Source organism: Populus trichocarpa, chromosome 10 (genome assembly GCF_000002775.5).
Source record: "Populus trichocarpa isolate Nisqually-1 chromosome 10, P.trichocarpa_v4.1, whole genome shotgun sequence".
Taxonomy (NCBI): Eukaryota; Viridiplantae; Streptophyta; class Magnoliopsida; order Malpighiales; family Salicaceae; genus Populus; species Populus trichocarpa.
The window spans coordinates 19,417,159-19,476,350 of record NC_037294.2 but is presented as its reverse complement, the minus strand read 5'-3'; the positions used below and the strand labels follow the sequence as shown (position 1 = coordinate 19,476,350).

The 59,192-nt window shown below is 34.7% G+C and overlaps 5 protein-coding genes, 2 non-coding genes and 1 pseudogene across 16 annotated transcripts; 5 read left to right on the top strand and 3 right to left on the bottom strand.

Annotated features, from left to right (window-relative positions):
* The first annotated feature begins 2,951 nt into the window (after nt 1–2,951).
* Nucleotides 2,952–3,093, top strand: LOC112329051 (small nucleolar RNA snoR143). Its single transcript, XR_002984547.1, has one exon. It is a non-coding gene; the product is annotated as a small nucleolar RNA snoR143 (small nucleolar RNA).
* Nucleotides 3,094–6,055: 2,962 nt separating this feature from the next.
* Nucleotides 6,056–7,802, bottom strand: LOC7458137 (expansin-A4). Its single transcript, XM_002315182.4, has 3 exons — nt 7,571–7,802; nt 6,912–7,230; nt 6,056–6,665 (listed from the first exon to the last, which is right to left on the bottom strand). Exons 1-3 carry the CDS (start codon nt 7,716–7,718, stop codon nt 6,356–6,358), a joined length of 777 nt encoding a protein of 258 aa, XP_002315218.3. The 5' UTR covers nt 7,719–7,802; the 3' UTR covers nt 6,056–6,355.
* Nucleotides 7,803–23,307: 15,505 nt separating this feature from the next.
* On the top strand, nt 23,308–29,059 carry LOC7458136 (telomere repeat-binding protein 3). Of its 5 annotated transcripts, none has more exons than XR_008060363.1 (11): nt 23,308–23,593; nt 24,602–24,747; nt 24,840–25,677; nt 25,794–26,009; nt 26,111–26,179; nt 26,275–26,354; nt 26,655–26,896; nt 27,115–27,432; nt 27,518–27,581; nt 27,948–28,307; nt 28,545–29,059. XR_008060363.1 is itself a non-coding variant. In XM_002316243.4 (10 exons), exons 2-10 carry the CDS (start codon nt 24,667–24,669, stop codon nt 28,161–28,163), a joined length of 2,091 nt encoding a protein of 696 aa, XP_002316279.2. In that variant the 5' UTR covers nt 23,308–23,593; nt 24,602–24,666; the 3' UTR covers nt 28,164–28,420. The 5 variants fall into 5 exon arrangements, 3 of the variants coding, with proteins under 3 accessions (XP_002316279.2, XP_006378702.1, XP_006378703.1); XR_008060362.1 differs by having other exon boundaries at nt 28,527–29,059; XM_002316243.4 differs by lacking the exon at nt 28,545–29,059 and having other exon boundaries at nt 26,144–26,179; nt 27,948–28,420.
* A 5,039-nt stretch (nt 29,060–34,098) lies between these two features.
* LOC112329032 (U1 spliceosomal RNA) lies at nt 34,099–34,258 on the top strand. Its single transcript, XR_002984528.2, has one exon. It is a non-coding gene; the product is annotated as a U1 spliceosomal RNA (small nuclear RNA).
* Nucleotides 34,259–36,084: 1,826 nt separating this feature from the next.
* LOC7489602 (scarecrow-like protein 14) lies at nt 36,085–39,220 on the top strand (annotated as a pseudogene).
* Nucleotides 39,221–43,016: 3,796 nt separating this feature from the next.
* LOC7489566 (uncharacterized) lies at nt 43,017–45,460 on the top strand. 4 transcript variants are annotated; one of them, XM_024609381.2, is made up of 6 exons: nt 43,017–43,176; nt 43,297–43,383; nt 43,509–43,571; nt 43,736–43,816; nt 44,774–45,026; nt 45,114–45,460. In XM_024609381.2, exons 1-6 carry the CDS (start codon nt 43,099–43,101, stop codon nt 45,224–45,226), a joined length of 675 nt encoding a protein of 224 aa, XP_024465149.1. In that variant the 5' UTR covers nt 43,017–43,098; the 3' UTR covers nt 45,227–45,460. The 4 variants fall into 4 exon arrangements, with proteins under 4 accessions (XP_024465149.1, XP_024465148.1, XP_024465147.1 ...); XM_024609380.2 differs by having other exon boundaries at nt 44,771–45,026; XM_024609379.2 differs by having other exon boundaries at nt 43,736–43,837.
* Nucleotides 45,461–45,526: 66 nt separating this feature from the next.
* LOC7483958 (protein FIZZY-RELATED 3) lies at nt 45,527–49,088 on the bottom strand. The gene is made up of 10 exons (XM_002315181.4): nt 48,322–49,088; nt 48,034–48,156; nt 47,770–47,874; nt 47,502–47,681; nt 47,309–47,371; nt 46,576–46,770; nt 46,353–46,454; nt 46,173–46,235; nt 45,961–46,029; nt 45,527–45,861 (listed from the first exon to the last, which is right to left on the bottom strand). Exons 1-10 carry the CDS (start codon nt 48,823–48,825, stop codon nt 45,808–45,810), a joined length of 1,458 nt encoding a protein of 485 aa, XP_002315217.4. The 5' UTR covers nt 48,826–49,088; the 3' UTR covers nt 45,527–45,807.
* A 759-nt stretch (nt 49,089–49,847) lies between these two features.
* Nucleotides 49,848–55,084, bottom strand: LOC18102713 (actin-related protein 5). Of its 3 annotated transcripts, XM_024611164.2 has the most exons (12): nt 54,772–55,084; nt 54,585–54,655; nt 54,366–54,490; nt 54,108–54,152; nt 53,296–53,398; nt 53,056–53,165; nt 52,420–52,529; nt 52,241–52,331; nt 51,725–52,156; nt 51,360–51,487; nt 50,717–51,056; nt 49,848–50,592 (listed from the first exon to the last, which is right to left on the bottom strand). In XM_024611164.2, exons 1-12 carry the CDS (start codon nt 54,870–54,872, stop codon nt 50,086–50,088), a joined length of 2,163 nt encoding a protein of 720 aa, XP_024466932.2. In that variant the 5' UTR covers nt 54,873–55,084; the 3' UTR covers nt 49,848–50,085. The 3 variants fall into 3 exon arrangements, with proteins under 3 accessions (XP_024466932.2, XP_024466933.2, XP_024466934.2); XM_024611165.2 differs by lacking the exon at nt 54,772–55,084 and having other exon boundaries at nt 53,296–53,342; XM_024611166.2 differs by lacking the exons at nt 54,585–54,655; nt 54,772–55,084 and having other exon boundaries at nt 53,296–53,403; nt 54,366–54,469.
* Between the last annotated feature and the right edge of the window lie 4,108 nt (nt 55,085–59,192).

The window sequence follows — 59,192 nt, the reverse complement described above, 5'->3', positions numbered from 1 at the left end:
CGTTGTGAGTTTCTCCTTCTTTTTTTTCACTTTTTTTTTTGAACTGATATCTTTTGCATTAAGTTTATATTTTATTTTGGTTGACTTGATATAGAGTTTTTGTAGTGTAAGGAAATAAATCTGACATTTATTCTATACTCGATTTAGTAAAATAAAATTCAAATATAATAATTTAAAACAATATAAGCTTAGAACCAAACTAAAACTTAAATAAAACTTAGACTTAATTTTAGCCAGATTAGGGACTAAAAAGGAAAGGTGAATGGTGTGGGGAAGGTCACCCATGATGTGGTGGTGCATATGCTTTCCTCCAAGATTTGAAGGGGTTTTTGATGGATGCCGTTGAAATCATCTCATTTTTCAAATTGATTTATATCTATTTTGCCCATCGTTTGCAATTTTAGTTCTTTATCTTTTAATTCAATCTTTTATTAAAATAAAATATGTAAATGAGTGTTAATTTAAGCTTAAAAAGATTTAAATAAGAGGATGAAACGTAAAAATAGTACAGTTTTGGACACATGGCTTGGCTTGGTGTTTGTTAATATTTTACTACAAGATTAGTTTTCTTGATAGAGAGGAATAAAATGGAATGCCAAAAGAGAGAGATTGGGCATCTAACCATAGAACTGGAGGAGTGTCGGTATAAAATGGAATGTCAAAAGAGAGCTTGAGCAGCTTACCAAAGTGCTGGAGGAATGCAAGGTCCAGAATGAAGTTTTTTTGTTTAAATTATTTTTAGATTGTTTAGATGTGTTAATATTAAAAATAATTTTTTAAAAATAAAAAAACATAATTTTAAAAACTAAACTCTATCAAAATACCAAACGCTATTAATTTGTGCTCTACTGCCTCTTTACACTACTTGAACCAACAGAATGTAGAAATTGTACTTATTACTTTTTGCATAACTCTATTTGGATATTGATTGCCGAGAAATGCAGGAAATATTAGACGATAATGACGAAAAGTTGAAAGGGTTGAGAAATGAGTATGGAGAAGTTGAACGCTATCTTAACAAATGCATTACTGGAATTGAACGAGTACGTACAATCCAAGTGGGAGGTATGCAGTCCCTGAAGTCTGGAACTTGAAGGGAAGGAAGGAGAGCCACCATGAAAGAAATCATTCAGTATGTGATCAAGCAAATGAAGAGTCATAAACGTAAGAAAGTACAGATGTTTTTACCTGTTCTTCTGTTGTAAGTATATACGTTTCAATTAACACTTCTAATTCTAAAGCACAATCTATTCTCTAGCTCATTGCAAAGCTAATCGACAAGATTATCTTCTTAGATTCAAACAGTGAGACGATGGATTAAACTGTTTGCAGTTTCCTTTCCACTGCGGGTAGCCAAAATTATACTGGTTCCTTTCGGTAATCCGCCACTAATTAGTCAAAGATAAATCGATACTGCTTGCAGGTGATGTTGCGAAAACTTCTTCTGCACAAATGAAAGGGTAAAACGGCTATAGATGTGGTCGCTGCATCAGCTGCTTCTTTGTTGGCCATTGCATGGGCAGTCACTTCCAAAAAGACGCTATCTTTGCTGTGGATAATATCTAAGATATCGACAGAGGTAAAGAAAGGTTTTTACAGTTTGTTTCATGTACTGTCGATAAGCTAAAGCAGAAGGATTTGGGTGCTAAAAAACAGCTTTGAAACTATCTAGATGTAGTAACACTTTTATGTCTACAACCAGCTAAATCATCTGTATTGTAGTAGTGCTTCACATTTTCCTTCAGAATGCAGCATCATAGACCCCAATGTAACCACGTTAGTCCCACGTGATGGGATCCTCATAGAAATCTGCTGAACAGAGAAAGAAATTGGTCATGTCTCGGTTATCATCTTCCCCGTTTCCTCGTAGGTTTTAACTGTGAGAATATGCTTATCTCACCTTTGGCACATGGAGACCACAGTCTTCTTGATTATGTTTTAGGTTAGCAATCCATAATCGGATGCATCCTCTGATGCATTTTCGACATAGTTAGGGTAAGGTAACGGATGATTTTTAAAGTATTTTTATTTTGAAATATATTAAATAATAATTTTTTATTTTAAAAATTATTTTTGACTAGCATATTAAATTAAAACAATCTAAAAATATAATTTTAAACAAAAATAAATAAATTTTCATCAAACACCTGTTTAGAACGTAATTCTAAATAACACCAAATTCATGTAATGTAACCTCTCTTTTGATTGTAACTCAAGATTGTAAAGTGGGAAATAGTGCTTAGCAGCAAGCCTGATTTGTTTTGCCACCTGCTCGAGCCATGATCTGGGGCTGTTGTATATCGGTTGGTTCCTCATCCAAGAGTGGGAAGTCGGGCCAAAAGCCCATACAGCCTCAGTTATAAAACATAAACAGTGGGCTTTAAGCCTTGTGAAACCCTAGGGACCGGACCTGCAGCTATAAAAAACTGAAAAAAGAGAAATGCCTATCCCATCTCACACCATTTCCCATCTCCAGCCGCCACCAAAAGCAACTGTAGCAAAACCCTAGGGTTAAGAATACAATTTGTTTTGAATCGACAGGTCTATTTATAAGCATATATGGGTTATGATTATAATGAGAGAGGGCTTAAGTGGGATCTTCAACAAAACCCATTCGGATTTGAAGGTTAAAAAAAGATGGAAATAGCCAAGCACAAAAGAAGAAGAAGCCGCCACTCTGAGAGTCAGGCTTTGGTTTCTCTTCAGTTTGTCTCCTTTTCCTCTTTTTTTAGCCATTCTTTCTTTCTGGGTTTTCCACAATGACAGACCTTTTAATTTTTACACTTGATATGAGCCCGCATGTCAAATTTATATTATATTTTAGCTTTTGCATTGATTTGATTTTTTTACAAGACTTTTTTTTATATATGCATGTGTTGTTTCTGTTATGGGGAAGCATTTTTTGTTCAGTTTTCTCATTTAACAACCGTGCAATAGAGAAAGCCTTGTTACTTCACTTTCTTTTCAAGAGCAGAAAATTTTGCTTTTTGGAAGCTGGTGAGGTAATTAGGCAGCGGCCAGACAACCGTAGGGATGATTCCACAGATGACGGGCTGTTAATCCCGCTTTGTCTACTGATTCCATCTCACATTTCTTACTTTGATTGTTTTAATGTTGGTTAATTGCCGGGAGCCCCTAAATCCATACAACCGAAGATATTAATTAAATCCGAGTAGATGCGGATGAAATACTGGTTTTGTTTCTAGATTTTGTCTTTCTTTTTTGGTTTTTTAGAATCTAATTATTTTTTGATCTCATGTAGTAAGATTTATGATAAAACATGGGTGAAATATTACACCTTAAAAGATTTTGCTGATAAAAGGTTGTTTCTGAAGGGCCATGTTGTTACCTACATGGCCTTTTTTGCATCTTGAAAGCATACCATATGCACAGTATGATTGACACAACTTGATTTCGGTACATTCATTTAGTGTGCTAAATTTCATTCATTGAGAGAATTTGGAGAGGCGCTTACCTCAATTCGTTTGAGTATTATGTTTTTATGCACATAGCTTGTCTAGACGATATGAATTGGAGTTTCTATGCCGGAGACAGCAAAAAGAATCTAGTAGAGCTTTTTCCTGAATTTTAATACGTACATGGTAATGGGCATCTGCTAAATTAGGTTTGTTTTGTGTCGCCGCATGGTTCATAAATTCTTTATGATAGGCATTGTCCAACACTATTGAAAACTTGAGGTCCGTGGCCTCCAAATGCAACTTTAAGATTAAGAATTTGAGGCAGAACAAAAGCCCTTGCAACAGTCGAAATGATATACTAGAAGAAACTTTGGTCGAGAATTTAAGAACATTTGAAGGTTTCCCCAAACAAACGGACGATTGTTGGACATATGAAGGCCGATGTTGCTACATACAATTCCTGGACAAAACTGCTTCATACATCAAGAAATACCATACCAGTATATATGCATTGCTGTTTTGCGTAACAGGAAGCTCCCTGTAAAATCTAAGCGAGTTCATTCGATCATCCTTGTTTGAACTATGCTTGTAATTTTCGTTGTGATTTGTGAACCTTCTGTAATCCTGAGGCTTGCTCTATCAGTCAAAATATGCTAAAACGTTATTGATTTGTGAACCTCGATCGTGGTTCTTTTGTTTTAATTGAGTTGACTCGTAATTCCACTACAATGGTCCAAATCTGGTTGCTCCATTGGCTTAGCTACATTTCCCATTAACGACTCCCACCTTCCCCGAGAGAGCAATCGTACTCCGACTTGCTCACCTCTTTCACGAGAACGAAGGTCAAGAAGAAAGGCGAGCAGGGGACTTGGAGTTAGCTAGGAATGCAACAGTCTCATGAGAACGAAGGTCAAGAAGAAAGAGGTGAGCAAGGGACTCAGAATTAGCTAGGAAAAATGCAACAGTAAAGCAAAAGATTCACAACTGCTCCTCATGAGAACGAAGGTCAAGAAGAAAGAGGTGAGCAAGGGACTCAGAATTAGCTAGGAAAAATGCAACAGTAAAGCAAAAGATTCACAACTGCTACATAAATTGCCTACACATCGGCTTACCTTCAAACAAAAGTGAAAATGGAATGGGCTCTCCTGGAAAGTGGAAGCTAAGGTAAAGAAGGATTCATTATATTGCAAACGTGGATCTTACTTGTTCAATTCACGGACGAAAAACTCGAAACCTTTGGAAAAAAGAAGTGGGTTAAATCTGTTAGGCTTGCTTATTTGATGATCAGGGCTGTGTACTAACAACAAGAACAAGAAGATTAATCCTGGGCCAATTCATAACACCCCAGTCGTCTTTATCCATTTTGTCATCACAGTAAATGCTGTCCCATTCTTTATGGTTTCTTTTTTTACTTTCTCGTATTCGCGCGAAGACTGAAGACAGACATCGGTATAAGATAATAGTATTAACCAGAATAGAATCTTTGACTTGTTTGTCACCTCACCCATCACCACCGAAGGAAAGAAATCATTCATGTTTTTACCATCCTTCGAGATCCTTCGAGGCTAGAGCCAGCTTTGGCCCCCCTTGTAGTCTTGCATTTTTTCTTCTCAAATTCAACAGTTTCGTTCTCCTTAATGCGGTTTCAATAAGAATAACTTTCTCCGCTCATCCCAAAATCGTTAAAAAAGCAAAATTGATGTTTAATATTTGGGAATTGCAATTGGCACAGCACTGTCACTTTTTTCTCTCAATCAAATGACTAAACTAACCTCTTCTATCTTTTTGACCTTTTATCATCAACTTAATTAAATGTCTAGAACGCCGTCGGGAGAGTGTGTTTATTTTATCAAGGCTGTCACTTTATACATTATTTTAATCGAAAAGAGTAGCACAATGTCTTCCTGCAGATGCAAAGACATGTTAACGCTGTCTGCACAGCCTTAGAAGAAAGACTTCGTCGAGATAATTTCCACAGATTTTTTATTCGGGGAAATAAGAGGTTAATAGTTTCACATCCGAAGCCACAACGATTGATTATTGATGACTACAATTCAAAGTGACAGCCAATTGAATCGAAAAGGAAAAAAATGAGAGTCCCAAATCACGGCGATCCACCAAAAAATCCAAGGATAACCTATAGTCTTTCAAAGAAAGAAGAAGGGCAGTAGCCTTTAAATTCTTATCGTCAACTGTGACCACCTTTTTATGGAATAGTTTCAGCTTGACTTGGTTAATATACTAACCACAGGTTCCAACTTTTTCTTTTGACATCATTTTCTCAGCAACCAAAGGGAAAGCAAAGCGAAGATAATGATTCGTTTTGCTCTCTCACATAAAGCGTAGGACAGGTATCTAACTTTTTAGTAATAGATTATTACTTCAGAACTCAGACGGTCAATATACTCATTTTGTCAGATAAAAAAAAGGGGGGGAAATCTGTGCTCATCATAGACAGGAAGGCTGTGCCAAACTGCCAATAGCCATTCCCTTAATATTTTAGAACATCAAATTACTTTTATCGAATGAGCTCAATTGCGTGCCGCAACTTTGATCGACTCTTGCAGGAAATGTATCAGCTCAAAACAAACCATATTATAAAATTTGAACGTCTAAGATCACTTTCGGAAAACAAATAAGCAAGATTCTTGTATGTATATATATATAGATATCAATTTATCACATGGTAAACAAAAGCGGCGGGCTACATTCATCCTTGCAGCCACCTCGGCTTCCGACCTTACTACATTCACTTTTTCACCTTTTTTTTTTACCCATTAACAAAACAACCACCCTTTAAAAAAAAGTAAAAAACTCTCCCTTTCACCGCCACCACCGACACGCTTTTCTCATTTCCACTTTTTTCACCTGGGAAAGAAAAGGCACGGAAAAAAAAAAAGCAAAATATCGAAGAGGGAAATTTAAATTGAACCAGTTTAAACCCTAAAATTCTTTCCAACGAAAGTTTGACTAAATTGCCAGTTTGAAGGAACAACGTTCCATGAAGTAGAGGTGCGTCTATCACTGCCGGTGACCCTGAAAGATAATGACTGGCCAACCAAAACTGAGTTTGACTGCCAGTTTTGACCCCAGTTACGACTCATGCTCATCCATCCAGTCTTTGATCCCTTCACGCTCACTTTCACAATATCTCCTGCACCTGCAACGTTGGTGATCAAAACCAAGTTGAAGTAACGGTGACCGTTGATTTGGAACCTGATCCCCCCTGGTTTTCTACACGGCACCCTATAAAAGAAACAGATGGCATTTTAGTAATTTGGAGGTGGGGACGAAGTAGATATTCTATCTGATGATTCTGATCTCTTCAGAAAATACTGTTGATCAGAAGTTTCAGAAGATTGTACGCTTAGAAATCTTGAAAGACCGTCATTCTATACTAGCATAGGAAATCATGCAATCACATTTTATAGTCTAGAGTCCAGACAGATTTATTCGTACTAAACTGAACTGATAAATAGGTTGTATGTTTACCGGCGGTAAGAGACAGGGACGATGCCAGCACGGTACTCAGCGATCTTGAGGAACACAGGCATAGCAAGATCGAAGTGAGGACGAGGAGGATTGCACCAGCCACCATTGTCACTGGGCAATGCATAATTAGGAGGGCAAAAGTTTGTTGCTGTGATTAAAATTGACGGGCTACCAGAGTGGCACCATTGTGGGTCATTACCGCACTTTATTTCAAAGCAAGCACCACAACTAAGGCCATTGTTGAACAGGGCTGTGCTTAGTGCTGCGGTATTCACGCCATAGCCTTGGCTGTACAAGTTGCCGTACCCACAAGCACCGCCTGAACACAAAAAATAAGATCAATTAATTTCCTTATGTGGGATTTAGACTTTTGGTTTTTGAATACTTCAAATGGAATTTTAATATTTATTTGCAATGCGTGGTATTGGCGTGTGCTAATTGCGTTTAAATGCCTTTGAAATCTGATTTTGGTTAAAACAGAGTTCGGTGCTGTTAAAAAGCAGGGAAAGGTATGGGCTTGCTTTGTGTTTATGGTTCTGTCATGGGAAATGCAAGAAGAAAACATGGGAGGGGTTATACAAAATGTAGAAACAACTCATGAACATATCAAAAATTCAAGAAGCTAACTACTTAGCATGAACGGTTCAAGATGACAGTACCCATAGTCCCAGAGGCGTCACTGCCACCGTAAAAGGTAGCATGGGCGCTCTGCCAGGCTCCTCCAGTGTAAACACCAGGAATTCTTGCCTCGACAAGAGTCAAAAACAGCACCAAAGACGCAACACAAATGGTAGACCTAATAGCCATTGCTTCCACCTGTCGCTAGACTATGAAGAGGCTTCTAGAGATGGGGATTTGGGACAGGGGGGAGTGTGAGGAGAAGGCGGGGAGTGGACTGCTATTTATGGAGGCAAAAAGCATGCATTGTCAAAAAAGAGAAACCAAATTATAATCACCGTTAATTAGTGCTTGGTTTGGCATCAAGTTGATGAAGCCAAATTCCCTCCCCTGGCGGTAACCCTTTTCAACGTCCATCAAATTTCTACTACTTTAGTTTGTTTACAAAAACACCCTCGTGGTATTTTGGTTGAAAACGGTAAGGGCATTTGGTGGGGTGCCGATGAAGGACACGAGACTCAAGAGGATCAACCATCAAGGCTTTAGGTTGGTATGAAACCGCTTTGCTTCATTTCAAATTTGTGCAATTGATTATAGTTTTGTCTAAAAATTGCCAACTTTATTGTCTTTTTCTGACTTCTGATTTTTCCCTCCATTGAAATTTCGGACTGAAGGGATTGATGGGCTTGAATCTGGAGGGAATAGTGGGGCTACAAGCTTTTACGGATCATAGAATGTAACATGATACTTCAGAGAACGTGCGTGCTGCTTTAGACTACAAATCAAGCGTGTAATGTGGAAACTATGCACACGCTACTTTTAAGTACTGTGTATAGTATAGAAATCTCGAAAACAAATTACGTGTGAAGTTGAAGAACGTTGCATTAGGAATCATGTAAGATTACTTTTAAGTAGTGTTTTTGGATTCACGTTGAAAGGTAAAGCTCTGCTCATTTGTTAATCATGCAAGAGCTTGATGTGAAAATGACCCGTAAACAGCCTTGTGAAGTTGAAGAACGTTGCATTAGGAATCGTAAGCGCAGAATTTGAAGGGCTGGTGCAAGCCATCGTGTTCTCTATTTATCATGAATACGAGGGATACCATAAAAAGCAATTAAACTAGTCAAGAGTGACGAGAGAAAGGGTAGCGGTTCCTTCTTTTCTCTATGCAGCTCTTATCCTCTGGCAACATCAAAATAAAGCAATGCCTGTAAACCTTGAAGGATACTGCGCGCACCCGCCTCATTGAAGATTTTCACAGAAAAGGCAAGTCTCAACGGGCCGTAGTTGGAGGGAGGTGGGACCCAGATACCCGGATTTATCGGTCCACGTATTACGCCGTGCATTAGCCGTACGCTAGTTGGACTCTCTCTCCCTTGGGTCTTCTTGGCCACGGTGTTCGTATTTTTCTACGTTGGAGTCAACTTTTACCTGAGTTGCCTTGTTTTTCCAGCCCGCACCCAATAGGAAAGCAGGTTGATTGATTTGCCATGCTGATCCCTTTCAGTAATTTTGATTTCTTAAAACTCTGACTATTATAGTATTTCCAGGATTGATTTCGCCTTGAATAAATCCTTCCCCTTTCCAGTTTAGACAGGTCATCATCATCTTTATTAAAGGAGAGATTTAAGTGAAGGCAACGTGATTGATATACCATCTCGTGCAAATCTTTTGAAGTTGAACCTCAAACTTTCAAGTTTAAGAAAAATGTCTAAAAAAATGACAAACTGCAATAAGTTTAGGATGCAGCAAGCAATCCATCCACCTAACATCAGATACGTACTAAATCTAACCAGCGAGACCTTAAGAACTGTTAGGACGGTGTGCTTTACAGGTCTGGCATTAAGGATGCTGGGTGATGACGCAAACTCCATGTCCAATCTGATCATATCAACCAAATCTTAGAAGATCCACCACGTCATCGAAATAATTAAGCTCTTGTTCAACAACACACACCGACCTGTCACCCATAACACCCTCTACCTAGCAAGATTAAATTGTATTAGCTCATGCAATGAGACCCCAACTCATTGCATGTGAAATTGCCCACCAGTAATTCACCTCTCCACCCAACATCTTCATTTATGTCACCCTAACTAGCTAATTTCTACTACAATTTTGTTTTCAATCGACCCAGTTAAACCCCATTGTTATCAGAAGCATTTCTTTTTCCTTCTGGGCCGGGGCAGTTTTCCCCTTTCCAACCCAAGAAGGAAAAAAGAATGCTTCTTGTAGCATTTATCAGGTTACTTACTGATCTAAAGCCAATACCCTGTGGACGAAGGCGTTAAAAAGAACCCCTGCGTCTGCATTGAGAAATTTGCGAATCTTGAAGATATTGTTCTTTTCGAATGGATAATTTTGCTGTAACTTTTTTTTCCACTAGCTAGCGGTCAGTGGCGCAGGCGAGGCAAGTTGTTATTGATTACTTTTCATTTGGCATGGGATTATAAATACCAATTGATTTGATCTTTTTGAAGTGAAATATACGACAAGTATATATATATATCATTAGCTAGATCGATTACAAAGAAAAGCATGGGACAGTTATAAGTTTGGAAGCAATTTAAGCAGGTTTCTGGTATAATCACTAGCCTCTCAGCGATTCAATACTTTCATTTGAGGTTTGGTATGTATAATTAAGAGGGTCTGGAGGACATAATTAGCATTCAATAGAGTAATATATGCCCCACGTCACGAGCCGTTGCCCTTCATTGAATAAAAAAACTCAAGAATAAATAGGGTATATTTATCGCTTTATAACATGATTATTCAAGACTTTACTTATAAGATTTATATAAAAAATAAAAAAAATATTTCTTAAACATTATAAAAAACCTTATAAATCTCATTCACCTTAAACTCCCTGATCCAGCTCCCGCAACCCAAGCAAGGAAAAGAAGAAGAAACGAAAAACTCTTCATTTTGTGGTCTAAAATAAATATTTCAAACCCTACACGTGTGAGAAAATTGTTCAATCGGAAGCTAACAGGTGGCAATTTGACCCATCACAAGATCTACGCTTCACGTAATTTACTTATTGCCTTTTCTGCTGTGCAATTTAACGCCTGTATTTTATCTATACGCAAGTACTCTCTCTGGTGAGAACTCTTCATAATTTATCTACATAAATCCTCATACTTTATGGCTTAATATATATAAACCTGGTAGTTTGGATTTAGATAGTCCTTTCAGGTTTATTAATTACTAATTCCTATCTATGTAAGCTTTTATATTTTTATATTCTCGATTAGACTTAATAATCTCTTGATTATTAACAGCTTAAGACTCCCGTTGACCTTTATAGCTTACACGACCAATATAATTCATTTGAATTTATTAACTCCAAGTTTTTTGAGGATTAATTATAATCTTACTTGATTATGAGATAGTTTTCACCTCTTTATTCTAAGAATAATAAAGTATTTACATTCTTGAAGGAATGAAGATATTTATGTCAATAACACTGCTACGAGAGCAAATTAAGTGTATTAAATCTCTTTTATGTCGGGAGGATTGAATTGAAGTGTAATTACAATGGAAAAAATTAAGAAATGAGAATAACCATGCTACCATGCTTTTGTGATACAAGCATGATTGAGGAGGTGTTTGGCACGTATTTTTTTTTAATTGTTTTTCAAAGAGTATTTTTAATTTGAAAAAACTATTAAATTAATTTTTTTAAATATTTTTTAATGATTTTAATGTGTTAAGATCCCAACATGCAAAACAATAATACACAACTTAAGAGAACATGATAAAATGAGAAATTAGACACATAAAAATTTTCTTGATTCATCTAATTTTGACTACGTTCAAGAGCAAATATAAAAGTATTTTACCAAATAATATAAAAATTACGACCACTCTCTCTATTAGTAGGAGAACAATTAATAATCTCTCTATAAATACCTTACACACTTTATCACAAATACCTCATGATTTTATGAGATTTCTTTTCTCACTTTACTTCTCTTTCTCTCTTGTATTTTCTCTTTTTTATTTTATCAAAAAATAAAAAATGTATGAAATTTTTTTTAAATATACTTTCAAATAAAAAAAATATTTTAAAAAATATTTTACACCACAATCTTAAAAAGCCTCGTAGTACCAACTACTTGATATTATTTGCATTATATAATTAACTTTATATAAAAAATAAAATTATAATTAAAACTCATAATTAACTTTATATATAAAAATAAAATTATAATTAAAACTCAGACTTTATTTTATTATATTAAATTAAATTATTAGGTATACAATCACTAGCCAGGCCAAGCGATCAACATCCTTTTTTTAAAAAAACCTGAACAGCACTCATGATTTACGAACACTTCAAAACGGAGTCCTGTGAATTACAAACTGATCGATTGGTCGCTAATAGGATCTGTACAAAAGCAACGAAAGCTTCGAAGATCATTGCATAACTACCATCAAGTCAACTATCTTGGAACAATCTACTATACTAATTGCCCATGCTTGCATCTTCTAGAAAACTTGCCTGCTCTTTGTCGGACCATTTTATCGGACCAAGGGACCATTTTCACCTTTCATGTCTCCTGTTAAGAAGAACCCTTGTACCTATAGGCACTCCTCCATTGAGCTTTACGCAATCCCTAAAAATGTTCCAAGTCTCTCGAGCAAGCAAGTTTGGAATCATATCTTGAGTTTCTCTAGTGAGCACCGCCACTAACCATCGACTTTTCTTTTCTTCCCTTCCTTTTTCTTTCCCTTCCTATGGCCCCTACATGTCATGCTTTAATTCTTTGCCTGCCTCCTACGAGGGCCCTCATGACTTTTGCATTTGACTCACAACTATATGGGTGCTTCGCTACTTTAAAGTTCAGGGAATAGTAGCTACCAAACCAACTAACATAACCACCATCAGCGATGGCAATAGGTCCAACCGAATCATTTCTACAAGCAGCACATGAATGGAAGGGCCTTTAGTGATCTGGGCCATGCATTTTAGCATAATTGGTGTATGGTCAAGGACTCGAAATATATACTTTCTTTAACCTGCAGGAAATGAAATCGCATCCTCCTCTTTTGCAATTTGAATTTGGTGTTTTTGGCACCGTAATTATTGAAATGATGATGCGACAAACCGCAGTCTCTGTGACATATTATTCTATGCAAATTTATCGTACACGTTTTTTCGGGTAGCCATTAGCCCGACCCCATTTGAACAACTCCATCAGTGTTCCTGGGACAGTGGGATGCTTGTAGCTCTGATGCAGATCAGCTAAAGTTCTACACATCTTCTCCGAGCATGTAGGTCCATCCAGTAAGTTTAGAGGCAATTTACGTATTCAAATTTCAAGTTTATCAACCTGCCAACGTTCAGTAACTATTATTTGATAACCAGGATGTTGAATTGTTGCGGCGCCAAAATGGGAGCTTTACCGAAAATGGTAATGAAAGGACAAGCAGAACCAACCGTGTCAGTGCTCTAAATGAAGGAAATTTTGAAGCAATTATGTTTGATGGGCCATTCTTTTTTATTGTTGCTTCTGCTCGTGAGTGTAATTCAGTTTAATGAACTTCGTATATACGGTTGGAGTCCAATTAATTCTTCATCTGATATCATTTCACATAATTGTTTACGGCTACTGTCAAAAGGGCAGTCATTTGACAGAATTTATACTTTCTTTTGATTGCCACATTGAGAAGATTTAAACAACAATGATAAGTAAAATACACCATCCATGTCGTTATTTTTTTTTAATATCCCATATGATTCGTTCTTGAATCGCTCCTTCAAGAAATCTTTGAAATCGAAAATCGTGTTTTTTTCTTCTCTCTTTTGGTCTCCCATGCCTAGTTTTCAATAGTAAAACCAGATAGTTTTCTGATAAGCTATTTAAGATTTCGTATTACTAAACGGTTCACCAAGTCCTAGCTTGGGCTACTCCACACAGAACAGATAATTGCAGAGGCAACATGGGCAAGCGTTTTACTCAAGACAGAACACATGATTCCTAAAGCTTGCAAAATGCCTTCCTTTCCTCGCAAGAGGCAACCACACATCATTAGTCCTTAAAAAGGGAAAGACAGAGAGAAGCTAAGCCCTGTGTACGCACAAGTTGGAAATTTAAAGCATCTTTTTCTTTAATTCATCTTTTCAGAGGATAAATTACAGGTGAAGGATTGAGAAAACTACTGTAACCATTCCATTAATGTCGAGCACGATCGGAACAGGCTTGTACTATAATGAACATAAATGGCAGTTGTCATGAGCATATATGATTCAATTCCTAAATCTAGAAGATATTGTTCAAGTTCAACTAAAAGGTGCCTGGCCTTGAATGCAGATCGAAATAAAACCAGTCGTCGTGACTCGTGGCTAATTTTGAACAGTTGTGCTTTGAAATTTCTGACCTGAAGAATGTACAATCATTCATGTGCAAATAAAAATGGCATACACAGTGTTGAATATCCATTAGTTTCTGCTGCAAAGTTTGTGTTTAATTATTGAATCTTCCTTGAGAGTTGAGACTACTTGTTCGTAATGGCCTCGGTTTCTGTAGAGATGAGATCAAGCAATAAAATGAGACTTGATGGGCCGTTCTTCGACACTATTCAATACATAAAGTCAATCAATTCAAGCCTTTACTAGTTTCATTTTCCACAAAGGTCAAACATATAAAATTTGTTTTAATATCTTAATTAATTTTGAAAATCCAACCAAATTGCGTAATTTAATTTGTAAATTATAATTTTAAATATTACATGAATTTTTATTTTTAAGTTTAAATATATTTCATGAATATATTTGACCTTAATAAATGTAAAAAATAACCATGCAATCAATTATCTATATCAACCAAAAAAATCAATTAAATAATTAAAAGAAGGTAAAAACCGACAATAAAAGGGTGTTTAAACAATCTATATTAGAAAGGTGCTTGATTTTAATAAATTAGTCCAATTGAAAAACTTTATTATTCTCTACCTGGTAGTTACTTTTTAAATATTTCATCAATATAATTATGAAAAATAATTTTCATTTCTTAATATATAATTTTCATTTTTTAATATATAATGTAAAATTTTAATAAATTTACTTTTTACTATTTTTTATAATGATGTTTGTTTTCTATACTAATTTTTTAAAAATAAACAAAAAAATAAAATTATGAAAAATATCCGTCGCTTTTTAGGCTATATGAAACATAAACAAGCAACTATTAATTTAACTTAGCCTTACCCACCAAAAAAAATAATTTGCAGTGGGAATTGGCTCCTGCTTTTTCATTAAAAAACCTCTAAAATCCATATTCCACCTAGGTCTAACATGTTTCAGGGCCGCGAGTTGGTAGAGTTGATGAACAGTGGTGGTGGTCAAATACCCCACGAAATCCCAACTTCCAGCCCTAATCAGAAAAGAATTCGAGCCTGGAAAACTAAGTACCACGAAGCAAAAACCTAGACATGGATGTATTGCCGTAAAAAGGTAAACGAGACGGTGGAAGATTTGTCAAATAATGCAAAGAGGCCGCGAGGCCCTAGTCACGGTTCAAGCTAGCGAGGCAGTTCAACTGGAAGCAACACGTGGAACACTTAGAGAGTGCAGGATTTTTCAAGGCCCCGGGCCCGTGGCTATGGGTGATGCTGATGGTGGGCTGACATTCGTCAATGAGAAAAAGGGCCTCTCACGTAATGCCAACCTAATCCAATCATTTTGTTCGAGTAAAATCCACAAATAGCAAACAGGCCCACCGTCAACAGCAGCCATTTGGGGTGCTTGTTGCTGGATATCATTTGACAAATAATTGTCCATGATGGCTTGTTAAATGATATTAAACATTGATCTTTTGAGCCCTGAGCTAATGCTTCATTCTGTCCCAGTGCAAAATTTATTTATTTTTCCCAATTAAATTATATTAAACATATTCCTTATTAGAATGCGTTTTATATTGCGGCATATCATGTTTTTAAAAATACCTTTTGTTTATAAATTTGATATTAACACATTAAAATTATCAAAAAATACTAAAAATATTAATTTAATACTTTTATCAAGATAAATTAATTTTGGATCACTGTTCCCATTGAAGAATAGGAACGTGATAGCTTTTAAAGAAAACAAGATACATAGTTTTTTTATGACAAGCTGGGCAACCTCAGATCTGATTCTACTATGCACTTTCATCTCGGAATGACACAGGCAATAGCCTGTTCTGTAATAAAATACTTGAAAGTTACAAGTATTTGAGACAAATTTATCTCATAATTGACAGTTATAGTTAATTAACCTAAACCCTCAGACTTTGGATGAGCAGATATGTTATTTTATAAGATATGTTCGTCCTGTAATATCTAACTGGGTGAATCTGTCGGCCTCCCATTTTTTATAACTACCTTTGTCACAGCCACCCTGTGGTTTTCTCCCTTTGCTTCTCTCTTGTCAGACAGCTAGCGGCCTAACGTAGACATTCTGTATCCACCACACATCACATGTAGTTATAGCCTCTTTAAATCACATGGACTCTCCTTGTCTGTGAATGTATCATGTATTAGTTCATCTGGTATTGGCTTAGATCTTAATTTACGGACACATGAATCCATTTTTTTTTAAAAAAAAGTTCTGGGACAATGACAACGATTGAAAAAATATTAGAAAAATAATATATTTTCAACACAATAATGTTTGAGAATATTATTTTTATACACAGCTATTATTTTAAATAGCATTTGTTTAATGAATGTTTCAAAACAAATTTTTTACAAATTAATTAACTTAAACAAAAATCAACTACAAAATTCATGAAGATTCAATGATAATGATAAAGAGATAAGATTCAAGATTCAACTATTAAAAAAATAAAAAATAAGAGAGGCGAAGAAGAGAAATGAGGGAAGAAAAAATAAAGAATAGGTCACACTCAATACCATTAGAAATATCTCTATATGAGGATTCTAACAACATAGTGGAAGAACACTAAATTAGATCATAATTAATTATAAATTAACTCCTGAAACATTATGATCACGTCCTATGGTACTTCAATGCATGGTTAGAATTATCTTCTTGAAATCTTTTTAATAGTATTGGGTGTTTCAAATACAAAGCTTTAATGTGTTCTGAATGTTTTATTTTTTATTGGTCATTGATTCTTAAAATCTCATTTATTAACTATTAAATCTTTATAAAAATTTACATTTACTTTTCATGCATGTTAATTAAATTAAAAGAGACATGAACTTTTAAAACAACTATTATTTTTAATAATAATTATGTTTAAACTGTAATATTTTCCGATATTTTATACCACATTTTACTTTTCCAAAACTTTTATGTAACTATTGTTAAAATTCTAAATTACCCTAAATCGGTCGTGGGAGATGGTCCCGTCCCGGCCACACTGGATGTCTTTTCCAGGAGACTCGCTTGTCGTGGAATATCATGTCTTTATCCCGTATGCTTTTTTTAGAACAAACAACATAGAATTGTTGCAGTTGTACCCGATTATTATTCTCATTAACTTGTGCAATCAAAACAATTTCCTTCGCACTTGGAGTTCTAGCTGTTGTGGTTAATCGTGTGACTTGTTCCGTTCCCGTCCCGGGTTCGACCCTCTATGTACACGTCTGTTACCCCCGCGGTGTCTTACCTGCTCCTGGGCTTGCAGGATGTCCAGTGGGCCGTGGGGAATAGTCGTGGTGCGTGTAAGCTGGCCCGGACACCCCACATAAATCAAAAAAAAAAAAAAACAATTTCCTTCATGGTAGATCCATTTAGTTTAAAAAAGGGTCCCTGAAAAAAATATCACATACGTATATATCTCGCAATAAGGTCACTTCACAAAAAAACAATGTGAGAAATGACCCTATACAATTACACTTCCTTTTCCGTGTATTTATCGCAATAATCGAATAACTAGATAGATCTCATGAACTATATATTATTTAATCTGCGAACAACCTTAATTTTCAATAGTTGTTGTTATAGGAACTCTAATTTACCTTAATCTTCAATGATCATGGATTATAATAATCTTGTAAGATTTATATCGATCTGAGCTATACATGTTATTTTACTCTTCTTTCCTTTTTATAAGAAAACCAAAACCCACGCAGATTATTGAAATTGAACAAGGCCTGACCATAATACAGGTATTTGTGGAATGCACAAGCTATGGAATGCATAAGCTACTACATTGACAAAAAAAAAAATTATTTTTTTGTTTAAAAGTATTTTTAAAAATAATTAAAAAATTTATATTTTCTTTAAATTATTATTTTTTTATTTTAGATTGTTTCATGTGTTGATATTAAAAATAAATTTTAAAAAATAAAAAATATTAATTTAAAAAACAATCGATAATACAATTACATGTTGCGTGGACAAATTTATTTACATACAATTGATACGAATCTCATTTTACGTGGACATTACGGATTGAGAGACATCGGATAGCTTACCGGTTAAAACTTAAATTTCTTTTTAAAGGTTATAAAAATGATAGATGAGTTTTGGAGACGGGAAGGATTATCGTTTCTGTCTGGCTCGAAACTCTCAGGCCTCTCACCGGGAAAAAAGAACGAGGACTCGTTTTTCGGACTGACACGATCCCGTTAACCACGGGCACACAATTTCCACACAAACCATTATCCAATCAGATAACCAAAAATCCCAACCAAACCAGAGCCCCAACCCCCAAGCTTTCTTCCTTGATCCGAAAATTACTGGCACGTGTGAGAAACTTACCCTCTTGACCCTAGAAAACCGGCAAATACAAGTCCGTGTCAGACACAAACACTGATAAGGCGGACCCCATTTTGACGGGATAAATCGGTAAAGCCACTTAGGTCCACTCGCTTCGATGTTCTCTAGGTTTTTGTCTTTGATTGCCACCATGCATAAAAAAACAAACAGCATTTCTTCTGTTTTATCATAAAAAAGCGATGTTTGTTCAACTCAAATCTAATTCTCTCTTGTTCTGTTCTTGATTTATAGATATAACATTCATGGACGGGCAATATTTTAAAAATATAAATCACGAATTATTCAAATCAATTTATTAATAAACTATTACAAAATTCAAGGAATGGATAATTTATATAAATTAAAGGAAAAAATTTGGATAACCTGAATCACAAGAATTATATTTATTTATTTATATACTTATTTATTTAAGAAAATTAAAACTATTACGCTTGTATTTTTTCTTAAACCCAATTTTGTATAGTCAAAACTTTTATAGGGCTTGATTTTATTTAGTTAATTAATTGAATTTTTTCAAAGAATTTTGGGTAAAAAAAAGAAGGATAATGGGTCCTCAGATAATTTGGATAAAATATAATTTGAAGAAACAATAAAGTAATTTTAGGTCAGGAAATTCTAAAAGAATCAAATAATTTAAAATATTTTCTAAAATGACTTTTTTTTATACGAATATACTTGCCCCTAATAACAATATTCACGTTCAAACTATAGTTTTAAAATTTAGTTTCTATAACTTCATCTATGGTTCTTGTATTTGGTTTCCATAACTTTATCTTGATTGTATAGGTGAAAAGGATAAATTTTATTTATCTTGATGGTAAACATGACATAGTAACGAGTTAGCTGAGGTGTACCATTATAAGTGGGTGGATCGACAAAATCACTATCCCCTTGACAATTTCACTTGATCAGCTGCTAGAGGTAGTTTGGTAAAGTGTTTTAACCTGTTTTTTTATAAGTGTTTTTTAATAAATTATTTTTTTAACTAAAAAAATTTTAAAAATTTTATTTTATGTTTTTTATAATTTTAATATGTTGATATCAAAAATAAAACTTTAAAAAACCAATATTTTTTTTCATATATTTTTAATTAAAAAACATTTCTCATCTCATTACCAAACCAATGTTGAACCATTTATAATAACACTCTCATTTATCCCTTTAATAATAACAATAACATATAGTTCTGCTGTCCTGCGGATTGGACATTGAAGAAAAAATGGAAATCAAAGAGGCGTGTGGGACTTCCCTTCCCTGTACTTTTCTCCCAGCTGACGCCGTCAGTATTCACTGACTCATCGTTTGTTGCCATTGCATTTGCTGAGATCGTGGTTGCCTACAAGGTATAAACTAATTGAAAACTACTGAAAGTTGAAATAATTAAAATCACGCTAGTTAGTTCTCCTGTTACAAGTAAAATGTACTAAAAAAATTCTTTAAAATATATCCAAAAAATTCTTCTAAAATAGATTCAACAAGATCACTCATGTTTCGTATCCCGGGTCTAAAGTATAACAAGAAAATCTTTTACAAATACCAACTACCAATATCTAACTTACCAAACATCACCTACTACAAATTACCAATCATTTATATTTTTTATATTAAACTATTAGATACCTTGACTGTAAAAAATAATTTAAATAATTTAAATTAAAAAATTAATTAATTATTCAATATATCAACCTACTCCCTAATCATTTTGAATTTTGGTACTTATCAATTTATTTTATATCAATGACTAATTCATTTATTCTTGGTGTGAGTCAAACTATGTACTACATGAAATTGTGGAATCATTGTAATCACACGGGCCTTGATTTGATAGATCTAGATCTAAGAGGAGGTTTAGTCATACCAGATCAGAATAATAGTTAAAAAATATCATAACTTTTGACTCGTTTGTTGAATCGCACTTAAATTTTTACAGGAGATTCTATAGACTGTTTTCCCTACAGTAACCACCTGCATTGATATGTGAATAGTAGAATATCTAGATATCAAAAATATCATTAAGCCCCCATTGTTTTGGCAGTTTTGAGAGTTTTCTTGTTATTTTTTAGAACTGATCAACTAGTTTCATCAACCATTATGAATCGGTCTACCATTTGAGATAGAAGAGTTAAGTTTGACCATGTCGTGTGGTCAACCGTTTGAGAAAGAAGAGTTAAGTTTGATTATATCGTGTTTTTGAAGCGTGATATGGTCAAATTATGCTATTTTGTTAAATAATTTTGAACCTATGTAAATTCGTAATTTTTTTAATTTATTGTATGAATTGCTCAATCTATCCTATTTTTTCTCCTATTTTTCCCCAGTGACGTTAAGTATTTCACAATATTAATTGGAAATAGCTATTCTTTTCTCATTAGCTTACATGTTAAGACTAAAATTCTTTTTTAATTGCTTCCTTTATCACATCTCGATCGATTTATTTCCACAAAAACTGTAACATTCTTTAAGATACAAATCTTGAATCACAACAAAGGAGACCGGACTTATTTTTTAATCAAGCTTGCATACAAATGTGGTCATTGTTCTTGACAATTCAACAAGGATGAAAAATATCGTGTGTGCATATGTAGTATTTTTTAGAAATCAATGGACGTAGGTATGGCTGGGGCGAGGGGGAAGTTAATTAGAAAAAGAAAAAACCTCGTGTGTGTTTTGAATGCATCCACTTCTAGTTTTGGTACGAGTAAAGCAATCACACAGTTAATCGATGTTGACTAGCTTAATTAGCGATGTTATTTGTTGTCAAAAGAAATCCATCGTTGGCAAAGTTGTTTGTTCTCGAATTCAGAGTTGGCCGATCCTCCACCATCATCGTGTAATTTTTCGAGGATGGATTTACTGGTTAAAGAATAGTAATCTCTCCAGCTTCCATGCTTTTGCAACTGATATAGAATGAACAAAGATTTTATTAATAAATTTTTTAATAAATTTTTAAAAATATCAAATTAAAAAAAACATTCAAGAATAAGTTTTGCAAACTATTAGTTATTTTAGGCTTAACACATTATCAAGCTCAAATGCGCCCTAACACAAGGCATGTTGGGCTTGACACACTGTCGAGCCCAAACACAGCTAGTTATGACATGTAGTACCAGACCCAACAGCCTGGCCTTGTGCTTTGCCATGCCAACGGGATGGGCTTGGCAAGCATATCCTGTGGGTGTCGAGTCCTATGCTTTTTGCCACTGCACTCCGGACATGGTTAAACTCTCCATATTTACCTAGACCTAACACGTTGTCAGATTAATTATGTCTGTGAACTTAAATATAATGCTTGAATCTAATGCATCGCCTCCATGTATTTTACAAAAATCTTAGATAAGTTATTTCTTATCAAATAGATTTAATTAAAGAAGTTTACACTCCATCAACATCATTAAGTTTATTAAAATATCTCATGACTCATCATATCTCCATCTCTTAGCTAGATAAAATGAGTCGAACATGACTCATAATATAAAATTGATTTATAAATACCCCTCAACTCCAATAAAATAACAAGGTTCAGATGCTATAAATATTTCTTAAACCACACAAGTAAAGAGTTCACGGTCTATTTATTCTCAATATTTTTAGCATATATATTTTGAGAGTCTGTCTCTCTAAAATATCATTGCATTTTCTTTCTCTAAAAAAATATACTTACTTAAGCATCCGAGAGTCCTAATATCTACAAAAGATAATCTTTTGCATGTACCAGTCACTAGCCATCTTGGTTTACCAGGCTCCAAGCATAAGCTACCAGTCATTTTGGCTAGGAATAATGGATCAGATTGTTAGAATTAAGAGATTAATCATTTATCCAACACATAAGTCATGCTTTTAAGTTATGTGAATATTTTGAAATATTATCAATATATTAGCTAGTTAACCCGAGAGTTGCTAGAATACCAATATTAATAAAATGACGATACTTAGTTATGGTGTCAATTTTAAATTTCATGATTTATTTTCGTAGTTTTATTCAAATTCAATCAATATCATCATTTTATTAACTTGAGTATTATATACTCGCCAGTATTTACAACAAATTTAACAAAGACAACAGTCTCAGTTAATACAGACCGTCCACAGTGATAATGCATGCACGATTGTTTTCAAACAAGGAGGAAATCCATTGCGAAGGGCAAAAAAAAAAAAAAAAAAAAAGGAAAGGAGGAAAGAAAATCCTCGGACAGGGAAATGATGCGATCATCCGGTAGTAATGGCCAATGGGTCTCTTTCGGTTGGATTTTTATAATGCCACGGGGAGGCAGGAAAAACATTAGCTTTCCAATTCTTGAGCGCAAGCCCGTGAGCATGGAAATGATTAGACAGACAGCTCCCTCATTTGTATGCTTTATTTTTATTACAAGGAATAAATAACAGTTTCTGATTTTTTTTAATAGCCACGTGACTTAAGTAGCGATAGCCTGACCTTCTCTGCAGTGTTAATTGAACAAATCGCGTTTCTGAATGAAATTTATTAAAGTTTCTATTAATATAATAATATTTTAATTATCTTAATTATTAATATAACTATTCTTGCACGCTCATGAATTGAATGTCCCCTGTACAGTCGATCATCACAGATAATTAATGGAATGCCTTTACGAGCACATCGGAACCCTAAGTCTTGATTAAGCTAGGATTAGAGATGACAAATTTAATTGCAGTAAATTTTAAGCATGGCAAGCATGACTTTTACTGGTGGTCATTGGTCAAGATACACGAACCTCAAATTCAAGCACGTGGGCCTAAAATACAGTAGGCCCACATGATAAGTGGACCAATAAATAAAAAAAGAGTGCCCACATCAAACTCTAATAACTACCCACATGGCCAACCTCAATCTTTTCCTTATCCCCAAAAAAATTAAAACCCACGACATAATTTAGAGCATCGCCACGTGTGGCAAAACCCATGCTGGCTTGAAAAATTCACGGAGAGAGAAGAGTTTATGTGGATGACCTCCTATTGCCCGTACATTTACTTGTTGGTCCGGTTTTGTGGTCAAAAATTTATAAAAGGATATAAGGGGGGAGGTTTAAGCCACTGTTTTTTGGTGGTTTATTGCCTTGCCATTTCTTAGAGAGAGAGAGAGAGAGAGAGAGAAAAGAAAACCAGAGAGAAAGAATCTAGAGAAAGAGAGAGATTTGAATTCAATTGAATAGTTTTTCGGGTGACATTGTTTTCTGGGTTTCTTGAATTCTGCGATCTCGGGATTTGTGAAATTCTACAGCGAGTTTTCGTGTTGTTTTTTCATTTTTTATTTAATCTGTACATAACTGTAGAGGTTTCTAACACGAAGATCGATCGTTGTTTATAATACAAGGTGAGTGAAGAATTGGATTTCCTCTGAATTCTCTGTTTTCTTTTGAATTGTGTTTGAGAAAGTTTAATCTGATCACACGGTGAAAATTTAAGGGGTTTGGGTTTTAGTGAGATTTTTTTTTTCGAGATCGGGGTCTAATCGTGGAAGTTAGGTTTGGTTAGATAAGGTGGAAATGGGTTTTTCTGGGAATTGGGATTCTGCAGAATTCAAGATCACGGCAGTGGTGTTTGTGGCTTAAGGAATTTAGATACAGTTCTATTTTCAGTGTTTTTACAAATAAAATCTACTACGATTTATAATTAGATTTTGAAGGGTTTTAAGTTTGCAAATTGATGGAGAATTTGGGATTTATGGATAATTGTTTTTAGGGGAGAGTTTTATGGAAATTGAATTCCAGCTCTGGATTTGGAATTAGGACGACGGATTCTTATTCCTAAGACCTAATTTCATGTAGATGATTGCTGCCTATGTTTTAATTTTATACTACTGTGATTGATCGCTACTTGGGTTTTTTGGGATCTTACCGTTAGTATGATAATTCCAGCGGAGAAGAATCCTTTTTTTTTTTTCATTTTTTAATTTAGATCACTGTTGATCTGTTGATCCCTGCAAAAAAAAATTCGAAGATCAATTCGATGTAAAGTATAGACCCATGTCTGCAATATGCATTTTTTTTTCTTCTCGAATATATATTTTTATTCTCTGCGTGTTATGAAACATCGGTAATATGGATCTCTGTTTTTGGTGGTCACTGGTGGTTTAGCTATAACAATTATTGATTTAATCATTTTAAAGGGGTGACTTTGTTAGCATGTGTTTCTGTGAGTAACCAAAACTAAATGTACAATGCAATTTTTTTTTTGTTAAATTTTGATGTCAGAATCTTATAGTTACAAAATTTTGTTCAGGAACAAGATCGTGTTTTTCTTTTCTTTTATTTTTTTACTCTTGCAATATGAATTTTCTCATTTAGTCATCTCCTTTTATTTTTCCTGGATTTTCTGACAGATAAGCGGATCTGAGCAGTGATGCTTTTTGTTTGATGAACCCTGATTGCCATGCATGCTTAAGATATGGTGGTGAAGAAGAGACAATATTATGGTTTCAATGGCTTTCATATGCCCCCAGTTCCCAGGGCTCCGAGATCAGCTAGAGTATGTATTTATTGCAGTTTAAGGTTTGCCTAGCCTTTGCCATTCATGACAACCACTCTTTTAACCATTTGTGTCTTGGTTATTGGTTCCAGGGGAGGGGGTTGAATAAGATGAAAGTTGAGGATAGTCAAATATGTGCATTTGAATTGCTTGCTTCCCTAGCAGGCAAGCTATTGCAGGAGAGTGAAAGTTCAGCTTCCAGTAATGCATCTGAAGCAAATGATCAACCTATAATTGGTGGTGGTGTGAAATTTGAGCAAGATGATGATAGACCATTGAAAGCAGAATGCCTTGATCATGGAAGTTGTGGAGAAAGTGCTCTTTTTACTCGGTTTTCCTCGCCAAACAGTGATCAAAAGTGCCTTCTAAATGAATTTCCACATGCTGAGAGCAATTTATTTCTGGAGCGCTCTTCAATGATCACAAATTCCAATTCCTCAAAGAATGGCGGTGCTGATTTGAAGTCTGTGATTTGCAAAAGTAAGAGTGCATGTGAAAATATCCCTGGTAAAGTCGAGGGCTCTTCTGATTCTAGGGTGTCTTGTGATGGTTATGTGGACAATGGATTAAGTAGACAGAAAAGGTGTGACGGGCTAGATACTAGAGGTTTGATTGTTGATCCCTGCAGTTCAAATGATCCCATGGAAATGTGCATGAAATTTCCGGCATTGATCAATTCAGTCAACAATGTTGAATTGCCATCATGCAGGGACCCTGTTCCTAGTGCTTCTATTCCAAGGCACAGGAATGGTACTAAATTAGGTATTAGAGATGATGATGAAAACTTTACTAGGTGTAATAAACCTTTAACAAAGTCAAAGGCTTTTAGGCCTCCACAACGAATTGGAGACCGAAGAATAAGGAAATTGCTGACTTCCAAATACTGGAAAGTAGCTCCAAAATTGAAGGATTGTGAATTTTCCAAACCTGGTAAGCGGCAATGTGGTAGCTTGTTTATATCATGTTCTGTATCTCTCTTTGATTATTGTATATTTGCATATCTGGATGGAGATAAATGTATTCTGATATTGAAGTTTGTCATTCAGCATTTTTAGAAGGGGGGGCGAAGTCTCACTATCTCAAGAGGAAATTATGTTACAGTCGTGAAAGGTATCAACTTAACACCTTTTATAAGAGGAGGAAGTTTACTGATCATAGTGTAGTTGTGACTTCTGATGGAGGGTTCAGCAGTGAAAGTGTTTGCAATTCACCTGATAAGAATATGACTGGAGACAAGAATGGTGCTTCCATAATGTTTCACGGTTGGTCATTTTCTCCCTTGTTACTAATATTAACCCTGTTTTTTCTCGACTTTCCTGGTTTCTGCTGCCCTGGAGTTTTCCTAAATAGTTGGAGTTATTAGATGCAGCTAATGGGGTATCATCTTCTGTTATAGGTCATCAAGCATCCTTCCACTCCAAGGATTCTCAAGGTATTAGAGTTAGTTTGGAATTGATTTACAATGACTTATTATTCTATTTTCCTGGTATCCAGAGGTTCTTATTCGTGTTTCATTCTTTTGCACAGTGAAGTTCAGTATTAAGTCCTTTAGAGTTCCAGAGCTTTTAATTGAGGTACCAGAAACTGCAACTGTTGGTTCACTGAAGGTATAATAGATTTGCAGTCTTCCATTTTGTCTGCGAGTGTTCACTTATCATATGTACATGTTACGTGCATCTAGAATGTTTTCAGAATTGTCACTCCATTTTGGTTTTTATTTTCTTTTGCCATACATTAGGATTATTGCCTTAGATGTTGTCTTGATGAATATCATTTGTATATATACATGCTGTAATTATGTTATTTATTGGCATTGGAAATTTTAAGCAAGTTTTCTGGGCTAAAGTATTGCTAATGTCTTGCTGAGTTCCTGATGTTGTATTTTGTTCCTATGTGACTCTCTATAGCGGACTGTAGTGGAGGCTGTAAGTGCTATACTTGGAGGTGGTTTACGAGTTGGGGTGCTTCTTCATGGAAAGAAGGTTAGGGATGACAATAGAACCCTATTGCAGACTGGCATCACTTCTAATGAGAATCTTGATACTCTGGGTTTCTCATTGGAGCCTACTCCTGTGCAAGTTTCCCCACCCTTGTGCACTGAAGATCCTGCAGCACTATTACCATGCGACACATCTCAACTTATATTGAGGTAATTGAAATGTGTTTTTTGTATTGAATTTGTGTTGACGGGCAATTAATGATGAGCTACCATTCCCAGGTATTGGCATTTGTATAGTGCTTCCTTGTCTTACAAAATACAATTTATTTTGGTGCTGCTATTTACTTTGAGTTGAGCAAATAGTAAACCAATCTATCATTATATTAGGCTTGCTACACTACTTAATTTGTTTTTTACTTTATTTCCAGGTCGCCAACCACTCCTATTGTAGATTCAGGAGTTTCTGACGCCTTACCTGATCCTCCCCCACTGACTAATTTGGACACCAATATTGAAAGTAATCGTGAATCAGTTTCCTCCCATGCTGACATAGTAACTGACAATACACTGCCGGATTCCAGAGCTCTGGTTGCAGTTCCACCAGTGAATGCTGAGGAACTTGCTATGGTTCCTTTAAACCAGAAATCTAAGCGATCTGAACTTGTACAGCGTCGAACCAGGAGACCATTCTCTGTGTCAGAAGTAGAAGCACTAGTGCATGCAGTTGAGGAACTAGGAACTGGAAGGTATGGTGCTATTCTATTTGCTGGACCTCTGATCAAGGTGTGTTGTGCATACATTTTTGAAGTTTAACGATGTTCTCATTTGCAGGTGGCGTGATGTTAAATTGTGTTCTTTTGAAGATGCAGACCATCGGACTTATGTGGATTTGAAGGTAAGGATTTTGTTTAGTTTTCCATATGAAATTGATACTATCATTTCGTAGGATTGGATGTAATATTTCCTTAATTGAACGGTGTCAATGGGGTTTTGGGTTGAGAATTGAGAATGTGATGTGATTGGATTTCATTTATGGAGGCAGGCTGTACAGCCATGCGAACTTTCCTTCTCGGAACTTTGTAAATAGGTAGTGGTCTTTCAGGCTGTCCAATCCCTCCCCTACATAGTTATTATAGGTAGAAGTGTAGAACACCCTCCTTGATCAATCCTAAGTACTAAAAATAATGCCTCTGAGGAGGTGTTGCATGTATCGTGACTTTTTGTTGGTAGCTTATAGTGTGGCCCTGTTGGGTTTGTGCAGGATAAATGGAAGACATTGGTTCACACGGCGCAGATTGCCCCTCAGCAAAGAAGGGGCGAGCCTGTGCCCCAGGAGCTCTTGGACAGGGTGTTGGCTGCACATGCTTACTGGTCCCAACATCAAGCTAAGCAACATAGTAAGAATCAGACTGCTATACTGAAGATTACTGACGCTCACGCTGTTAGAAATGGAGTTCAAGATATCCAGTCAATATGACATACAAAGAAAGAAATATGTTAACACGAACAGGAGATGTACAAATTATTCAAAATTATGTAGTATTTTCATACTCAGTCGATTCATTGCCGCCTTTCCAAACTCTGAGAGGTCGGCATTTGTAAATGATTTGATGGAATAAAGGTACTCTAACAGAATCTACAGTGTTTTTTCTTGCATTCATTGATTTATTTTCTGTAATACTTTTCTTTTCAAATTTGGAAGAACATAAAAATTCAAAGAAATTATTTCTTGTCTTTTGTTGCTTTCTTGTGATGGCTGTTGTGTAGCTTCTGGTGAATTTTCCTGATATTGTTTTCTCCTCTCTCTCTCTTTTTTTATTCTTCGAATACACTTTTTCAGCAAATCAATTTTTTTCAGCTTCGAAGATAAGTTTAAGTTGATCCAGAGAGTGAAGCATCTACTTTTGTGTCCCCGCACGCCACCTCCATGTGACAGCGAACAACTTTTATGCACCAAGAATTAATCAAAGGCTTTGCCTTCGAAGAGATGGCCTAACTCCAACTGACAGGTTTCGTGCAGTCAAAGTCTCTAATATTTAAATGTTTAAAGGGCAACCAACGGCTAGTATGGAAATGGATAATATAGGGATAACAACTACTTCAAAGGCACGTGTACGTCACATGTTGCGTCTAGATAGTCCAATCTGGCTGTTAGTACTTTTCTTCTCTCTTTTTTTTATTTGCCACCTTTTTTATATTTTTATGTTTCCCATTAGATAAATTAATTTATTGTACAATTTTAATGATATAAAGGCTAGGAATCTGGATCTGGATCAAGTGAATAATATCGGTGGTCTCTGTATTGAATGTTGTATTGTCTCGAGATAGAGATGAACTTAAATTTTCTAACTTTTTTTTATGCTCTTGAATATAGATATTTTTGAAATAAATATCTTAAAAAATATCTAAATTTTAATATATTTTATATAAATATCTTAGTTATTTATAAAGATATTTATGAATATATGCATATTATATAAAATACTACGTAGATTCAATTGGACTCAGTCCAAAAATTAATATTGTTTTATAGTTTTTTTTATCATTCATCACATTATAATCTTGATTATGGCTAAAAGGTTCTTCTATAATAATGAAATTCTCAAAGGTTTGTAGAGTTTCGTTTTATATTTCACACGGAAAAGTAAAATCGTATCCACCTAATTTTATTTTTTATTTTTTATTTTTTATCATCGGACCAGAAGGCCACTGGTTGCAAAGCTTTTCTACAATGCCAGGCCATTTTATCTAAACAAGCCCATTGTAATTTGTAAATAATTTATAGGGCTATCCATGCATTAAGGTTTTATTTGATACAATTATATTTTAAAAAAATATATTTTTTTTAGTTTTAAATTATTTTTTTTAGTATTTTTTAATCATTTTGATATGCTATGTGAAAAATAATTTTAAAAAAATAAAAAAATATTATTTTAATTTATTTACAAATAAAAAACACTTTAAAAAATAATATTTATCTTTTTTTTTCCCAAACAGACGCTAAACCTCATAATGCTGTAGCGCGAGCGTGTTTGGAAGTGTAGTTGCAGTTACTTTTCAAAATGTTTTTCATTCAGAAATGTATCAAAATAATATTTTTTTTATTTTTGACATCAGCGCATTAAAATGATCTAAAAACACTAAAAAAATATTAATTTGAAGCAAAAAAAAAAATTAAATTCTTTTAAAAATATTTTTAAAATACAAAAACAAACATATCTCATTCTCAAAGCGCACCACTAATCAAGCTCTCTCTATTTTGGATTCGATAAGACTTGAGAGCCCTAAGCATGAATCGAATCGAACTTGCATAGCCCAACATGCGAGAGATCTATTTATTATTATTATTTTTTAAAAGAAAATAGTTAAGAGTATTCTTCGAGTTTTCTGGTTTATCTTAGAGATAAAGACATTGAAGACTGGGCACGTGACTGTATCACCTTGAAAAAAGACCTACCCAACTAACCCTGCCATACATTTTTGTCCCGTCAATTTTTCTCTGCTGGTCTCTTTTTTTCCCCAGCTATCATCATCTTTTTCTAATTTATTTAAATTGTTTCTCTATAATTATCTGCATGTAAAGGTCAACTTACCCTTAGCATGTAAAATTATCAATTGAGTTCCAAATCAAATAATTTTATCAATTAGGTCTTATATGCTCTAGAGATTTCTTAGTTAGATACTTCTTTCAATTTTCTATAATTCTTACGTCAATTTCTCTCTTATAAAACGCCATTTTATTATATAAAATGGGCATACTAGCTGGAACATATCAATAAAACTTGACAAAATGACCCAAAAAAATTGAAATAAATGGGATCTAATTAACAAAATATATTATCTTGAGTGTCAATTAAAAATAAATTTATTATAATTAAGCTGGAGACTAGTTTAGGTTTTCTTGAAGATTTACAGTTTTCATGAATCATATATAACATATATAAATCTATGGACTCGTATTATTAAATGCACGTACCATGTTAATATAAAAGACACATATTAGAATGATTTGTGATATAATCTATAGTATCATTTACAACGCAGATTGATTTAAAAATACTCGTAATAATTAAATGATAAAAATATTTGATTTTTTCTTCATGTAAAACATACCGCACATAAGAGAATTAAAGTTTTAGTAATAATTTGAACTTTCAATCATTACCTTTCACATTATTACTAAGAGTCCGTAGCAGTAATTTTTTTATAAATCAAGGTTATCAATTTCGTTTCGTTTCGTCCGGAATGGACGAAACGTTCCATACCAATTCAAAAAACGGAACAAAACGGAACAAATTTCATCTCATTTTAAATCTCGGTCCGTTCCGGATTTTTCGGCTAAATTTCACCCGGAACGTTCCTGTTTCATTCCACATGTTTCGTTCCGCTCTTGAAAAGCCATTGAATCAAATTGAACTTTGTTCAATTTAATTAATTAAACCACCTAATTATAAAAAGTTCTTTTTTATTACTATTTTCAATAACAATGATATTAATAATAATATTGAAAATTATTATTACTATTTTCATTAACAATGATATTAATTTTTTAAAATTAGATTTATCACTAATATATATGGTTTATATTTATGTTGTTTTTTTCATGTTTATACTTTGTAGGAATTTGAGCAAAACAAAGAATGCTTCATTAACATAACTTTATATTTAAAATATTTGTGTTAAAACATTTTATTTTCATAATATTTTGATATTTTGTTTAAGTTGAATTACTTTAAGTTAAAGATCTATTTAATTTTGACTATTTAGAAATATTTTAAATTTTAAAATTATATTTGTTTGGCATTGTGTTTGTATTGCATAATTTATAATTAATTTATCTTGAATTTAAATTATGTTTGTTGAATATATATATATGAACAGTACAACCCCGAAACGGCACGCCGAAACACTTCGAAACTGAAACATTCCATTCCAATTGAAAAAACAAAACACTTACCGAAACGAAATTGACAACCTTGTTATAAATATTTTAAAATATAAAAACAAATAAATACTAATATTTAGATACGGTGAACCCACGAGTCAATGATAGGTGAATAAATATAAAAAATGTGAGGACAAAAGGAATCTGCTAAAGGCAGTTTTCCTTTTTAAAATAAAATTAAACTGTGATTTATTATTAACTAATATTACCGTATTTTAAAATACGTGGAGAAAGTATTGTTGGTGTTCTCATATGTTTTTTTTTTTTGTCTTTATTTTTTTTTTGTTTTTTTTTTATTTTTTATCCAAGATTATCTTTTTTTTTTCTGTTTTTGTTTTTGTGTGTTTTTTTAAATTATCTTTGTTGATTTTTTTTTTAATATTGAATTGGTTGAAAATTTAGTTTTGTAGTTTTTTTCTTTAAAACATTATGAATTGCTACAATATTTTCCTGCACGGTTTTTTTTTTTTTTGAATTTCTTTTTCCAAAACAATCTTTATCGATTTTATTTTTTTCAGTTGGTTGCAAATTTTGCTTTGTAGTTTTTTTTTTTTAATTAACACTGTAGATTGTTACAAAGTTTTCCCGTATGGTTTTTGTTTTGCTACATTATTTCCCCACGTATTTTTTTTTCAAAATTATCTTTGTTGATTTTTTTTTAATATTGAGCTGGTTGAGAATTTAGCTTTAACTTTCCTCACATGTTTTTCTTTTCATTTTTTTCCAAAATTGTCTTTTTCATTTTTTTTTCATTTTTTTGTGTTTTTTTTTCCAGAATTGTTTTTGTTGATTTTATTTTTTTAATATGGAGCTGATTGAGAATTTAGCTTTGTGGTTTTTTTCTTTAAAACACTGTAGATTGCTACATTGTTTCTCCACATGTTTTTTTTTTTTTTTCCATAATTGTCTTTGTCGATTTTATTTTTTATATATTGAGCTGGTTGAGAATTTAGTTTCGTAGTTTTTTTTCTTTAAAACACTGTGGATTGCTACAGTGTTCCCCTACATGATTTTTTTTTGTTATAATTTTTTTCAAAATTGTCTTTATCGATTTTATTATTTTTAATATTGAGCTGATTAAGAATTATAACTGTAAATTTCCTCATGAAACACTATAGATTGCTACAATGTTTCCCTGCATGGTTTTTTTTTCCTTTCATTATGATTTTTTTTTCAAAATTTTCTTTGTTCATTTTATTTTTTTAATATTAACCTGGTTAATAATTTAGGTTTGTAGTTTTTTTCTTGAAAATATTGTGAATTAAAACAAATTTTCTCCATATTGTTTTTTTACAAACCCATAATTAACGCACAAACATGCCACAAGCCCACAGTATCGCCCCGTCATGGCATCTAGTTCAATTATAAAGCTTGTGTTTATACAACTGCTAAATATATTATCAATATCAACTTTCGAAAAAAACAATCTAGGAAAAACTCAACAACTCTTTAAATCTTACCAAAATATCTGAGATAATGTTGATAATTTGACTCTACTAATGTTAAACCGCATCTAAAAAGAGAGTGATAAATATAATATTAATATGAAGTTTCTTGGATAATTGCAAGATTTCACTCAATTCATGGTAGATGCGATTTTACAATACTTAATTTTAATGTACCTGGCAGGTTCTAAGCTATTCCATTTATCCTCATATGGTGGATCTAATTCTCAAAAATTTTAGATAGATTGATTGACTAACTTTTTCATATAAAAGAAAAAATATATCCAAATTAAGCATTTGATCAAAAGCACAAGCTAGGACTAGGATGTCATGGCATATTGGTAGAAGTTATGAATTTCCTTACAAAAACAAAAAAAAATCAAAACAGAAAATAAAACGTCAAAGAAATATATAGTGGTATATAAGGTGTGAATTTTGTAATAAAAATTAAGATTTTAAATTATAATTTATATTATTCTCTAATATATACTCTTTAATAAAAATTATTTATGTATAAAACTTATACAAAATCATATTACACTGTATTGGTAATTAATTTTAGAAAATAAACATAATTATTTAGTTATTAAACTTATGATATCACGTCAAAAAAACTATATAATCTGAAAGCTAAGCTTCTCACCATCGAGGATAAAAACAAATTATTGTTTTTTACTCTTCCAGAATGTAACAATTAGGAACATACATCTTCCATTAATTCGTTGACAATTGATCTCCGAGAGAGATGATAGACTAGTCTGGTCCTCCATTCTGTATTTGTGAAGAAGCAGTGTTTAGCTTCACAACTCGAAATCAAGTCTCCAGTCCCAAGTAAAATCTTACTGTTAGTTTTGATTCCCAGTCAATAAATCAAACTTGGGAGCAAGAAAGATTTGTCAAGGTGCAGTTGGGTCGAAAGGAGACCTAGCTTCGCGTTCTACTTAACTATCCCACATGGAGGAAAAACAAGAGGCCAGACGAGTGTGCCGTGTATAAATAAGGAACCCACGGCCACGGTAGACATACTTACCTGGACGGGATCAATGGGTGATCAAGAATGCCCATGGTCTAGATCAGTGACCTCCATTGCACGCAGGAGGGGTGCTGGTTTAAGGTCTCCCCAAGAGGGAGAGCCTACGTCAAAATTTGTGTTAGAGGGGGCTGCGCAAGTCGCGGCCTCTGCCCAATTCTAGTGAAGATGTTGAATTATAACCTGGTTCGAGTCATTCCCTTATTTTTCCCTTCCTGTTCCTATATGTGAAACACAACCGGATAAACGGGTACTGCAATTCTTGACCTTTTGTTGAAAAATTATGCTTGTGATAAAAAGTTTATCGATCTTACAGCACTACGATCACAATTCCGAATGAATCCCACGAGCATCTTGTTAATACAGATGAATAGAGCAAGGAGTAGATCATTGATGCCATAATAGCTCAAAACTCCGTTCTATAGAGAATATCTCCTGGAGTTTTAGCTCTGGTGGTCAAGTAGTCCTTTAGCTGCCTGCCTTGATTCCCGCGTCACAGTAGCTAAGCGTAAGTAAGCATGATCGAATGGAAAGGTTGTTGCATTTATCCAAACAAGGAGCGGGGTAGTTGACTCGCGGGAATAAGGGAGTGCGATGTTGAAAAGAAAGGAATTGAATTAGCAATAGACTGAATTTCAGTATACTCTGTTTTAGATGCATTCTTCTTCTTTCCGTACCATGCCCTGGGGCCGGAATGCGGTAGGGTCTTTAAGCCCCACGCTCGATTTTCAAGATTCATGGGCCGTCTTGCGAAGATCTTCGATCCGAACCTTAGCATCTACTTTCTCTTGGAGGATGAACCACGCCTTTGCTATCGCCCCTCACTACTGCTCAATCTCGCTATCGCATTGATTCTTGCCGGCCCTTCCAGATTCAAATTCCTAATTGAGATTAAGATCTTGTTCCATTAGACCCAGTTTGGTCAGATTAGTTCCATAACATAGCTTGCGCAGACCGGGCTTTCAGTATTTGGTCGGGCCGGCCTTATAGCTTCAGCCCATTCTTTTCTTCCTGTTCCTATCTGCTAAACACAGTCAGATACGCCCCGTAACAACTACCAAATGTAAGGGAAACTGTTGCTTGATATCGATGTCCCTTTCATCAATCATTTTCAGGCGTAAAAGTGTTTCATGCTGTTATGGTCTACGGCTCCATGCCTTGCCTACGGCCCGGCGCCCTTCATCTGGTCTGCTACCAGATACCAAATACGAAGAGAAGGACAAGGAGAACTTTAAGTGTGCACTATTCACATGCAGGAATCTGTTGACAGGCCTGTATCCAAGAAAACATGCTCGAATTTGAGCTGCCAACCATTGTTTTCCTCTTTTTTATATATATAAAAAAAGGGTCGTAGGTGAAAAACCTTTTCTAATTTTCTAATTTTATTAATTGGCAGAATAAAGAAGAAAAATGGAAAAAGAGAAGTACTTACACCTTGAAGGCAGCTGCTACTTTTCAAGAAAAAATGGAAAACAATTTAATTAATAAGTTTTTTTTAACCAGAGCTAATAAAAAAATTGCAATCACAAACACTCAATTGCAATTACGTAATATTAATTATCATACATCGATACCAGTATCATTAAATCAAAGTTAAATAATGGAGTTAAAGCTGTTTTTCAAATAATCATGTAAGAACTTGTATAACCTTACCTTAAAACATTAAAAATTAGAAAAACATGGATCAAACAAGCTTTAATTTAGCTATTTGGTGCAGTGGAATCTCGCTAGGATGTATACGTGAGTGAAATACAATATTTTTACTAAACAGTATATGATTAGTCTATTTGCACACCAATTTCTTTGCAAGAAAAAGATACAGTACACGATGACAAGCATTTTAATCAAAACAAATCTTGATAAAACAAGAAAGTACTGGCTGAAAAAAAAACAGTATACGAGTGATTACAGTGAACGGGCTGAAGAATAAAAAAGGACAGGCTTTTGGTTGGCTTAGATTGTTCCAAACCAAACCACAGCCACCTTAAATCATCACCACCGTTAGGACTTTTCGCTATCTTAGCTTTCTCTTGGTTCTTTTAGTTTTGCTAGACTGGAACTTTTTGTCTCTCTTTTTAATTCTGTTCTGCTACTTTTTTCTATTCATTCATTATTTATTTTCTCCAAGAATTTAAAAACCGTGCTGATTGATTTCAAAGCTTTTGTTTTGAGGATCAGAAAAGCATCCTTTTCTTATGGAGTAAAGCTTTGATGATTTCTATGCTGTCTGCAATTTTATTTTTTGTGTTTTCTTGACTGTTCAACCATTTATGTGTGTACTTCTGGTGGTATTAGGGTATAAAAATCTAGACTTCCGTACTTATTTGGATCAGAAAAGCATCCTTTTCTTATGGAGTAAAGCTTTGATGATTTCTATGCTGTCTGCAATTTTTTTTTTTGTTTTCTTGACTGTTCAACCATTTATGTGTGTACTTCTGGTGGTATTAGGGTATAAAAATCTAGACTTCCGTACTTAGTGACAGCTATTACTTACTGGGCAGCTGTTTGTTTGGAGAATATAAACTGAAGAATTATATTTTGGCCTTTTGGCACGCGGTATTATTATTTCTGCGGGCTGAAACATCTAGCCTTTTGGAGTGCGCTGGAAGTTGGGAAATTTTTGAGGTGTTGATGATCATGGATCAACCCTTAAGAGGTTTATATGGTTCTGTAAATGAATTGAAACTTAATTAGCAATGAAAGCCAAATTGTTTTATTGGATCAGAATCTTGTTAATGTGTTCAAGTCGGAAAACAACTGTGTCAACCAAAACTACGTAAATATTCCTCATCTGCCGCCCGATTCAACATTTAATCAGCCAGTTGTGTCTCCAAGCATGAGTCAAGAGGTAGATTCTCATGAAGATTTTGATTTCAGTGATGTGGTTCTGAAATATATTAGCCAGATGCTTATGGAAGAGGAAATGGAGGACAAGACATGCATGTTTCAAGAATCTTCAGCGGCACTTCTTGCTGCGGAGCAATCATTGTATGAGCTTATTGGGTAGAAGTATCCTTCTTCACCCAAATACCCGGTACCTCGTTTTGATCAAACGCGTGAAAGCCCAGATAAAAATCATGATTTGAATTGCAGTAATTATACAAGCAGTACAAGCCGCAGTAGTGGCAGTAACTTGGTTGATCTTGGGGAGTACAAGTTCTCGAGACGTGCTTCTCAGTTTGCTTCCCGGTCATCCTATAGTTCAGGTAACAGTACTGTTATTGTTGATGGATATGTTGACTCTCCAGTGGGTCCTAATATGGTTGCTGAGATATTTAGGGAGAGTGAGTCTGTTATGCAGTTTAAGAAAGGGTTTGAGGAGGCGAGGAAGTTCATTCCAAACGGCGATCTGTTCACTGATTTGGAGATTAATGGTCTGTTTCTAAGAGACCCGAAGGAAGATGCCAAGGATGTGTTAGGTATGACAGAGGAAAAGAATGAAAATGAGAACCACACGGATGGTTTGAGGAGAAAGAAGAGTCCTCATCTTGAGGAGTTGGCTTTAGAGGGATTTAGGAGTAACAAGCAGTCTGCAGTTTATTCTGAATCAACTGCAAGTCCAGCAGATTTTGACATGGTATTGCTCAACTGTGGAAGAGATGAATCTTCCATTCGAGCGGCCTTGCATAATGGGGAAAGCAAGATTGTGCAGCAGAATGGACAAGCAAAAGGAGGAAAAGCTCGAGGTAAGAGGCAGGGAGGTAAGAGGAATGTGGTGGATTTGAGAACTCTCTTGACCCTTTGTGCAGAGGCTGTTGCAGCAGATAACCGGAGGAGTGCAATTGACCTGCTGAAGCAAATCAGACAGAATGCTCCACCAACAGGGGATGCAATGCAGAGACTAGCCAATGTTTTTGCTGATGGTCTTGAGGCACGTTTGGCTGGCTCAGGAACCCAGATTTACAAAGCACTTATTTCCAGGCCGACATCAGCTGCCGATGTTTTGGAAGCTTACCATATGGTACTTACTGCTTGTCCATTTAGGAAGCTGTCTAATTTCTTCTCAAATATAACAATTAAGAAGATAGCTGAGAATGCAACGAGGGTTCACATTGTTGATTTCGGAATTATGTATGGTTTCCAATGGCCCAGCCTTATTCAGCGTCTCTCATCCAGACCTGGAGGACCTCCCAAGCTGCGGATTACTGGGATTGATCTCCCAAATCCAGGTTTCCGACCAGCAGAAAGGGTAGAGGAGACAGGACGCCGCTTAGAAAATTATGCGAATACTTTCAAGGTTCCATTCGAGTTCAATGCTATAGCACAAATGTGGGACACCGTTCAAATTGAGGACCTCAAGATTGATAGAAATGAGGTGCTTGTTGTGAACTCTCTGTTTAGATTAAGAAACTTGCTTGATGAGACTGGTGGTGGAGAGTCCTAGAGATACTGTTCTCAATTTAATCAGGAAAATGAATCCAGATGTTTTCATACATGGAGTTGTGAATGGAGCCTACAGTGCTCCATTCTTTATCACACGCTTTCGAGAGGCCCTCTTCCACTTCTCTACTTTGTTTGACATGCTGGAGGCTAATGTGCCTCGTGAGGTTCCAGAGAGGGTTCTTTTTGAGAGAGATATTTTTGGGTGGGAGGCAATGAATGTCATTGCATGTGAGGGTGCAGAGAGGATCGAGAGGCCAGAGACATACAAGCAGTGGCAAATGCGGATTCAAAGGGCTGGGTTCAGGCAGCTCCCTGTGAATCGGGAGATTTTTACTACAGCAAAGGAGAGGGTGCAAGCTCTCCATCACAAGGATTTTGTAATCGATGTAGATAGCCAGTGGTTGCTCCAAGGGTGGAAGGGTCGGATTGTTTATGCACTCTCTTCTTGGAAGCCTGATTCTTAATCACGCTTTGAGATTTACTTGTGGACAGGAAGGGTGACACGAATCTCCTTCATGTCGCTGACATAGTGCCCTTGTGCCTATCAACTTTGTTAATTAAGGTTCTGGAATTTTCCCATTAAAAACAGAATCTTATTTTTCTTTTCATCACCTCGCCATTAGTCACTCAGGACTGGAAGTGAACTTGAAAAGAAATTGATAATGATTTTACTTATTTGCCGGGCAGGGATGGTGGGAGTAGAGTTTTGGCTGACATATCTTATATGACAAAAATTGAAAGTGTTATTGTGGTTATTTTTTAAAGTGTTTTTTATACTGAAATGCATCAAAATAATATATATTTTTTTATTTTTAAAAAATTATTTTTAAGATTATTATATCAAAACAATCCAAAATATTAAAAAAATAATTAATTTTTAATAAAAAAAATAAAATTTTGAATTTTTTAAAAATACAGGTTGACGTGTATTTCCAAACACTAATTCGAGTATCATAATTAAAGGAAAGATATCTGTAAGCAGTGATGATGTTCAAGTTAGCGCTAGTGGGTTGTGGAAATCATGATGATTTTGAGGAGTCTCTGCAGTCGAAGAAGATAATGTTTGTGCATTACTGCCCAGGTTCTTCTTGTACTTGGACATTTTTTTGTTCAAGCAGCAATCTTGTTTCTGTAGTTATAAGTGATCCCTGTGCATATTATCTTCTTAAGTGTGGCATTTTCACACTACTAAATATAATAATGAAATTGCTACCAAGAATACTCTTGTTCTTGGTTTTTGTTGTATAAGATGTTGTATATATTGCAGCTTCACCCATCATCTACAGAAATGCATACTGATTCATCTGACCAGATCCATGTTAGCCTAATTTAGCAAAAGTCTTGTGAAATGGCTCCTATTAACTCATGCCTTCCCGTTTCCCAGATATTGGAGCATATCTTTAATAAAGTTCTACAGCATAAAATCAGCACCCAAGTTAAAAAATGCATGCATCGTTGTCTGTTGCTTAGCAGTCGTTTTCTGTCTAGTTCAATCAGTACACATCTATCAGTTGACCCAATCAAATGTCACCATCAACTACAGCCTATTTGCATTCACATTGTTCCATTTTCGAGGCATTCGTAGTTTTTTATGCAATCACGAAGAGGAGTGGTGTAGGGTTGAAGTAAAGCACCCTGTTTGTTATTGCAATTCACAAGTGAAAACCACTTGCTTGTCAGAGAAGTTTACGAGCTTGATGTGGAAGGGTAGGAAACGAGAATGATTGGAGATAAATCTAATCGAAAAACAAAAGAAAAAGGGTTCACTCCACTCAATGGATGAAAGGTCAACTGTTAACATGAATTTCTTAATCTGATTTTCCTAATATTTATGCAGAGAGCTTCTACTTTGGGAAGTTTCATCAGTATAATTAAGGAAGTTTTGACTTTATACGCAATATTTTTAAATATGCACATGCTAACAAGGACTTCGAAGTAAACCCAGCATTATTGTTCCATTCATCCAATATTTCATGTTATTAAAGACCTGATAAATGGGAATAATAGAATGTATTTGCAAAATCTTGGGTTTACTTGATCTCATGCATTTCGGCATGAAGAGACGCATTACGGCAATCTATGATGCACGTTGTAAGACATACACGATGATATACACAGGTGTTTATGGTGCTAGATTCAGTCCCCAAAGAGGCAAAAGAAAGCCCTTACATGCATCTTGACATGAAGAGAAGTAAAACGATTATCAAATTTCTGATTGCTGCCAGGAAAAGAGTGGTGGTTTGATTTCCTTTTCAAGTTCATGTATAATCATTGCGAAGCATCATTGTTATGTCATCTGCTCTTCTTCTCGACCTCTTATTAGTAATAGTACGTATATTTATATACCAGCAAAGAGCTGCTACGCTACAACTGCTATATTACCTGATGTCATGCATTACCAGCATGCAAAATATGATGTAATCTTAACATGATAAGACAAATGCTGCAGGCTGCAGCCTAGTAGAATGTCAAATCTTATATCTCGGTGGAAAGCTCAATATTGTGTGTATAAAGGTAGGAAGGGATAAGGGATAATTTCTGAGCACTTGCTATTTAGGGTATCAATTAACTTTTAGTATTCAGTATATGCATCTTCAGTATTCAACTACGGAGAGTTTGGTTATAGCAGACATCATTACTTCATTTTTCTTAATTTTTACTTAACGATCTGGCAATGATGTAAAACAAAGTGACTTCATGTAAGAATTCCGCAAACAAAAATGGTAACGTTCAACCCTGAGGGTTGTAGTTCAATTTGTGAGGTTCTAGGTTTGTTTCTTAGAGGTCACCAGTTCGAGTCCCACAAACTTTAGGGTCACTGGAGGTTTACACGGTCGTTAACTTCATGGCCCGTGAGATTAGTCGAGGTACGCACAAGCTGGTCCAGACACCTACATTAATAAAAAAAAAAATGGTAATGTTCGTTGCTATGATATTCTGATGATAATATATCAAGAAGATATGCGGGTCTTACTCCTGTATAGATTTTACAGTGTTCTTTGCTTATGATACAAGTCCGTCGTGGTTATTGTCCACTCAACAAAAAACTAAAGGCTCAGGGATAAACATGTTGGAATGCCGAGCCACTAGAAGTTCAGGTTCAAATTCCTTAATTTGGAATGGAACAGAGTAATTTTGCAGGATGGAGAAGAATTCTAAAATTTTAATTACAATTCAGTACATCTTTTTTGTTCTTCTGATGAGAACTCGGTTCGATGCATCTTTAAGTAAAGGCATAAAGAAAAGTTCTCCTTAATACACTTGTTTGTAGCTGAGATGAAAAGACTGCAGACAAGTCCTAGTTATGCATGCTACCATAAATCTGTTCTTCTTATCTTCCTAACCGGGGGGGGGTTAATTGTGAGCTGGAAATAAAAAAGGTGGCCTTTTAACTGTAATTAAATGTAACTTTATTTTTGATTTTTGATTTACTCTTTATCAATGTGAAAAGAAAAAAATATAATGTCATTACCTTGTGTAGCCCTAATATAAATATTATAGCCGATAAAAATACAAATCACGAGTAAAATTTTTCTATAAAAAGATTGAAGTAGAGCCACCAATTAATTTATCTTTCATCAAATAAAACAAGGTAATTTAAATTTAAAACATATTTTTGTTTTGTTTTGAGATGTTTGTTAATAATTTGATGAGGTTTTTTTATAATTCCACCATTTTTGCTTATTTTTTTCTCAGATCTGCTAGTTCTATCAATTGTTTTTTGAATTCTTGTTATGGAGATTTTTTTAATTAATTAGATATATTTTATTGGTTTGTTTTGATTATACTTAGATTTTTTTTTATTTTTTTTTAAACATAGCCACCAAAATTATCAATTTTTTCTCACGATATATGTTTTGATTTTAGAACATGTCATCCAATCATGTACCCAATCATCCAAAGTTAAAGAACATGTCATCAATTGCTGATTTATGTCAAGGATTGGTTGAATCAGAAAAATCAACAATTTATCCACTAGCTGACAGGTTGATTCAACTTATTTTGATTCTTCCTGTTTCGACAATAACTACTGAACAAATATTATATATTGTTATATTAATTTTGATCCTCCCTAATAAATAATCCTAGCTCAGCCTCTGTTCCTAACCATACCAAATTAATTTATTTTAGCTTAAAACAAATAAATTCTTATCGTTGATGAAACGAGAAATTGGTTCCAAAGCCATGTTAAAAGGCATCATAACACATTTACTTTTTTTTTTTATTGGGAACGCATTGTGGTTTTTAAGAATTTAAATTTTTTTTGTTTAAAATTATTTATATATATATTTTTGAATCATATATTGATGTCAAGAATTTTTTTTTAAAAAAAATATTATTTTATATTTTAAAAAATAAAGTTACTAAATTCTCAAATTATTAAAATCAAAAAACAAAAAGGCCCAATGAATCTGTCCAATGTATAAAGGTGGGCTGGGAGCCCAAACATATAGGAGTCCACTACCCCTGCGTCGGACAACTGGTTCTGATAACCAGCCCATATAATGGATATATTTTTTTTTTATGAGTTTAAACTTTTATTTCTAAGTAATAATTGACAAAAACCCTTGTCTGCCTCCAAAAGCAAAGCAGGGTTTTGGAGAGAAAAATGAGTGGAGCAGGAACACCGGATTTCTTCTACAGAGAAGCTCAACGCCTTGGATATGTTGCTCGTTCTGCTTTCAAGGTTTAAACCTTCTTACCAAACTTAACACTCCATTCATTTCTTTTATATCTCACTTTTCTCTACTAATTCACTTGCACACAATTTCTTGCTACTTGTTGCAAAAAAAAATTAAAAAATCAGCTTCTTCAGATACAAAAAAAACACAAGTTGATAGCCCCAGGTTCCTCTGTTCTTGACCTTGGTTGTGCTCCTGGTGCTTGGCTCCAGGTCTCGTCTCTTTCTTTTTAGTGTTATTTCAATGTTTCTTTTGTGGGGTTTGGACAACATCTATGTTTTTTGTTCGTTTAAGGTTGTTCTTGGTGTTTTTATATAACATAATAATATCATTGCAGGTTGCTTGCCAGAGCTTGGGTCCTCTAAAGAATGGTGGGGCTGTTGTGGGTATTGATCTCAAGGTGTGTTCTTCACTTGCTCTTTGTATTTCAGGTTTTGATTTTGGTCATTGTGTTGAAACTGTTATTTTTTTTGGAATCGAAGAGGTTAAAGTTGGGCTTCTTTGATAAGTGAATTATACCATACCACGTTTGATTGATTTTAAATGTGGGGATATGCAGAACAGAAGGTGAAAGTCCCTCCTCTTTACTGTGATTCAAGGGTTCAAACTGTTTGTGCTGATGTTATGAAACTCCCCAAAAACCAAGTTAGGGCACTCTCTCCTCGGGTAGTACTTTAATTATGTAAATTAATTTTCACATCTTTGTCAACTTTTTACCTCTTTCCTCTCTATATGAATTGCTACCACCTCTTTTTTAGTAATTTGTTTTTAGAATGCTTATCTGGTTTGCTCTGATGAACTAGGATTTAATCTTAGAATCATTTGCAAAATAGATGCAATGAGCTGCACTATTTGTTTTCGTATGTATGATCATCTCGAGGTAGGTGATTTGAAAACAACGAAGGGAATTAATTAACTTCCATTAAGCTCTAGTGAACTCTTGATGCTCTTAAGAAATAAGGCTTACCATCGCACCCTGAACCGGTTCCTAACCTTCTAAAAGGTTGAAGGTCCCACGAGGTCCTAATCTATGTTCTATGCACCCTTATATACACACTTTTTTTATTCTAAAACTTATGGTGTGATAAACATCATTCTATGAGCCATTTTTATCTCCATTATTAACAGAGTGAATTGTCCTGAATTTCAACTTGATGGTTTACCTTGGTTTCTCTGAAAGCAAAACTTTTCTCCATGTGATAAACATGTTTATGGACCCTTATTTACTCATTTTTTTTATCAAAAACTTATGACGTGATAAACATCATTCTTATGAGCCATTTTTATCTCCATTATTAACAGAGTGAATTGTCCTGAATTTCAACTTGATGGTTTACCTTGGTTTCTCTGAAAGCAAAACTTTTCTCCATGTGATAAACATGTTTATGGACCCTTATACACATTTTTTTTATCTAAAACTCATGATGTGATAAACATCATTCTTATGAGCCATTTTTATCTCCATTATTAACAGAGTGAATTGTACTGAATTTCAACTTGATGGTTTACCTTGGTTTCTCTGAAAGCAAAACTTTTCTCCATGTATCTTGTCTGTCTTTGTGGATCTACTGATTTTGGTTTGATTTGTGTGTTATGCAGCAGAAGGGTTTTTCTGTGGTACTCTCAGACATGTGTCCCTTGGTTTCTGGTATCACAACTAGAGATGCAGCTTTATCTGCAGAGTTAGGAATGCAAGCACTTGGTCTGGCTGTAGGTCGAGCAGCAACAGCTCATCTTGATGAGATTAGAACAGACAGGCTGTTAAATGATTCTGTGTGCACTGCAGATGATAATGGTATATTGCAACCAGGTGGACACCTAGTAATTAAGCTTCTAGAGAGTGAGGATAACAAAGGTGGGAATATGTTTATGGAGCAGATCAGATACCAGTAGATGTGGTATCAGTACATTTCTTACTTCCATTTAACTGTTTGCCTTGCAGAATTTAGCCGGATTTGCAAGCCACTCTTCAGAAAGGCATCATGGTTGAGGCCCAAGGCCACGAGGTCTTCATCGAGAGAGATTTATTTGATTTGTCAAGGTCTGCTGTCTTAGGCAGACTTTTCTTTGGTAGGCGATTTTTCTCTTGTTTCTTGGTTTTAACACAGGAAAACAGAATCGAGAGCTTGCTGGTGAAAGGAAAAGTGGAACTCTATTCTCTTGTTTCTTGGTTTAACACAGGAAAAGTGAATCGAGAGCTTTTGCTGGTGAAAGGGAAAGCGGAACTCTTCTTGTGTATCTTCTGATGTACCACGATCCATACACATAAAAACTTTTCTTCTTCGTTAACAGTGCTTCTGTTTTTGCTATTAAGTTTGATGTAATCAATTTCAATCACTAAAATGAGAGACAACAGGAAGAAAAAAACCATAAAATTCAGACTTGTAAGAATTGCTTTATACAATGACGTCACAACACTGTAATCTATGTAGGTGTGTAGGAAAAAAAAAAACAAGTACACTATACAAATCCTGTTCGAATTCAACAGTATAATTTAGCAAACCAGTCAAAGTTCGAACTCGGGCAGAAAAGGAAGAGATCAAACTCCTTCCTGCACGTCGCAGTGGCAACCTCTGGAATTTGAGTATATGCATTTACAATATAATATAATTTAGCTTAAGATTTGCGTGGTGCTGTCACCGAATCTGGGTTCTTCCTAATGACCAAAGTCCTGTATCTTTCACTGGTGTCTGCAACCACAGAAGGGGTAAAAGAGGCTTAATACAGAGGCAGGCAGGTTACATGTTACAACAACCTGTAAAATGGATTCTGCTACCACTCCTGCTTACCTGCGTTTTCATAGATGGAAACACATTCCAAAACCTCAACGTCTCATCCCCTGCTCCAGTTACTATTGTCTACATGATGAACAGAGTTTTAGACATTACAAATTTATTCAATATTCAAAAAAATTTATTGCTAGTGTACTCATGAATAAAGAAACAAAATTGAAATATATTTTTGCAAGTAATGTTTAGAAATGGAGGAGATGTTGAAGTACCTGACCATCAGGAGACATGGCAAGATAGAGGACTCGCATACTGTGACCAACTAGAGTTGCAACCTATACCACAAACCGAAAACGGATTCTTAACAGGATGAATCTTGTAAATCTTGAACTAGCGCGACAGCTATGATACCCATTAACTACAAAGAATTAACTAATAGCCCTAGCTAATACCTTGGATAACGATGGATATTTCCACACCATGATTTGATTCTGGGAGTACCCATGAGTGCTGACCAGTTCATTAACATTCTTGCTCCAGGCTAGATTGCAGACCTGCAGTCAGCCAGTGAAAAATCAGTAAGAAGAGGGCTTTAGGAAACTGCAAATTTGTTCTATGAAGTTGGTTCCATAATCTAGTGAAAATGAAGCAGAGTGAAGAGAATAATAAATAAACCTGGCTTCCTGTGTCAACATGGTTTAACTGATGACCATTGGTGGTGTTCCAAAAGCGAATACATCGATCAGCAGTTCCACCTCCAGATGCAAGGAGACCACTCTGGTGGGGTGACCAAGCAATGGCCTTGACAGCAGCTGTGTGTTCTGTCAATGTCAAAACTGGTAGCTGCGAGTGCTGGTTCCATACCAAGAGCTGATCACCAACAGGACATTGATTTGATGAGATACACATTAATACACACTCAAACAAAAAGGGACTAACCACTGGTAGGGCTGTCGTCAATGACCTGAATCCGATTCATTATTATGCTTATGTTTCTAATTTATTATGTCTTGATACAATCTGAATTTTTATCTATTTCGATTTTTTTGGAAAAACATTGGGATTTTTATTATTCTCTCTTTTAGTTTTTTTTGTACTTCTTGCCTAATTTAAATTAGGTTTGACCTTTAATATAAATTTTTATTAGAATCATTTAGTGAGATATTTTGATTTTTTTAAAAAGAAATAACATGCTGTATAGGATCATAACATACTTTATTAATGTACTGTACTTGAAATTCATTTTACATCAAAGCATGATTTTAAATGAGACAAATATCCGAATCCGATAGGATCTAGATCCGGATTAACAATTGGAAAACTTGATTTGAATTCATAAAGATTCTATCCGAATCTATTTATTAAACAAATTTATATTGTGAGCAAGAAAAATGGAGTTATCTTTTACCTGGTTATCATTTCCACCTGATGCAAGTTCTCTGTCATCATGAGACCATTTTAAGCCACATACCTGGATAAAGTGATGAGAATTTAGAAGGGCTTCTTACTCCCATTTGTGCAAGTAATTTTAGTCCATATAATTTGGGGGTGTGAAGTCAGGAATTGTTGAGCTGAACCATTTATGCAATTCTCGACTCTACCTCAGATTTGTGACCAATAAGCTTGCTAACATGGTCACTAGAAACTCGAAGATCATGCTGAAGTATGTTGCGGTCCCTGCTTCCTGATGCTAGTGTCCTAGAGTTCCAAGCCAAGACACTTGTTCTTGTTTGATGCCCGCCCATGGTTCGGACCCTCTTGCACTGTGTTCCATCCCACACCTATAAAAAGCATTCGACAATAGATCATCAATCAAAATGAATCGCGTAATAATGCAAGATTTGGGACTAATTAGACTGCTAGAGCTACCTGAACTTGACCAAGATGTGTGCCAATTGATATGTATGAGCCTTCCCGGGTCCATTGCACGGAGCATACACTGTCATTAGGCCCTAAATCACACAGCCTGGTCACCTGAGAACAAGATAACAAAAAAGGTTGAAACACTTGGTCGGCTCCATTTTAAATAGCAAATTCGCATCTAAAGATAGTACTTAGTAGACAATCTTCCATTGGATTGAGTAAATTCTTGGGGTTGTCAACATGCTAAGAACCTTGAAATGTCAAACTTACTTTACTATTTGATGCAGTCCATAAATAGACACAAGTTCCCAGCCCAACTGCGAGTACATTCTGTGAGGACCAATCCACAAGATTCAAATAGAAGTCATCTTGAAGTGATGGGGCATCCAAAACCTGCATCAAAATTAACCTTCAATGATTTACCATTTCTTGGACTGAATCTTCAATATTTTTTATCGAAACCAATTAAAACAAAAGGGGTTCAAAACAATCTTCTTTATCCACGATTCTCTGAAAAAACAAACAAAAACTGGAAGAAAAAAAAAACTCGGTACTTACCTTATGGGGTGTCTTAGGGACTTTTCTTGGTGGCTTAGGAGTAGTAGAAGACTCGCTAGAAATCCCACTATCATGTCCCAAAATTGAAGGAGAATACGGCGAATTAGGGCCTGAATGATCAGTCTTGAACCTCAACATATTCTTGCTAGGACTACCCAGCCCTCCTTGACCACCTGCAGGAGAAGAAAAGGAACCAAAATCAGACCCAAAAAGCTCAGATTTCAACAACCTTGCATACGCCTCATTGCCTCCTTCTTTAACAGGAGATCCTTTCTCTATGAGTCCAAAAGTTTGTAGCCTTGAAGATGATCTGCAAGGTATGAATCTATCACTACAAGAAGAGGTTTTTGAGGGTGAAGATAAGCTTGATATTGCTCTTGGTGATGATACGCATGTGACTGCTCTAAAAGAACTTGAAGAAGAAAAGGTCTCCAGTCTTAAAGAAGTCTCATTCATCCCAGATGGGAGGTTGAGGCCACTCTTTCTTCTTGGTGTAGAATCCATATTTGCTTGATGTTTTCGATAATCTTGAGCTATGGTATTCTTTCTATTTTGATTTTGTTGATAAGCGGTGAAGATTATTGAAAAGGCCTCTCCCTGTGGAAGGAAAGAGAGGGCTTTTCAATGGAGGGTTTTTGTTTCAGGGTTCTTTTGCGTGGAAGAAGATTTGCAACGGTCGAATTTGGGTAGGGGATGATAGGAGCGGAGCTGGTAGAGAAAAGGGGTTTTGGGGTGTTTGAAGTTCTTTTATTTATTAATGTGTATGGTGCAAGATTCTAACGGTCAATTGCTTGAGTCGAGCTCTTTTTTTTTTTTTTTTTTTTAGAGCTGTATCTGTCGTCGGTTGTTTGAAATGAAAGTTTATTTATTTTTATATTTTTAAAGTTTTTAAATTTTTAAAAAAAAATTATATTTTTTTAGTATTTATGATGATGTTAAAAATAAATTTTAAAAATAAAAAAATATTATTTTAATATATTTTTAAATAAAAAATATTTAAAAAAACATCTACTACTATAATAGAATATGCTATAGTAAATTCCTCTCCCTTGAGTTATTAAATCAATTTAATATAGTATGAGATAGATCTTCGGAGTAAAATTAAAATTATATTAATTTTGTGATATCTTGGCAACAGTATAAAATCTTATTCTTGTAAATAATGTCATCAATTTTTTCAAGGGAAGAATTAACATCAAGAGAGAAGACCGGGTGTGTTTAAATATTGATGTCTGATTGGTAGTAGTTCTGATTAATTTTTAAAGTATTTAATTTTTAAAATACTTTTTATACTAAAATATATTAAAATAATATTTTTACAATGCCCCCAAAGCCCCCAAACCACTGATCCTCTCTGGAATATTTAATCGAGCCGATCTAGGATGGAATGCTTGACCTATGCCATGCTGTTATCACTGATAAAAGAATCCAGCCCGCATCTACGGTAAGCATAATAGAAAACAAAAACTGTTTTTCCTTGAAAGGCTGAGCTAGAAGACAATCTGGGCAAACAATTCCACTGGAGATAATATGAAGGTTTGAGTTGATAACTGAAATATCAAAGTTAAGACTTGAAACAGAACTGAGTTCATGGCAGAGCAAATATAGAACTAGCTAAAAAAAAAATCAATAGCGTTGTCAGTGTTTAGCAGTGGCAGAAACAAAATATGGCATGAACTGCCAAGGTCCAATAATTTGTTCAAATTGGGATCTATTTGCAGCCATCTCATATGAAGATTCAAGTACACGAGTGTGACAATATGATTATAAAGTGTATTGAAATTGGTATCCGCGAAGCCAATCTTCACCCTTCTCAAAGTAATCCATTCTACTAAATGTCTGTTGTGGGAATTGAACTGCAGCAGCATAAAGAGAAGCCCCGCGCCAAGCGTCAAGAACAGGATCAAGTGCTCTGACCACCTTTATAGGTGACCCACATGGCCTAATCATTCGGATTCCAGCTTCTAAGCGCTCACTCAGACCAGGGTAAAGGCAGCTTCCACCAGTCATCAGAATTGAATTGGTCAGTCTTTCCTCCAAGACTTGGTCCTTGGATGATAGCCTCCTCATTGAGACCCCAGCCGTCTCATCTAGGCCTGCCTGGTCGATTCCAACTAAGTTGGGATGAAACAGAATTTCAGGGCATCGGAACCTTTCAACCCCGAGCAGAATTTGGAAATCTTCCTTGGTAAGAGGACGAGACCGTGGCATGTCAGCAGCTGATTGTGAGGGCCCTGGTTCTGGCTTGGGAACAAATGTTGCGTCTATCTCCTGCCATGTCAATAATCAATAAGTTATGTAATTCCCCATACAAGAGTTGAATCATCAAGAACAGGACGTGAGAAGTAAGAACAATGAAGCAGCTGGTCCATATACCAGAATAAATAAATCTTACCTGAAGCCTGGAAGATACACGGGCAAGCTCTGTCTCATCCTCATCTGGCCCCTCATCATCATCATCGTTATCTTTGCTCATCAGTTTGTAAAGTTGCCAATCTTCATCTTTGGCACCAAAATTATCCTCACCCTTCCCTCGGTCAAAAGCTGCTGTTGTTAAGAGGCGCATCCTTTCTCTTTGGGCAGCATTCAATCTCTCACCGCGACCAACACCACCAGACATACCATTTCCATTTGAGTGGTTCCCATTTGTCTTGAGTCGTTTTCGCTGCTCAACTTTCTCACAGAGTTCTTTGTATTTAGTACGCATTTCTCCTAGATAAAGCTCTGGGTTCTCTCTACACAGAAAGAACAAAATAATCAATACCAAGAGATGGTACATAGGCATGTAGCAAATCAGCTAGTTTCACTAAAATCTACAAAATGTGAAACAAAAAATGGTTTTATGGAATTCAAAGTGCTAGTCATGCAGTTAAGTGAGCAAATTGCACATAAAAACCATGCATCAAGTTTGAATCCAGATCCAGTTTTCCCATTTCCCTTCTCCTGTTTGCTTAACAATAAAACCAAACCTAAATACTTTCTCCTTAAAAGCTAAGCTGAACTAAATAAAAGAAGCATTCAAGAGCCTAGGTACATACAAGCGTTTTTGTTCATCTAGCTGATTTTTCCTTTCTCGTTCCAGGTCCTCTTCAACACGTTTCTGTTTAGCTCGTTGGCGGCCATCAGATGTGGTTTTAAGGAACATCTGTCTTCTCTTTTCTCTTAGCTGTAAAGAAAGGCGATCAAAGAGTGAATGTATGGAGAAAAGCTAACAATCACTAAACCATCAAGACAAATGTGATCACTTATATCAAGCTGATTGAAAGCATGAGGTTGCTTTTGCAAGAAGATGAGACGCAACAATGATATGAGAAGTCATTTTTTACCTCTATTCTACAAACAACAGAGATAGAAACTTCACAACAGAAAAGCATAGGATCAACCAATTGGTATAGAGGCATACCTGATCTTGGGTCAGCATGTTATCAGGAATATTGACAAGAGGATACTTTTCATCAGTCTTTTCTTCAACTTCAGCCTGTTCACCCTTTGGCTCACCCTTTACTTTTCGTAATGACTGCGTTGCTTTGGCAAGAGCAGTTTCTATTTCTTGCCTGGAAACATAGCCAGTATCTTTCAGGAAAAATGGAATTTCACTCTCTTCCACTTGTTCCAGCTGCTGCAAAAGGAATTCCAAGCCACGCAACTGGTTCTCTAGCTCATTTATCCTCGTTGACCTTTTTGCCTCAGCCATTTCTCGCAACCGTTGACCTTGTCTTTCCTTTATAGCTGCCTTTCTGGCAATCTCTTCTTCTGATGGAGGCTCCTCAACTGGTGGTGGAACCCAAGGGAGCTGCCAACACCTCGTTTTTTCTTCAGCTTCCTTGGTCCCTTTCTGTCACATAACTATAAAAGTTAACAGCTATCCATCTCAAAAAGAAAACAGGAAGAAACAAAAGATGATGTATTATGAGTTTGCCTGAAATAATCGAGCTTCTGAAGCATAGTCTGTTGCAATATAACAATGCTCCATCTTCAGGTCTTCAACCTTCTCCCATGTTAACCGAGCCCTATTGCATGCACAAGGAAAACATAACATAAAAGGATTATAAACTGCACTGATTAGATTGAAGCAGAGTCCAGATGGACATTACTCACATGTGATGAGGGTATTTAAGTGAAAGGAGCTGCTTCAAGTAATCAGTGACATGGTATCCACCAATATTAGTTCGGGAGCACCCTTTATAAACAGGCTCTCCATCAATAAACTGGGAACAGAAACACACCTCATGTTATGCCATTAATTTAAAGCAATTAGAAATAGGGGGTTAGATTGAATCATGGGGACCAGAACATTGGAAATACTTGGGATTCAAACGGACATTGATACAATGAATGGAAAGATGTCTGACAAAGCATCTTTAGTGATACTGTTTCTGGTAAAGAAATACTGAAACAGCTGCAGTAAGAAATAAATATACATCTTTCAACAGAAACATGTGCAGCTCGTATTAATGCAATGACACAAACACTGTAGGTCTCTGTGTGTGTGTGTGTGTGTGTGAGAGAGAGAGAGAGAGAGAGAGAGAGAGATTTCTATTTCCAGTTCCATTCAATCTTGATATGCATTACCAGCCTCCATATAATTGACACTTAAAAAAGAATCCCAAGCCAAAACTTATTGACTAAACAATTTATAACTGCAGTGCACCAGCAACCTTGCAGAGCTGTTTTATGTACTTGAATTGCAAATACAAATAAACTATGATCAAATATATTCCAACTAAGCAATACCGGAATAACATGAGTTGTTGTAAATCCTGGACAAATAGCAAGCCCATCTTTATCACAAATCCCATGCTGTTGATTATACTTATAGCTGAATGCAGCATCAACACCGAACGCTGTGATGAAAGAACAAAAATAATCCAGGTTAATTAGAATAGTCATGCACATGGAATGAGAGTTAAAAACATTTCCTTTAAGGAGCTGGAAAGTTTTCTAATGACGGACAGTCAAAAGTCTATATCCTACCTACAGATGGAACTCCGTAAGTTTCAAAAAGCAGCTCCGCCATTTTACTGCGAGATTGAACAGGGTTGAGTATGCATTCTGTGATCAGGACAGGATGATCAATCTGTTCTGAGCTCAAATGAACAAAAAATTAAGAAACAGTCTTGAGAATGCATTGATTAATCTGACAGAAAAGGCATATATAAATTGCTCAGAACTCTACAGCATCAATTGCCATGCATGCACTGTGGTAACACCAAGTACATCTGAATAAGTCATTTCAAATGCTTCTGCCGTGAAGTTTATATTATACATGTCAGATATCATCTCAAACTATCACAATTGACTCAGGATGGTGTGGCACACTCAACTCAATTGAAGTCAACTTAAAAAAGTGGCCGATGGGTGTTTAGACTAGTGCCAGAGTCTCCTCTGCATGGTAAGAGGGAGAGGGATTCTAATCAAGTCCCAACCTAGCTCCTTAAAACCAGAAAAGAAGTTCAAAAAAAAGTGATTCACAGTATCTAATAAACTATCCATATCAATGGCAAACATATTCCCTCACCCAAACCAGGATCGCGCATGCAAGCCACGCATTTCATTGTGGATAATTAAGATTAGAAAGAGAAAAAAACAAAGTGCTGACAACCAATAAGAAACAAAGAGATCACAGATGGCTACATGTGACTAGGTGCTGCCAACCTGAATTTAGGCAGCTATAGCAGAATAGAATACTTCTCAACACAGACTGAGTAATGCACAAACTACATGCAATTTATTGTAGAAGCCTAAAAAATATTAATCCCTCTAATCAAACAACTTCCTGATTATACCTCTGATCCATTTGCTCCCAGCCGATCGAAACCAAAGTCGAGAATCTACAGAACAAAACATTTGATTATTAGTAAAGCCCACCCCTGACATATTTACGCGAATAAATTAGCAAACCATGCGTCTTTACCCTGTAAGATTTTTAATAAACTCTCTCGTGCTTGCCATAAAGGTTAAAAAACAATGAGATATTATTTAACAATTTGTTTAGTGTAAATAAAATTCGACAACCCAAATAGTGCTTCTGAGTAGCTGCTTACATATTCCATAATCTCGAACTGATAAACAACATTGCTATCGAAAGCGGAGCGAGGCCCCGACCGACTACAATCGAAGTACTTCAACAATGTAGTATCATGATCCCCAACAATACTAACCGTTTCACCTACACCACCACCATCACCAGCAACAACAAAAACAAAAACAAATTAAAAATATATATATTTCTAGGAAAAAAAGGAAGTTCATTCGTAATTTACCAGTGGTTTTGTGGCGTGGTCTTTGAACAATGTTACGGAAAATAACTCGAGGATCGTTCTCCCCCGCCCATCTGTTTCAACCACAAAATCACAAAATTAGAGCAGAAATCTAAAAAAAAAACTAATATTAATTTATTCGGTGTGATAAGAGCTAGGGTTTTTCTTTTTTTTTTCTTTTTGTAATTACCCAATACGAAAATTGGAGGCACCATTGTCGATTACTATAGGAGTAGTTGAAGAGTAGAGATTGTAATCTGTTTGTCTTTTTATCTGGGAAACAAAAGGCATTTTTTTATTCTCGCACTGCGAGTGGTTTTTTTTTGGGGGGTTTTGAAGCTTCTTCTATGCTTTCCGTTTCTGTGTTTAGTTCATGATAAGTAGCAAAAAGAAGTAGCAGGCAGACATGAACCGGTTTGGTTGGGAAGGCAAGCCACACGGTTTTGACCAGAACCGGTTTCCTCTCTAAAAGACGAGGACTGATGTGGTTTTTCAGTAGTGGGAATGATAAAATTGATACAATATGGATGAGCCCTGGCTATTTGGTCAGGAGAAAAAATTACCTGAACCGGTTAAAAAATCATATATATATCCAGAAAACACTGATCTCAAAATAAAATCTTCAGAAATTTCAAACATCTAACTCCCACTTAATAGATAATATCATTATCCTTGGTATGTATTTTAGGGATCTTATATAATTTCATTAATTGCAATAATAAGAGGATTAATATATTTATCATGTAAATATTTGTAATATCAACAACAATTTTAGTTCAATTTAATATATCCCATCCGTTTGGATCTAGTTTTTTACTGAATTGATCGGATTTATATTGTATATAATATTAGAAGTTGGATTAAATTCAATTATATAATAAATATCAGAACATCGCCCGATATATCAAGGAACCACCCTGGTAATCGATGCATTGATTTCCTTGCTCGCGTTGGCTCTGGACATGGTGGCTTCAATCAGATTTGGAGTGCTTTTGCGTCTAGTTTAAGAAATGCCACGCAAGCTGGTTGTCCCCCCTCCTCCCTCTCTTGATTTTATATTTATAAGAAATGAGATAATTGTATGTTTCTTTAAGTCTCCACTGGATTACATACTCTTGCTGTATCATTAATCGAGTCAATTTTTATAAAAAATATATATATTGCTAGCATGAGTAAAGATAACCTTGTGAAAAATAAATCGAAACAAATTACGAAGTTCAATTCTTAATCGGTCCAACATTGAAGGATGAGATTAAAAAAATAATTTAAAAAAATATAAAAAACAACTCGAGTCAATCTATTAAACTCGTTATATGGGTCATGAGATTGAGATAACCTCATAGAAATAAAATATAAAATTGATCTGATTTAACCCGAGTTAACCTATCAAGTTTGTGACTTTAATCATGAAATTAAAATAACCTTGCGTTAAAAAGATAAAAAATAATTTATGAAGCTTAATTCTCAACCGTCCATTTTAGACCCAATATTGAATAATAAAATTTATAAAAAATATAATTAAAAAAATAACACAAAAAAAGCTAAGTTAATATCAATTAACTTGTTAGGTACCATCCCTAACTTGCTAATAAAAAGCAAACCAAAATAAATCATGAAATTTATTTTTCAAACAAACAAAATATTAGATGATGAAAATATGGGGGAAAGTCAATTAAAAAAAATAGAGTCAATTGAGTAAATTCATGAAATTCGCAACTTGGATCATGGGACCAAGATAACTTCTTTGAAAAAAAACAGCTTGATTTAGCTGTGTTTAAAATGTTAAAACCACGACCCCGATCATGAAACCAAGATATTCTCATATAAAGCATGTCGAAACAAATTTGAAGCTCAATTCACAACCGACTTAATACTGAATAATGAAATTAAAAAAAAATTAATCAGAAAAAAAAGATACAAAAAATAACATAAATCAATTCGGGCTAACCTGCTAAGCATTATTTTCGAGTTATGAGGCCTGAATAACCTAATAAAAAGCAAACAAAACAAATCATTAAACTTAATTCATAACCAACTCAATATAAAAGGATGAGATTATAAAAAAAAAAATATGAGTCAACCGTGTTAACTTGTCAAACCTGCAATCTATGTCACGAGAGTGAAATAAAAAAATAAATTAAGTATTAAAAAAATATTAATTGAAAAAGAAAAAAAAATATTTTAAAAAATAATATTTAAAGAGAGAGGTACACATGAAAAAAAGAAAAAAAAAACCTACTCTTTTAATTTATTGGTGATTAATATCCAGGCCGTCGAGGTTTGGAACTAGTTGCATCACGTCACACGAATTCCCTTGTCCCCAATAACTCACTTGTTTTACTAGAAAGAAGCTCCAATACCGATGATCCACAAGAATTTTTTGTACAAGGTAGACAGTGTTCGTCCCCGTGTCTTTGTGTTTAAACAGTATTTTTACAATTTTCTGAATTTTTTTAGTTTAAAAATATATTTTTGATTTTTTCATGTATTGACATTAAAAATATTTTTTTAAAAAAACTCTACTTCAATTCTTTACATTCTCGTATTTAATCAATACTTCAATAGATGAAAGCCAACGCTAAAACTCGAATTCTAGTTAAGTGGGGTAGAAAATAAAAATACTATTTCGATGAGAATTGTTGTATAAATAGCATTACGATATCATGCAATATTGGATTTTAACAAAATTGTATTATAAAACACAAATGGTCTTTCATGTACAGTTGTTCTGAATAAATTATCCTTCAGCAAATATGTCATGGGGTAATGGGAAAACTAGAAAAAAAAATGCAGGGAGCAAATGTCTAGAAAAAAAAGGGGTAAAATTCAAAATTCTTACACTATCAAGGACTAACATGAACTTTTTTGAAAATAAATCTGGAGGGGAAATCTCTTACATGTAGCTCCGCCCTTTTAGAACCCGTTTGGTTACGTGGTAGTGTCCAGTTTCTTGCGGTTTCATTTTGCAAGCTGTTTGGTTAATTAACAAACGCTTGTTACTGTTTATTGGTCCCACTGTTTGTTGCGTTTGAAATGCAAAAAAAAAGAAAGCAATTCAATGCTGAACAGTACTCTACTGTTCAGTGAACAGTTTTTTTTTTTCTTCGAAAAATCAGTGCAGTTAATTGATTTCACTCGCACTGTTCACGTGAACGTAAACAATAATATTTTTTTTTCAAAAATTAGTTTAAGGTGAATTAAATTTACTCGTACTGCAATTTTATTCCTGATAATATTTCATCTAATTTTGTAGTTTTTGTTGGATGAATTTTGTACGTAATGAAATTGTAGATAGTTTAATGGAACAATAATTTTTTTATTTATAAAGTATGATTTATTTCATGATGTAATAACAATAGTTAAATCCACAATATTTAAATTAAAAACCATCAATATTAATATATATTTTTAAAAATTATTTTATAACCTCAATTTCAAAAGCATTCTTAACCAAACACATTAAACTACTTTTTCTTCAACCTCAATTTTAACCACAGTTTTAACCAAACACCTATTTTTTCAAACCAACCTCAATTAAAAGTACTTTTTATAAAATAATTTTTTTCAAATCACAACCACAACAACTACCGCAATACCAAACACACAAATTACATGCCCTGATCCTTTAATTTTTTTTTTTTAACGATCACGTGACGAATTCCTATTTTTAACAACCACGTGTTCTTAAACAAGCTTTCGTGAACTGAGATAAAACTTTTTTCTTGTCTGGTCGTGCATTTTAGACTTTTAGTATAATTTTTTTTATGACGTGTCGCTATATTAGAAGGAGATAATAACAAGTGGAGCACTAATTATCCGATAAGGCCGAAGCTTCTTTGAAACTCTGGCCTGAGCCACCCGCATTCAAACTGTAATAAATCCCATCATGAAATGGGCCTAGTACAAGATGCTTAATTACTATTCTAGCCCAGGTATAAGCACTCGACTGCTTGCGATCACGGCTCTCCGAAAGTGGGTTAAAAAAACCAGGTCCATGCCTAGGTACCAACTCAAGAATTAAAAGTGTGTGTTTTTTATTTTTAGTTTTTGTAGTTGAAGTTTAAAAAAGTTTTTAAAATACGTTTTTAAAAAATAATTTTAGGTTTTAAAAAATATATGTTTGGTTAAAACTGTTGTGAAATGATTTTTTACATGTAAAATAAATAAAAAACAAATCTCCATGAAAAACATGTTATTTTAGTTTATACAAAATCAAGGTTTGAAACACAATTATATACGGAGTTCGATATAAAAAGTAAAAGTTAACTGGTAACCAAATAATTATTTATTTATAATTTGATAAAAAACAAAAATTATCATAATACAGAACACACCTGAAACTTGAAGATTTTAACAATATCTGAATTCAACTTTTGCATCACTCTCATAATTTAGTATTTTGATAGTTTATTTTTTAATCTCAATCACATAAAAAGCATTATTTTATTAGTCAAATAACCTGTATTTTATATACCGGGCTTCATTTATAATAGCATTTCAAACATTTGTTATGTAAAAGTTAAATAATATGATTTTCATTTATAAATACATGTTTTTTATTTATTTTTGCATGTAAAAAGCCACCTCACAATAATTTTAATCAAAAATATA

Excerpts from the sequence above, each read along its gene's own strand:
- LOC7458137 (XM_002315182.4), bottom strand. The coding sequence starts at position 7,718 with ATGGCTATTAGGTCTACCATTTGTGTTGCGTCTTTGGTGCTGTTTTTG. Across the intron at positions 7,231-7,570 it reads TGACGCCTCTGGGACTATGG|GCGGTGCTTGTGGGTACGGC; the intron begins GTACTGTCATCT and ends TTTTGTGTTCAG. Across the intron at positions 6,666-6,911 it reads GTCCCTGTCTCTTACCGCCG|GGTGCCGTGTAGAAAACCAG; the intron begins GTAAACATACAA and ends TTTCTTTTATAG.
- LOC7489566 (XM_002316241.4), top strand. The coding sequence starts at position 43,099 with ATGAGTGGAGCAGGAACACCGGATTTCTTCTACAGAGAAGCTCAACGC. Across the intron at positions 43,177-43,296 it reads TTGCTCGTTCTGCTTTCAAG|CTTCTTCAGATACAAAAAAA; the intron begins GTTTAAACCTTC and ends TTAAAAAATCAG. Across the intron at positions 43,838-44,770 it reads TTAGGGCACTCTCTCCTCGG|CAGAAGGGTTTTTCTGTGGT; the intron begins GTAGTACTTTAA and ends TGTGTTATGCAG.
- LOC7483958 (XM_002315181.4), bottom strand. The coding sequence starts at position 48,825 with ATGGATTCTACACCAAGAAGAAAGAGTGGCCTCAACCTCCCATCTGGG. Across the intron at positions 47,875-48,033 it reads GGACTGCATCAAATAGTAAA|GTGACCAGGCTGTGTGATTT; the intron begins GTAAGTTTGACA and ends TCTTGTTCTCAG. Across the intron at positions 47,682-47,769 it reads CACATCTTGGTCAAGTTCAG|GTGTGGGATGGAACACAGTG; the intron begins GTAGCTCTAGCA and ends TGCTTTTTATAG.
- LOC18102713 (XM_024611164.2), bottom strand. The coding sequence starts at position 54,872 with ATGCCTTTTGTTTCCCAGATAAAAAGACAAACAGATTACAATCTCTAC. Across the intron at positions 52,530-53,055 it reads CAACAACTCATGTTATTCCG|TTTATTGATGGAGAGCCTGT; the intron begins GTATTGCTTAGT and ends TTCTGTTCCCAG. Across the intron at positions 50,593-50,716 it reads GTGTATCTTCCAGGCTTCAG|GAGATAGACGCAACATTTGT; the intron begins GTAAGATTTATT and ends TTGACATGGCAG.
- LOC7458136 (XM_006378641.3), top strand. The coding sequence starts at position 24,667 with ATGGTGGTGAAGAAGAGACAATATTATGGTTTCAATGGCTTTCATATG. Across the intron at positions 26,897-27,114 it reads ACATCTCAACTTATATTGAG|GTCGCCAACCACTCCTATTG; the intron begins GTAATTGAAATG and ends CTTTATTTCCAG. Across the intron at positions 27,582-27,947 it reads GGACTTATGTGGATTTGAAG|GATAAATGGAAGACATTGGT; the intron begins GTAAGGATTTTG and ends GGGTTTGTGCAG.